This window comes from Physcomitrium patens, chromosome 23 (assembly GCF_059467195.1).
Source record: "Physcomitrium patens ecotype Gransden chromosome 23, ASM5946719v1, whole genome shotgun sequence".
In the NCBI taxonomy this organism is placed as follows: domain Eukaryota; kingdom Viridiplantae; phylum Streptophyta; class Bryopsida; order Funariales; family Funariaceae; genus Physcomitrium; species Physcomitrium patens.
In genome coordinates this window covers 9,027,800-9,082,150 of record NC_143432.1, presented here as the reverse complement: position 1 = coordinate 9,082,150, position 54,351 = coordinate 9,027,800, and the positions used below count along the sequence as shown (strand labels likewise).

General features: G+C 41.1%; 7 protein-coding genes across 9 annotated transcripts; 2 read left to right on the top strand and 5 right to left on the bottom strand.

The window, feature by feature from the left end:
* The first annotated feature begins 4,490 nt into the window (after positions 1-4,490).
* Positions 4,491-8,153, top strand: LOC112276084 (uncharacterized). The gene is made up of 9 exons (XM_024507077.3): positions 4,491-5,034; positions 5,214-5,296; positions 5,475-5,483; positions 5,679-5,767; positions 5,935-6,008; positions 6,121-6,171; positions 6,314-6,390; positions 6,613-6,709; positions 6,935-8,153. Exons 1-9 carry the CDS (start codon positions 4,841-4,843, stop codon positions 7,773-7,775), a joined length of 1,515 nt encoding a protein of 504 aa, XP_024362845.1. The 5' UTR covers positions 4,491-4,840; the 3' UTR covers positions 7,776-8,153.
* A 5,435-nt stretch (positions 8,154-13,588) lies between these two features.
* LOC112276087 (uncharacterized) lies at positions 13,589-15,379 on the bottom strand. The gene is made up of 3 exons (XM_024507080.2): positions 15,005-15,379; positions 14,161-14,248; positions 13,589-13,972 (listed from the first exon to the last, which is right to left on the bottom strand). Exons 1-3 carry the CDS (start codon positions 15,362-15,364, stop codon positions 13,854-13,856), a joined length of 567 nt encoding a protein of 188 aa, XP_024362848.2. The 5' UTR covers positions 15,365-15,379; the 3' UTR covers positions 13,589-13,853.
* Positions 15,380-15,574: 195 nt separating this feature from the next.
* Positions 15,575-20,908, top strand: LOC112276083 (DUF21 domain-containing protein At4g14240). The gene is made up of 14 exons (XM_024507076.3): positions 15,575-15,685; positions 16,175-16,473; positions 16,727-16,803; positions 17,143-17,226; positions 17,589-17,702; positions 17,954-18,040; positions 18,393-18,458; positions 18,640-18,707; positions 18,797-18,884; positions 19,046-19,119; positions 19,498-19,855; positions 20,067-20,113; positions 20,373-20,448; positions 20,581-20,908. Exons 2-14 carry the CDS (start codon positions 16,215-16,217, stop codon positions 20,728-20,730), a joined length of 1,548 nt encoding a protein of 515 aa, XP_024362844.1. The 5' UTR covers positions 15,575-15,685; positions 16,175-16,214; the 3' UTR covers positions 20,731-20,908.
* A 42-nt stretch (positions 20,909-20,950) lies between these two features.
* LOC112276086 (WAT1-related protein At3g18200) lies at positions 20,951-24,881 on the bottom strand. 2 transcript variants are annotated; one of them, XM_090246818.1, is made up of 8 exons: positions 24,734-24,881; positions 23,280-24,568; positions 23,114-23,176; positions 22,618-22,734; positions 22,197-22,473; positions 21,853-22,017; positions 21,541-21,692; positions 20,951-21,341 (listed from the first exon to the last, which is right to left on the bottom strand). In XM_090246818.1, the coding sequence occupies exons 2-8, from the start codon at positions 23,534-23,536 to the stop codon at positions 21,158-21,160; spliced, it is 1,215 nt and encodes a 404-aa protein (XP_090102944.1). In that variant the 5' UTR covers positions 23,537-24,568; positions 24,734-24,881; the 3' UTR covers positions 20,951-21,157. The 2 variants fall into 2 exon arrangements, with proteins under 2 accessions (XP_090102944.1, XP_024362847.1); XM_024507079.3 differs by having other exon boundaries at positions 23,280-24,791.
* A 1,993-nt stretch (positions 24,882-26,874) lies between these two features.
* On the bottom strand, positions 26,875-31,009 carry LOC112276085 (ribosome biogenesis protein WDR12 homolog). Its single transcript, XM_024507078.3, has 13 exons — positions 30,779-31,009; positions 30,568-30,656; positions 30,317-30,423; positions 30,186-30,221; positions 29,984-30,069; positions 29,797-29,861; positions 28,633-28,743; positions 28,280-28,408; positions 28,013-28,156; positions 27,739-27,847; positions 27,558-27,618; positions 27,232-27,343; positions 26,875-27,096 (listed from the first exon to the last, which is right to left on the bottom strand). Exons 1-13 carry the CDS (start codon positions 30,936-30,938, stop codon positions 27,001-27,003), a joined length of 1,305 nt encoding a protein of 434 aa, XP_024362846.1. The 5' UTR covers positions 30,939-31,009; the 3' UTR covers positions 26,875-27,000.
* Positions 31,010-33,576: 2,567 nt separating this feature from the next.
* Positions 33,577-38,406, bottom strand: LOC112275938 (putative polygalacturonase). The gene is made up of 7 exons (XM_024506741.3): positions 37,034-38,406; positions 36,370-36,633; positions 35,986-36,106; positions 35,643-35,817; positions 35,236-35,306; positions 34,745-34,950; positions 33,577-34,335 (listed from the first exon to the last, which is right to left on the bottom strand). Exons 1-7 carry the CDS (start codon positions 37,232-37,234, stop codon positions 33,922-33,924), a joined length of 1,452 nt encoding a protein of 483 aa, XP_024362509.1. The 5' UTR covers positions 37,235-38,406; the 3' UTR covers positions 33,577-33,921.
* A 4,527-nt stretch (positions 38,407-42,933) lies between these two features.
* Positions 42,934-45,945, bottom strand: LOC112275993 (uncharacterized). 2 transcript variants are annotated; one of them, XM_090246560.1, is made up of 3 exons: positions 45,638-45,945; positions 44,417-45,209; positions 42,934-43,797 (listed from the first exon to the last, which is right to left on the bottom strand). In XM_090246560.1, exons 2-3 carry the CDS (start codon positions 45,048-45,050, stop codon positions 43,169-43,171), a joined length of 1,263 nt encoding a protein of 420 aa, XP_090102686.1. In that variant the 5' UTR covers positions 45,051-45,209; positions 45,638-45,945; the 3' UTR covers positions 42,934-43,168. The 2 variants fall into 2 exon arrangements, with proteins under 2 accessions (XP_090102686.1, XP_024362662.1); XM_024506894.3 differs by having other exon boundaries at positions 45,428-45,838.
* Positions 45,946-54,351: the final 8,406 nt, after the last annotated feature.

Below are 54,351 nucleotides of genomic sequence, written 5' to 3'. Positions count from 1 at the left end.
ACAGTTAATTTTACAATTGAACAAATTGTTACCATGGAGTTTTGGATTTTTAAAATCTTTCATAACGGATTTAAAATGGGCATACATGAGTAACTACAAATTTTCATTACATCTCTAACTATAGAGTAATAACTAAATAATCATCAAACACCTACTACGTTAAGAAATTCAATATTAATTTCTACATAATAAATAAATAAATAACCTATGTTAAAGCTATGAATCGTTTACAATGTGCTCATAATGCACACACACTAACGAATTCGCACGTAATAATAATATTTACTTATCTGGCCCTCGAATGGCGAGCCACACTCAAGAATTATTTCATTTTTACACCCAATTTTAAAATAACTCCAACGCAAGAAGTGAGGCTTCATCGGAAGGGAACAAATGGGTCAGATTCATGAACATAGATGAGCAATTAATTCGGTCCATCCCCCCCCCCCTCCTACATTAATATCTCGTTCAGAGTTCCCCACATAAGGAACGGAGCCGGAGGGGAACGTCATGGGGAACAAGGCTGAAAGCTCCCCTTTCTCCGCCTCGAAGGAATAAGAAACGACACGCGGCATGTGTGGAATCCGCGCAGACTCTGACACCCATTCCAGCTCAGAATGCGGCGTGGTGGAGAGGCAGATTCCTTCCAGAATCTGATTGGCCGTCATGGAGGAGGAGGAGCCCTGCTGGCCGTACTTTCTGCTGACATGGACTCATTCCTGGGTGCATAGAATGACGAACGGTCACGTGGCAAGTCTGCACTCCCGCGCTACTGTCAGTTTCTTTGCGCCAAATCTTGCCTCTTGCTATTTTAGGGGCTTCCCTTGTAATTGTAGACTCGTCTCGTGGTTTTAAAAACTTTTTCAATCAATTAATTAAGTCCTTTTTTTCTTTTTCTTTTTCTTTTTTTTTTGGGAGGGGGGGGGTTTATTGCTTTGATTTCTGAAATATTTCGGATTAAAACCAATACAGAAAAAAAAATGTTTTTTATTATATTTTTTGAATTATTCTTTATCCCTGCCCTTTACACTGCTTTTTTGAGATCTCTCGTCACGTATCATGCTTGACAAAAGTGATCTGGAGTGCTATTTGTCTTACAGTGCTATAGGTGAATGTAAAATCTCTTTGACACTTAAGGTTTTTGAATAGTGGATTGCTTTCACACGGTCCCTGTTTTTGTTGTTGTTGTTGTTATTACTTTCCTTTTTTACATTTTCATGAAGAAAGAGCAGGTTGCTGTCACCCCCATCTGTTTCACAAACCCGATTATGTTTCTGAAAGGAGGTTGTTGAATGTTTTTATTCTTATTTTTATTTTTACAACTATATATTTGCCTCTTTTTCATTTGCATACATTCATACCAAATGTTGAGTAAAGCTAAATTGAAAATTAAATGTGCAAGAGCTGGCACAGCATATATCATGAACCTAATATCCCAATAATTAAATTCTCCTATTTCAGTTTGCCATGCTCTCATTGGATCCAGTGTGTTGCAATACTTTTGGGTGGAAGTGGCCATGTTGAGACCCACCAAACCCAATCAAATCATGGCTTCCTTTGTGGTAGCAAGATAGATAAAATTAAATACTTGAAAACAGATAAATGAAAAAATAAAGTCCAAAAAAAAAAACTCAAACTAAGAACTAAAAACTTCAAGCAAATTTAATGCAAATACTTTTGAGCAGAAGATGAGTTGTTGGTGTCTGTACTATCTTCCATGTATGTGAATCGAACTAGTTTGACTCCAGTGCCAATTATGAGAAAGCTAGATAAATAAGTAAAGAGAATGACTAAATAAAGTAAGACCAAAATTTTGCCCCATGCTTCTATACTCATATTGAAAGATGTGAGATTTGCAAGACTTTTCATCATGCACGTAATAAAATTTATTTAAAAAGCAAAGAATACATATTTATTGTTAACATTGATATGCAATTGTGGAACTGCAGTCTTTCTTTCTATAGATGGATAGATGGGTAGATATTGTCAGACATATCTACACATGTTTCCATATAGAGACTTAACTACATTCTCCACATCATATAATGTGGGGCTTTCATGTCATATCATCTGATAGGAGCCATTCAACACCATCAGATAGCATGAAGGCTGACATGGTAAGAAAGAAAACCTTTTGTACAGGATTCATGATAATAATAAAAGCTAGTCAACCCTGAGTTGCCAAATAAATGAATTTTCGATTTGACAATAAAATACATCAAGAAAAAGTAGATACATGAAAAATAAAAAAGCAAAATTTATTTATTTATGAGATATTTTGGTACTGAAATCAATAGAACTAGGGCCTCACATTCTGAGACTTTCTTTCTTTCTTTTTGATATTGTTTAAGTTTTGGTTTTGGGTACATGTGTACATAGACACACACACACACACAACTATGAACATGAGCTTGAGTGTGGAGGCACAATGTGTGTACACAATGTGTTTGTGGAGGTTGCAAATTGGCAGATATAACTATTTGATGGGGCCCAAGCTTAACCCCCATATGTACACATTTAATTAATAGTCCCCTTCTCTCTTTTCCCCCTTTTTCAACTGCATGGAGAGACATGGTGGAGAACAGATGGTATGTAGAAAGGGGTGGAAACTGGTGACGATTTTGTGCACAGAATAAGTGATATTCTATTATTATTATTTGAACATGAAGGGGTGGATACTATTTACTACACATGCCATGCAGCCCATTGTCAGCCAGCTTGAAATATGCTCAAAATTTGTCTTCAAAGGCAGAGGATCAGGAAGGTTCCCACTGCCCTCTAGGTTTCCTAGGGCACACCCAGTGCCATGTGTGGGTACTAACAAGATGCCAGCAGCTCACTCACTCACTCACTCCCAACAGAGCTACACTCACTTGCACACTCAAAACACAACACACAGAGCTCTCTGCTAGAAACCAAAACAAAAACACAACCAAATATCTGGAATAATAGACCTAATGAAGGAAGGAGGAAGAAGAAGACAAAATGCCTTGTATGGGTCCCTCTGTTGGAAGCCCAAGTTAACACTATGAGAAGAAGTAGTGGTAGAAGTAGAATGAGAAGCAGTAAGAGAAAGAGCACATTTCCCAACTCCATAGCCCACTCCCTTGCTCAGCTCCCACTGCCTTTGGTCCCATGCTGTTCCTTCCTGCCTTCATTCTGTTTCTTTTCTTTCTGTCTGTCTTTCTTTGGTAGCTTTATTGTCCTCCAACCACTTGGTGCAGAGGCTGAGGTGTGTTCCTTGTAGGGGTGGTAGAAGTAGGCAACAGTTTGTTTCCTTTCTTTAGAGAAGTGGGGAGGGGAGGTTAACAGGGGAATGATTTGCATGGTGGACAAGAGAGATGGGGAGGATGAATGGAGGTAATGGATGGTGTGCCTGCAGAATCATTGTCCACTTGGGTTGAAGTGAGCCCTCTGTTTGTACTTGTTGCCCATGCAGTGTGCCTTTTTATATTTAAGGTTCTCCAGTTTTGATGGCCATGGCATTGTTGAGCAGCCATTGATATTTCTGTCCCATTTGGCACAGCATTTCTAGGGAGTATTTCAGACTTTTTACTGAGGAAAAAGTCACTCACCACCCTGCTATGCAAACACATAAAAATATTGTTCTTTCTTCTGATTCTGGTCCCCCCCCCCACCACCCTGTATAGCTGTACAACTCTAGATTTCTAAACTCATGAGGTAAAAAAACAAGATGGGTTGTTGCCAGTTCCCTTGGTGACAGAACTAATCAGCTTTTCGAAGACCAGACTTGGGCATTGGCTCTGTGTTTCCAACTGCAAGGGCACCTCCTGTTGACTAATCCAAGTCCATCATTGGGTGAGCAATGGATACCAAGACCCCCCACCCCCACACACACACACAAGGAATGTAGAATGTCAACACCAATACCATTTGAAGGATAGCAAAGAAAGAAAAAAACTAAAACTAAAAACAATAAAACAAAAGTCAATCTTATCATTGTTTTATATATGTACCACTTGCATTAAATGTATATATATATATTTATATATATATATATATATATATAGAAGAACAGGAACAAGTGTGTATTAGCACTACATTGAGACAAAATACACCATGGACATACAAAAACTATTTTTAACACTATATGCAGAGATGTATTATCATCATTATTACTCCTTTTACTCAATCTCCCACTCTCGTTTTCACACTCTCTCACACACACAGTCTTAGTCTCCTGTTTTGTTGTAAAGGTGAGTGGAGTTAGGCAGCCGTAGCAGCCACTATCACCTCCACTACCACTGCTACGACTACTACTCCTACACCAACATGTCATCAGACGGCCATGGCTGCAGGGTGTGTGTGTGTGAGATTTGTCTTTTCCTTTGAGGGAGGGAAAAAGAAAAAGAGCGGAGAAACCTGGCAGGTACTAACTCGCCTCGTTCTGGGAACCACAACGAAAGCATCTATTCTAGAGGTTGCCTTATAAATATGAGGAGCCGCATGCTCAATCTGGAGGAATCGATCAGCCTAAGGGGTAACGAGCTCTTCAGTTGTCTCACAGTCTCTCACAGTCTCCGACTACCTGTTGTGAACAAAGTGAATCCTGCAGACCACCGATCCCAGACAGCTAGTGAGAGTTTTGGAAGGTTGAGACTGAAGAGGGACACACGCACTCTCTCACACACAGACATACTCAGAGAGAAAGAGAGGGAGAGAGGGAGAGTGAGTGATAGAACGAGAGATCGCGAGAGTGTTGGAGTGGGGGGTTGGGAAGAGGTGACGCGGAGAGGTGCCGTAGAGGTTTTTCTCCCATGGAGGACACGAGTTCGTGTAGCCGCGTCGTGGTGGAGTTTGTGTAGAGGGAGGGGTCACCATGGAGCCGCGGCAGCGAAGCCTGATGCTCAGTAGTTTGGTTGTCGCGGAGGACAAGGTTTGTAAGAGGACTGTGAGGCAGTACCCTGCGAGGAGTAAAAGCAAGCGGAAGTCGTTTGCGGAGCGAGAGCTCGCGGGAGCTGATGCATGCGGTGGCCCTTTGAAGAGAAGCTCGTCGTTTAGAGGAGTGACCAGGTAGTTTGCCAGAATGTGTTGAATTCTAGATTGTGACAGATTCCAGTCTTTGTTTTTGTCTACGATGGTTTTACGTGATTTTTATGGACATTTTGAGGGATGGGTTTTGGGGTGAAGATCGGCGTGTTGAGGGCATTGGAGTTAAGTGCATGGAATTGGGTTCTTTGGGGTCTGGACAGGCACCGATGGACAGGAAGATTTGAGGCACACCTCTGGGACAAGAATTGTTGGAATGATAAACAAAAGAAGAAAGGACGACAAGGTGAGGGAATTCGGACTTTTTCAAACTTTGAAGTTGTTTACGATGAAGTAATGGGCTCTTGCATTGGGTAGAATTCGTAAATTTGGGAATGCGGACTGGGTTCCTGCTCATCGGGGTCATTGTCGTTTGTGGGTGCTGGTTGTGGGGTGCTGGTTACGGCGATTCTTCTATCGATCAGTTTATTTAGGTGAGAATTATTGGAAATCCAACCTTTCTTTTGAGAGCATGCAATGTGAAAAGAATATTACTTTGAGGGAGTGTTGGAAATTGCACCTTTATAGTTTTCCTTTCTTCTTCTTCTTTCCTCCTTCCCACCTTTACTTATTTCCCTCCTCTTCCTCCCAGATTGCTGACTAGATTTTTCTTCGCTTTTCTTCACCAGGAGCATACGATGAAGAAGAGGCGGCTGCCAGGGCTTACGACCTTGCTGCGCTCAAATACTGGGGACAGAGTACTGTTATTAACTTCAAGGTGTGATCGCCTGCGGCTTGAATCATGTCTTGATGTTTCAGTGCTCCATAACGATCTCGTCTTAGCCGAGTTCGCAATCAAATTCTACAACGTGTTTCTATTTCATTTTGTTTATTTTTTGGTGTACTCAAGGTGGTGCTCAAAAGTCTAATTCTTGAACGTGGCAGTTGGAAGATTATCAACAACAGCTTGAGGAGATGAGGAACATTACCCGTGAGGAGTACCTTGCCACTCTTCGAAGGTATGTCACTGTCGGTGACGTTCAACATGCACTGACTTTGTTGACAATCCAGCAAAGCTTCGAAAAACGTGTCGCTGATATACTAAACTAGGGATCTAAATTTTTTGTGCAGAAAAAGCAGCGGCTTCTCGCGGGGAGTTTCCAAATATCGAGGTGTTGCTAGGTAATCGGTCACAAGATGCTCCGGGACCTGTGAAAAGAAATCACTGTTTTAGTCTTGAATACAAGTCAAATGTCCTAATGAAAGTGACATCATGGTTTGAACTTTGGGTTCTGAATGAGTGTGGTCTTAAATAATTTTGCAGGCATCATCACAACGGACGCTGGGAAGCTCGCATTGGTCGTGTTGATGGCAACAAGTACTTGTATCTCGGCACTTTCGGTATGCATCACCAAAATGATCATAGTTTGTCAGAATGTTCAAATCAAAAGGTGTCATTTCGTATGGAATTGGTAGACTTCCAAGATAATTTGATACTGCGATCTACCGTGTCAAAAGGTTTCTATACCGTAGCTTTTTTGCAACATGTTGTTTGGGAGAGCAATGGATAGAGGCTATTGGAGTAGCTAGTGGTCGTTTCCAACAGTTTGGATGTGTACTCAGGTACACAAGAAGAAGCCGCTCGAGCGTATGACAGGGCTGCCATTGAGTACCGTGGGCCAGCAGCTGTTACCAACTTCGATCTCACGTGTTACACCCAGTGCGTACTCGCTTTTCTCGAATGAATGCATTCCTTTCAGTTTGTGCTGCGCAGTGAACCCGTATGGAGCATTTGGAATGTTGATTCTTTTGTATATCATTGATACCTTGAAGTTCGATTCTGTTGTTTGTGTGCTTGGTCAACTTTAGTGGACCAGTTGTTTTGTTTTATTTCTGTGCGTTAAATTCGCCTCTGACGGTGGAATCTTGGAAATGGTGACTTCAGGCAATTGGCGCGAAAGCCCGTGCAATCGAAGTTGGCATTCGAGGAGGGTCAAGGCGCAAGCTCAGTCTCAGTAGGCGGCTCGTGCACTAACGATCAGATGTATCCACCAATCCCCTTAGAACAATCATGCGACATGCAGTTGCTGCCGACTCTTGATGGAGATGATTCCCAGCTGGTGGACAGGAAGAGCATCATCTTTGACAGTGGCTCTTGCAGGGACCTCTCCCAGCTCCTTCAATCACCCTTCAGTCCAGGCTCGGACGCAGGGGGCTCGTGCATCAAGTCATTGACGAAACTACGGTACGCTTGCGATGGTGGCTCAAGCAACAACCTCCAGAGCCTCGCGTACGAGGATCCTGCTCAGATCACAGAGTCTCGTTGTTCGTCTCAGTACCAATACACAGACGATAGCATGGAGCAGGACGTGATCTTCAACGCCAATCCTTATCTTACAAATGACTTTTCCCATCAAGAATATCAGATTGTAGACGAGAAGCCCAAAATATGTCTAGAAGACATCACCTATGTCGTCAACGAATGCATTCCTGGGGACAAGATCCCGGAGATGGAGACGAGCGGCTCTAGCGTTGTGACCACCATGATGATTCCGAGGGAATCCAACTACTTGAAGAGCTTTGAGATTGACTTCGACGACGACTCTCACACGGAATGTGAGAGTCAGATAGAGAGTCAAGTGGATAATAATTCTTTCTGGGATGAATTTCTGGGGTCGAACGACCCTCTATTGCAGGAGACCTCCTTCCCCGACGTATTCGACGAGCAGCAGACGTTCAGGTGTCCTTCTTCTGACAGCGACTTAACTTTAACGTTTGACATGTAGAGGAATCGCAGTCGAGGTCAACAAAATATGCTTATACTGTAAAAAGAGAGGACAAGTCTATGTCCCGAGCCTTGCTCTTCGGAACTTTGGAGCCACACAAGACAAGTGGGCCTACCATTTTGGTGTATATAGGCAACGATATGTCAGGAAATCGTCGAAACACCCTACAGGATTCGAAATAAAGACAGAGGGAGAAAGGGGAGAGACACAGAGGGAAGCGCATGCCAGGATAATTTTCCCAGGTAGTACCGAATGTTCATCTTGTGTGGCGAAGTTTTGCCAATTACTCTACCGGGTAAACAATCTCCAGACATGAATGTAACAGGAGAGACCAGTATCATTCCATTTATCAATGCACACACACAAATTGCATTATCACTCTTCTGTTCATTTTCATTCTTGCTTGTTAGACGGGGCCGAATCTCTAGCTGTCTTAAAACTTACGCGAATCCATGAGGTCATACCTTTTATCTACGTACTTAACACTTGCATGCAGCCCATAAGCTTTTGGTGACCTGCTGTAGAATTATTCGGTCAGTCCATACCATGTATCATTTTTCACTAGATCTAACTCAGACCCGGTATATCAATCAAACAGTTTACTAAACTTGATGTCTCAAAAAAATTGAACAAGTACATTTTGCATGTTTCGAATGGAAAATGAGCTACAACTTGATAGAATATAATTTTTGCTGTTAGCGGTCGTTATCGGGAGCTGGCAACCAATACTAATGCCTGAGGCCACTCACAGACCGAGAAGACGTTCGCATACAGAGGCAATTCACGATCCTGAATCTTAAGTGAGTTTTTGAACCTGGAGCCCACCCCTTCGCTCATAACTAACTATCAGTACCCTCTTCAGACTTGATGTTCAAGGAAGTAGCCAGAGCATGCGCCGAGTGGCTGGAATGCGGCATAGAGTCTGACACAGCTCTCGAGTCCTGGACAATGCTCCCAGTACCAGCTGCAGGTCGATGAGTGGTGTGCTCCGTCACAGGGACATAAACTGGCGACCTCGAATACACTCCTAAAGCAGCCCCTGGAGTCCTCCAAAGCGCGACGGAGGTGCCGAAATCTGCATAAGGGAACCCCAAAACGTGGTTACCTGGTAAGAAATGGCTACCGAATGGCGCCACTGCGAAAGAGGTCGCAGATCTTGGCGATGGAATCCAGGGACTGTTGACATATGGTGCAGCAATGGTACTCTGGCCAGTTGGGATGAAGGCGATTGGGCTCCTGAGATGGGATACTGGCGATGGGAGACAAAGGTGGAGACGAGAATTGTGTGCGTCTGCAGATGCTTGCAACGGCAGGAGCGACGAACTGTCGAACTGTGAGGGTGAGGGGTAGGGTTTCGGATGTGCCCACTCGGCAAAGATCTCCCTCTGCTCCATTACGCCCGGGTTGGTGCAGTCAATGGCGCGTTGCGCCGCGACCGCATCGTAAAACTTCACAAAGGCGATGCCCTTGTTGGTGGAAGCGTCCTTGTGTCGAATGACGTGACATGACTGGATGGGGCCGAAGATTTTGAAGTGGTGTCCCACAGTTTGCGTGGTAGCTTCTCTTGGAATACCCCGCACGAAGACGGTGGTGTTGATGTCAGGGATCAGCACTGTGGCGCGATCGGTAGAGTACGCAGGCTGCGCTTGAGGCACGACAGCTGGAATTGATCGGATGTATCTGCAACAGAAACACACAAATCAATGAGCATGAATATAGATGTGTGAGATCGCTACGGATGGGCTTTTTCGCAACGTGGAAGAAGTAGAAATGCCTCACTGAAGAATGGTAAACTTATTTGAAGATCGAAAGTGTGACTAGGAACATTACGTGTAAGGCGGCACGACGAGTGGGGCATAGGCAGGCACGGAAGCAGCTGCAGAGTACTCGACGGGGATCCAATACACCATCCCTGTAACGGTATCCATCACTGCATTCATCGTTTCTGCAATCGGTTACTCTCGATTGGACACACACAACAGACGGCGATGCAGTCGCCCAGCCATCGCGTATCAACCCCCCTTTCTGACTAAAAAGCCCTCATTCCCTCCCAAAAACGACCTTCACATGGGAGGTCAAGAAGCTACGCAGTCCTGACAGAGAGTTACGCAATGAGGAAGCCTTTTGACACCGTAGAATTACCAACTTCGGCATCCCACACGCCCGTTTGCAGCATCTCATTCACTGACCAGGGACCTAGCCATCAAGCGGTGAATTCACTTCTCACCACATCACTCTCGACGGATCAGAACGTGTATTTGCTCAGCTCGACTTAACAACAACGCTGAAAAACAATATACCGCAATAACCTGAACAGCACCAACATGTCGGCCATCATACCCCCGCGCTTGTCAACATAGACACACCACATCAAAGCACAACTCTCATGAAAACTACCAACCTGCGGCCACCAACTACACGGACATCTGCCCTCACATCAAACCTACAACAGCGCGTCTCGCAATCGACTATCTACAAGACACTGAATCGAATTCTCTTTTCCTCGTCGACTCTTAGCGTTGAGAAGCCAGTAGACCTGAAACAGAAACCAAGACTCGACCAACCTACGAAACCATGCAAAGGTCGTTGCAGCTTTTGACGATGGATTCGAGTCCTCTGAGACTGGGTCTCGAACGCCACTGGATTCTGGATGAGAGAGCATGCCTGCTACGAGAGGGTTCTACAGGATATCATGCACGCCGACTTGGCGCACGCAGTAATGAGCTGGGTTGATCGAGAAAACCGTTAGTGGGAGATGATATTAGGCGGTGTGGTGATGAAGCTTATGATTAGAGTGAGGGAATTAAGTGGGAGGAAGAACTACCCGCAGCAGCGGATCGATGCTAGATCCCCTGAAAGAGTCGCCTGCAGATCCAGCTCCGGACTTCTGCGATCAGACGGTTAATGACGGCATCCGATCCCCAACTGCAACCTTTTAATGCGCTTGTCTGGCGCCCCTTTTCGATTTATGAATGCGATATAATCTGTGGGTCTTGGTTCTGGACTACCCACCTCCATTGGCATCGTGCCACCTTTCTTTCCTGGAGCATTTCCTGTTAGCGCTATTTTTGATGTTTTGAAGGGAGTGTGTGATTCAGTATCTATCTGGATAAACTTGCTAGGCTTAATTGATCCTGCTTATTCCACCTATTGTTCCAGTAATTCATGTTGCCCTTCAGCTGTGCATTGCATGCTTTTTGATTTCAAGCTTAGAGTTCCGGATGGGTACATGATTGCTTTGTAGAAGTTAGTGCAATTGATTAGCTGATGTACTGTTTGAAGCAATTCTTTGAGAAAACAGAGATGGAGAGGCATGAATAGAAATGAATTTGTTGTAGTGGACTTTTAAGAATGCTAATGGTTGTGAGTTTTTATTTATTGTTGTGCTTGTAGGTTAGTTTGTTGGTGGATGAGATGAGGCCGCTTTGGATGACTGGATTCTATGGCATTAATTGTTGTATTTCCATGTAATAAGAATATAATATGTCATATTGTATCACTAAATCAACCAGATGCATCAAGGCACACTTTCCTCAGTGTAAAATTTGGCTGACATGATAAACTTCACAAGTTCCAAATATCATATTATGAAGCATGTGACATGTTCTGTTCCTAAACTGAGAGACTTCAACTAAAGGTCTCACTGGTTACTAGATAAGACACAATAGTCCCATCATTCTGAAACCAACATGATAGACAACACAAAACTAGTTGAATGTATGTATGTATGTATGTATAATACATACATATGAAGTTTTTGAGAACAAAGTAAATGAGAAGCCAATTAAAGTACAAATACAAAAAGATTAATTTTACTCTAAGGATTAATTACTCAATTTTCATTGTCCACAAACACAACAAATTCCACCTTTACTATTTACAATTCCATTACACTATAGTTTCTTTTTGACACCATTATTACTTTGCCTCAATTCAAGCAAGACATAATATTAGGGGAAAGTAGGAAAAAAAAATGGAAAAATGAAACCACAAAACCACAAACAGTCTTGCACAAAAGACACAAACATCCTATTAAAATAAAGTAAAGTAAAGAAAAAACAACTCTGAAAGCAAGCAAGCAAGTTGGTACAAGAGCTTCAAAACCCTTTTTTTCATGTTGAGAAAGGGCAGTCCCATGAGCATGACAGTTCCCCACAGATATTTTCTACCTCAGGATTCCAGAATGGCACACCTTCTTCTTCTCATTATTATTATTCTTCTTAATCCTCCTCCTCCCAAACCCATCAAAAACAAGGGGATGCATGGAGCTTGGTTACTGTGGAGATGGCATTGCAATGGTACAGGTAGACAAAATTCTGCACACTTTCCAAGGTAGATTGCATGGTGGTATTGATAGGTCATGGACTTGGGGCTTTAGATTTTGGGTTTTGGTTTTGTTGTTGTTGTTGTTGTTGTTGTTGTGGTGTTAGCACTAAAGGAGGGAGGATGGAGCTTTGAATCCAACAATGTTTTTTTGAACCCTCCTCATTGAATGAGACCCCCCTGTCTTCGATGGGGCAGAGGAGTGACAGATGAGCAGGTTGTATGTACACACACACACACACCACATTCACTCTTTGCCACCCTGGCAATATACCTTCAAGGTGAGTTGGCTTTGGGCTGATGTGGCAGGGTGTCCAACTAGGCTTGATGACTTTGAAGTTGGAGTTTGTTGATCATGTGCAGAATAATGTGTGCTTAATTTAAATATAGTATTGTGAAGCACTGTTTTCATGCTGTATGGTATTTCAAATTCTGGTTTCACAAATTGAGGATGCCATTTTTTTTTTTTTTTTTTTTTTCGACCAATTGGTGAATTATATTTTGAGATTTTGAATTAGATAAGAAGTTGATATTGATGCATGGGATTGATCATGATAGAGAATCAAGTACTTGACAACATTCTATCTTAACTCATTTTATTATTTTAATTCAAAAAATAAAATTTAGGAATTTAGCTAAAAAATTAGACAAAAGCATCATTTGCATTCTAGTAACAAAAAAATGTAAAAACATGGTTCTATTAGGAAAGTAACTTGATGTTGCGTAGTTGTCATTAAAAAAAATTGAATTTGAAACTGTTAGTCTTATGTTTTTTTGTTTTAAAATAAAGAGAAAGAATAAATCATGTCAAATCTCATTCATAATCTTCATCATTTCCCTTACTTTACTCGTTTGTTTCACAAATAAAAAGATTTCAATGGTATTTTCTTTTGTATATATCTCCTTATTCCATTTCATGACCAAATGTCTTAAGCCTAGAAATATTTAGTCATGATGTTTAATCCAAATTTTAGAAAAAATATCAGTAACAATATCTTTAACAAAGTCCTCAAACATTTTAACAAAGATATTGTGCTTCTTAAGTTTTCAGATTGATAAATCCAATAAGACTCTTTAAAGATATGCAGCAACTAAAACGAAAGTTAAGAAACCACTAATTTTCTTACACTCAATAATGCAGTTGGGCTTAGTTGATCAAAGCTTTAAAATAATTATTTTTAATGCAACATCTTGTTCAAGTTACACTCATGACAAGGTCTTACAGAAATAAAAATTGTTGTAGAAGTTTAGTACTGTTGCCTGTAACAGCAACTCAAAACTTAAGATGAGCTTCAAACATTTTTTTTCTTTCTATCACTTAAACCCTTCACTTCCTTACAAAAGTCACAAATGAACATACAACTCTCAAGAAAATAATTCCAATGAAAACTAGATAAGATTTTTCACTTTAAAACTAAAAACAAATAGAGGATTTGAAATCTCAATAGATATTTGAACTGAAACAGGATATATTAAGGCTTGGTAAGGTGTTGGATAAATGCCAATGCCCCACCTACAGATAGGGTATTAGTTTATTAAAGATAACTACAAGTAGTATTGTCATTTCAGAAATAAAAATTGTAAGGTCCACATGTTGCAACAGCAGGACAACAAATAAGCTCCATCTACAGAGCATGATCTGATGTAGCAAAGCCAAAAATCAATGTATACATCAGTTTGTAGCCAGCTGGGGCAAGTGAAAGTGTTGGAACTGATGGGCCAAATTATTTAAGAAAAATAAAAATGTTTTCAATGTCAATGGTGCCCATGGGCATTCCTTTGATTATATCTGAGACCACAATACTTGCACACATGTGGACCTACGCCATCTAGGCTTATGTACTCGATTGGGTGACCCAAAGCGGGGTCCGTCCCTGCAAGATATACAGAATACCACAAAATAAGGTCTTCACCTCAAGCATCAGTGTTGGAACACCCAGTAGCTCATAAAATTAAAACCTGAGTCAAACCACTAATTCACTAATTGCAACTAAAGAAAGACAGAGTGATAATAACAAGCAGAAGGAGAGCATAAATTCAAATAAACGCGAAATAAGTGTACCTCCTTCACAAGCCGCGATTCGGGCATCGACGTCGATTGGAGGTACTTCCTGAATCAACTCCATAGGAGACTTCTTGTTTTCGGTGTTCTGATTATATATAAGTGAGCACGCTTACGTTAGGTATGAAACTTCAATTTCAGATCTAGACCTCTCATGTGTAATTCAAAGACTCGCACCATTACTCGACGTCTTATGAAACTATGGAAGAGAATACTTTCTTCAACTGGAAATATTCAGAGAAGAAAGCATGCCTCCATACATATAAAAAAGATCCTTACAAATAAACTCCAAAACGTAAGCAGTTTAAAACGACCAATTGAGATACCATAAACCCTTCCAAACGAGGGATATTATCGAAGACTTACAGAACAGCAAACCCACTATGCTGCAATTTTTCCAAACCCCTGCATTTCATCTGCATTGACTGATGAGAGAAATTGGAAAAATTCTAAATTGGGTATAAGGTACTCAATGCACCACAAATTACAGGTGTCTCCAATTCCAGTGAATCTTTCAAGAATCCCAACGATTCCCATTATCCCAAAGCCCCCTCAAGCACTAAGCAAAGTTAGGGTTGGAATGTCAAAGGATGATTCCTGGGGCTTCAGAGGAACCAAATGCCCATCCGTCACAGAATCTATATTACAAGCACTGACTGCGCCAAATTCAACCACGAGATATTACATGTCCACCCAGAATGATTCAATAATCCAACAAACCACAACACTAAATCCATCGAACCCTCAAGTAAACACCTACATTACACCTCAGAACTTAAACCAGAAAAAATTACTCCCACTAGAAATCATCAGCCACATCTCGAAAACGAAGAGATCAGCAAACCTGCATCCACTTGGCAGTATGATCGCCGCTCAAGAACCGGAACGAGGCGCCATAGCGAGACAAAGGAGCTACTAGCTGGGTCGGGAAAGATGAAGAACTCGAGGGGGCAAGAAGCGCCGCATGGGGGTGGAGATTTTTCTGGAAGACGCGAGCTCCATTGCCCATGCGAGCAAGAGCAAGCAGAGACCTCGCCATAGCCATCAAACTCACTGCAACGAAATGCCGAAGCCTCAGAAAACACGAGCAAAGTCTCTCTTCTTCCCCGTCTTCCTTCTTACAAACGAATGAATGATTTTCATCTTCAAACTCTTTATTCGTCCATACATCCACAGGTCGATCGTAACGAATGATATAGTTCATTTTCAGCAAAAAGCATTCGTTTTGGATCAGAAATGTTTTCCTACCGCCCAACCTACTACCGTGACAACCTACCCACCTCCATCCATAAACGAGATTCCAGTATCGTTTCAGGTTGCACGCAATGAGCAGCCATTGAGGTGGCCTAATGGATAAACAGAGGTGTTATCATCTACCGCCCTACCAACTCCCGTTTTCATCCATATGCCCACTGAACTATCAAATCGGGTTCCGCACGTGGGGACTGTAGGTGGGTTGTTACGTCTCCCTTGTGCGACTCCTCCACCTGGCTGCGCGGCGAAACCCTTCACCCGTCTTGTCAAGGTGCGATTTTGCTGTCTCCCCTTTTTCGGAATCGTCTCAAACTTCGCAGAATTTTTTCGTATCGGGTTTTCGGGCTAGAATTTGAGTTGGGTGCGCACACATTTGGCAGTTTATGGGCCAGGGTTCTCTTTTTGTCACTGTTGTAGCCGAACCCGTAAAAGCGTTAATTGCGTTGGGGCCACTTGGATTCGCGGATTGCTGAGCTTTGTTTTTCTTTCCAATTAGCTTTTGTCGGTATGTTTCGCGCCGGATACTTGAGATCCTAGTTTCCGATCGGTAGATTGCGTGTAGCTTGTGTTCTACAACTAGATTAACATGCTTGCTTGCGTCACTATTCTTGATTCTGGATTGCTAGAAGGACGAGATGGACTTTATGAGGGTATTCGGAGCTGTAGAATGTTAGACACGGCAGGATAGCAAAAACTTTGTCGGTTAGCCAGGTTCAAGCATTGAAGAGGCCCTGCTGTAATTGGTTTTCGTGGAGACTAGGGTAGTATTGAGGTGAGGGCGGAGGATTGAGCTCGTCGCAATGGATACCACAATGCTGAAGAAGACGACGATGTTGGCGATGACGGTCCTGGGAACGTTGCATTCGAAGTTGGCGTTGGGAGGTGAAGGGCCCGTGGAGTTTGGGTCGCTGTGGTGGTATATTTATGGTGGCTTATCGATGTTCCTCGTATGCTTCGCGGGCATTATGTCTGGTTTAACTCTGGGCCTCATGTCTCTTGGACTCATGGACTTGGAGGTGCTACAAAGAAGCGGCACTCCTGTTGAGAAAAAACAAGCAGGTAATTCTTCCTGTTCAGAGTCGTTGCTTCTCCACAAATAATGTTTGTGAGTAGTTGGCAGTGTTGGATATCGGCTATGAATTCCTGTCAGCATTTCGCCTTTGAATTTTATCAGGTTGAGTCTATTCTGATTCTTACATTTAGTTCATGAAAACATAACCGTTTCTTTGTATTTATCTGGGCATTGACATAAGCTGGCCTTTTCATTACTCTTGTGTTGTCCAAAATAACATCGTTCTTCTTCTGCAAGCAGCCGCCATAGCACCAGTTGTTACAAAGCAACATCAACTCTTGGTCACACTACTTCTTTGCAACGCCATATCGATGGAGGTGGATAACATATAAACCCTCGAATGCTTTCATCGCTATATTTTTCACATATTGCTAAGTTGCCACTAAGATAGGTCGCAGAGCTTGCTGTAATATTTACGGCGTATTGAGTTCAGAATTTGCGATATAAGCTAGAGAATTGTGGTTTAAAGATATTTGAATGGTGGTAATGCCCCGCCAGTCTAGAATGCTCTTGTCCTTTCAATGCTGAATGTGACTACCATGATACTCAAAGTCTTGAATCTCTCAGTTCTGGAGAGTTTCGAATGGGATGAATGGTTCGAGTTTGCAGCAAACTTCCATGTGGTTTCTGTCCTTATTTTGGGAACATTTGTGCAGGCTCTTCCGATATTTCTCGACAAGATGTTCAACGAATATGTGGCTGTGATACTTTCGGTTACATTTGTACTTGGATTTGGCGAGGTGAATTTATGACTGGACCATGAACAATTCCTTTTTTATGAATTTGAAATGCCCATGGACATTATGATCAGAGGATGTTAAGTGCCGACTTGAAAGCCAAACATTTCTGGAGTCTTGTTTATGCTAAATAGTGTCATTAGGAGTGAGGCAGTATAACTAAACTCATCTTCTACGCTGTGATGGCACTCAATATACAAGTTGCTTTATCATCTTTGTCTCGACTTCGGATATTTAACTGCGTTTTGAATTGTGAGTCAGAGGGAGCTCCACCTCGTGCGGTTTTCACCTGTGTGAGCCCGGAATTATTACTATTATTGTGCAAATTCTTTACTTGAGGTTTGATTGTTCGATCTTTCCTTTAGATTATTCCTCAAGCCATATGCTCCCGATATGGGCTAGCCGTGGGTGCCAACATGATCTGGTTGGTGAATATATTAATGATCATTTGCTGGCCGATCGCGTATCCTATTGGACGGGTTAGTTTTGATCACTTAAAGGCTGTGGATTTTGATTACCTTATGTGTAGTTTTTCAAATAAAACGAATGAGTTACCCTCACGCTTTGAAGTTCTAGAATATGGTGTCTGAAAGAGCTGTCTATGAATTAATCTTATTTCGGAGGAAAGAAAACCGTAGCTATAATTGTTTATTTCGCATCGTACTCAAGAAGTGTAGTGGTTCATTTTTCTCACGTGTCACCCCTACTCGTTGTTCTGTGTGTTCTGTAGTTGTTGGACTATCTACTTGGGCATGATGATTCTGCCTTGTTCAGGCGTGCACAGCTGAAGGCACTTGTTTCAATTCACGGAAAAGAGGTAATAACTCCAACTCATGTAGGAATTGTTCCGGAACTCAAAATGGGCCGTCGTGTTTTAAGATATTTGTGGTCGATATCATCGCTTGAGCAGCAGTATTTTCTTTTCTTATCTCAAGCAATCTTGTCATGTATTTAAATCTTGTCAAGGGTGGGTATGCACTGCACAATTTAAATGAGGTGGTAGTCACGTCAGAAGCTGTTTGGGGTCCAGAGTCTCTTCGCCAATTTCAACACGTTTGTTTTACTGTTGGCAGAGGGATCTTTCCAATAATTTTTAGTCTACATCTGTACTGAAAAAAGTCGCATTCATAAGTCTAAAATCCTGACTTGCTGAAATTTTCGGATTCTAGGCTGGAGGGTACCTAACCCTTGACGAGACAACAATTATCGCTGGAGCTTTAGATTTGACCGAGAAGGTAAGCTCCCTTGCACCCTATAATTACGAGTTAACTTGCAACTTTGACCAATGAAAATATTTGACCCCTTGGTTGTCCCCAATTGTAGGTTGCCCTAAGTATTCATATCTGCTGCTTTTCTTTCCTCATCTGTTCTTGTTTGAAGAGAATATGAATTGTGCGTGGGCGTGTATTTCTGCAGACTGCACTAGAGGCAATGACCCCAATTGAGTCAACGTTTACATTGGACATGAATACAGTCTTAGACCGGTGAGGACTTTGAAATATTCTCTGTGAGCTACAAGCTGTTGGGTAGAATCGTGTATAGTTGCCAAATATTCTTACCAGTCTGTTAACAGGGAGAATTTGGGGAGAATTATGGCACGAGGACACAGTCGTGTACCTGTTTACTCTGGTGGTCCTCAGAATATAGTTGGTTTGTTGCTGGTATGTTGTCACTGACCCTCTCAAGCATTCATTCTCAAAATTAGGAGCCTGTTTAGCACTTGCCAGTTTTGAGACAAACACTTACTTTAATTGAAGTTTCTTCCTTGTTCGCCTGTAAATCCATAAGGATTAATTTTCTGTTCACTTGCTGATGTGTGTAGGTGAAAAACCTGCTGACCGTTCGTACTGAAGATAACACTCTTGTTAATGATGTCCCCATTCGAAGAATCCCCAAGTAGGCTACTCGCTCTCTAAATGGCTTTAGTGGACGTCTGCATTCGTCTTTGCTTTATGTCGGATCATTTTCTTTCGATTATATCATATGTTAGTTTTTTTCTTTTTTTCATTTTTCTTTTTTCTTTTTTTCTTTTTTTCTTTTTTTGATGGTGGTTAGTATGTAGTATGGTCATGCCCTTGGTGAGATGGTATAATTTAGTTTCTGTCGGTTAAAGGAGATTCAACTCTGTAAATATATGGGTGAAGTCTGAACGTCCGGCATCTTAATGCACTCTTTTATGTGCGCTTGACTTGGCAAGTTTTTATGAGATTCGGGTTTGAAATTTAGGAGAAGCCCTATGGAGACTCATGGTCATGATTTTGGTTCTGGAGACAGGGTGCCAGAGGACATGCCACTCTACGATATATTAAATGAGTTTCAGAAAGGTGGTAGCCATATGGCTGCTGTAGTGGCCGTTAAGAGTGGGAGAAGAAAATACACGAAGCGGTCTAGCGTTGGCCAGCAAAGAGAGGGCAGGAAGGGTGTCAAGGAATATCAGTCTCCTGAAGCTGACGTTGAGAAAGGTGGCGGAAGCGCTTATGCTCACTCTAGTGGTGGTGGAGGAGAACCAAGCGCACCCGCATCCGAGTACGACTATAATGGCGAAAAGCTAAATCAACACAACCATGATGTAGCAGAAGGCGATGTTATTGGCATCATCACCATGGAGGACGTAATTGAAGAACTTCTACAGGTGCCCAGCTTCTGCTTTTGCAAGAGAGGGAGTTTCATTTCATACTTTAAGCAAGTAGTGGAATTGTTATAATCCGGACTGTCTGCAATGGCTTTGAATATGGGTTTAATTCATAGCAATTCAGCAGCAATATAATGTTCCTAGTATCAATGGTACCCTGTGTACCCTATATCATTTGTTCTGATTGTTAGTTGTTTAATTGGGTCTTCAGGAGGAGATTGTGGACGAGACAGATGAGTACATTGACGTCCACAAGCGGTAAGACTATTTTGCTTGCTTTCGTTTGAGCTAGGCATTGTTTACTACCTTCAATGTTTGAGACTGATCATAATGTGTGGTTCATCAGTCCTTCTCATGAGAAAAAAACTTCAGAGCAATTTTTGAACCTGAAAAATGGTCTCTTATTGTTACTACATAAGGTTTGAAAGCAAGATCTGATTCTGCCTCGTAAAATGGATTGCTCCCGTTCTAATATTTTGCATCTTCCTTGTGATTCTGCTTTCTTCTGAGTTTCCAGGATTCGAGTTGTTACTGCAGCAGCACATATGAGTAAAAGTACCTCAATGGGTCGCCGGGCGTCTGTGCCTAATATTGTGGGTTTTCTAGACCTTTATTTCATGCTTTAGGATTTTTTCGATGTTTCCCAGTCCTGCGGAAGATTGGTTGTGTTATTGGGACCTTATTCCTTGATGCCATATCTAACATGATTTCTTCTTGATGCACAGCACATGGGGCTCTCGAAGAAAGCACAGGAGGCAGTGCAGAAAGGAAGAATAGATGCCATATCACACCTGCATGCGGATAAACATCATCAGGGCAAGAAGTCGGGAGACAAGGATCTGTCTGAACGATTACTCGGAACTAGCTTTGAGTAGATTTCGAATAAACTACCACCACTTGATCAGTACAACCTCAGTAGAGTTTTTTTTAGTTATAATTATTAACTTAAGTTGCCGTTCGATATCTCTTGTGTTCTTATCATTTGAAGGTGTACTTTAATCTGCTTTTAAAAGAGCATTTGATTGAAATAATGAAAAATTTGGATTTGGAACACATTTCTACTTCACATTAATTGCAGTCGCAATCATCCAATAGTAAAATAAACAATGTATCCTTTCTTCAGGTAACATTAATGGTTTGGAGATTAACCCAAATACACATCGAATACGGTAGAAGGGAAATTGTGTAATTGGCCTCAACAAAATGCCGAGCGTTCCTTAATTCATGCTCATCAAGGAAAGCCTAAGACGTTATCCGTTGGAAACCGAAGGTTATGAGCAAAATTGGAGGTTGAATGTTACTTCAATTATCATCATCCAATAGGTGTTTTTTAAGATCCAGCGACATTTGACGAATGTCAATTTTGAGGACGTCGTGATGAGGCTCAATCTTACGAGCGAACACGAGACGCTTCCGTCGCCGCTCCAGTCGTTGACCATATACCACGAAGTAGAATCCTGCTACAGTCAATAGCCCTCCCAATATTCTGCATGGAATCAACACTCTAATCACTGTTAGCAAAGGCATCAATTCGAGTTTAGTTCCAGGATCAAAATTCGGTTATATAGCACCGCTCAAGAAATCGGGCAAAACGAGAAAATGCTACAGCGAAGTGATTCTTTCAAAGTGTCAGCAAATGCACATTATGCGACGCCCAGAGCGAGAGAAAGTTAGCCGAGTCATACATTCCCATGTAAAGCGTATCATTCAGCAGCATCACTGACAACACGGCCACCATGAGCATTTGCAAGGGAACGTATAACGACACGATGAATGGTCCTCCCTTTTGCACGCACCACGACTGCAACAGAAGGTTGAGGGTGGATGCGATCAATGCCTGCGCAAATGTGAGACGTTCACAAATCAACCTCCAGAGTCTATTATGCTGGACACTTATTGAAAATTCTCATGCCAACAGAACGGAACAAGGGTAGAATTACACAAGAAACGGGAGTGGCTGCATTATTATATTGCAGAAACTGTTGAACGAAACTTACTGCGTACAAGACCCCGATAATCTGTGCCATGGATGTGAGTCGGAAGTTTGCAAAGTGAAGCTTGCCTGCGCTAATAACTCCAAGGATACCAACTTGAATCCAACCGAAGAAGTACGTGCCGGCTGTCATACTAAGCAGAGCTGGGTACATTTTCATCACCGGAGCCTGCACAACATTAATGACAGAAAATGCATTACTACAAATGATTTCTGACGCTGGTTTCATGTTGAAGTAGCACAAATCCCCCCCAACCGTGAAATGGATAGGAACACACTCGCTGTCACATATCACGACAGGGTATCTGGCAACATCTGCATGTCATGACAATGGAGAGTTTACAGTACCTGACAAGTAAGGTATACAGCCCAAGAGACGCAGTTCATAATTAAGTAGAAGATGCCGAGGTGGAACTTCTTCACGCTAAATTGTACAATATCTGGATGAAGGAAAGCGCCCAGGTTTTCAAATGGACGAGTGATGCCGGCGTCGGGAGTGTCGTTACCACCTCCGAAAAGGGCGAGGCCTTTATACACCGACATAATTACAGCTCCAGAGATGCAAACTACTGTTCCGACCACCTTTGCGATCCCCTCGCGCCTCCTTAAGTTCACATCTTCTAATCTGTGCTTAAATAACCGCCATCATCGACTTGAATAAACCTTAGAGCAGTAGCATAGAATGCGTTACGGAATTGCAAAGCTTAATTGACTATTTGCAAGTCTATCAAGTATAATCATCACGTAGGGGGAGGGTGTAGTGTCTAACCCAAGTGCTGCAGCAAGCAAGAAAGTGGCAACGGGGATCATGTTTTGTGACACTGCAGCCATCAAGGGAGTTGTATATTGAAGACCTGCCAGAAATAATTGTTGACTACCCACCACTCTGCAGGAAGCAAATCAGACAACCCAAAATTGACTACACATGGTTAGGACAGGGTGAGACAATGGTCGCGTCACTAAAACTTTAAACTTAGCACCTACCCATGTCCTGCCCATGTCCTGCTCATGTGAAATCAGCACCTACCCATGTCCTGCTCTAATTCAAATGGTTATCAACTATGTCTAGTGGAATAACACCCGGCAATCGTTGCCACAACCTATACTATTATTGTGGCATGGTAGTAATGTTTGAACGTCTGCGTGATAATTCACGCATTGACATAAACTTAGGCCTGAGACAATTTTGCTTCAGATCTCTCACCGACTGACGGTTATGAAACACGGCAAAGATGTCTTGTCATCAAATCACCAAAACTGCTTACCCTGTTAATGAAAGAAGGTTCAACCAACCAAATATTTTCCAGGACGTCGGAGGTCTTTTTTCTCTGCAAACGAACAAGAGAATCGTGAGATTTTTATGGCACTTCACGATGCCCACACAAAACATACGATAACCAAAGAGGAGCGAGATCGTATAGGTGGATCTACCTTTCGTAATAGTAAGCAACTGGGCCTAATATCGCAAAGGCAATTATGTTACGGTACATGGATAATATGAACTGGTTCAATCCAGCGTCCAGAGCAACGCGGCTGAACATTTGCAACCCTGCGTATCCCAGCTGCACAATTACAAGTGCCGCATGAACAACTCGTATGCTATGTGTCTTGGGCGTCACCATGCTTGAGGGAATCAAAGGCTGGGAATTCTCCTTCCGGAGAGAGAGTTCGTCCTCTGTAGAATCCATCTTGTTGGAGCTTTCACTGCAAAATGTCGGTAGCAGTCTAAACCACGAACTTCGCTAGCAGATATGATGCGACCAGAATAGAATAAACCAAGGTTGTGGATTCAGTCGTCCAATCTACCCTCACGGGGTCTCTCACAAACACTACAATATATTGCCCTAGGATATTACGACGAGATGTTTGTGACCATCGCTGGACTGCCAAAACAATTGCATTTGAAGATCTTCCTTGCTTCAGGCTGGAAAAGCTCGGGGCAAGCAGTACGAGCCGATTCTACCATCTACATAAATCGAGCTTCTCAAAGTATGATCCCAAAACAGGCCCTCCTTGCACATGGAAGCATCTAGCACGAATGTGTCCCTAAAGACGAAGATGTGCGCGTGAAGACAACGCCGTGTGCATGTACCTCTTGTTTGAAGAGGAGTGTACCAAGTGTTAGATCACCGAATAAATCTGATGAGCTACACAAAACAGATGTTGATCTCTCAAGTACGAGAACCGCAACAGAATGCAGTTGCCACTAAGAACACCCAATTCAATACAGAAGATTATACTTGTACTCTAACAAGAAGATGGCACGCAATCTTAACTAGTAGTTTTCTGTGTCACGGATTTGAAGTCACTACACAAATTGTTCACACCGCACGCCTCCAAATGATCAAGCGAGCAGACAACACGAAATGCACCCAAGAAGAGGAAGAGGTGAACAGTGAGCTCTGCACCGCTCCTCTCGAAACTGACCGATGTAAACACGCACTTCTCGATTCCCTTTAATAGTTGTGACGAAGTCTCGGAATGGGTAGATTGTCTGCGACCGCTGCAGGAAACCCACCTCATAGCTATCCATGAAATTGTCACCTAGAGGTGATCACATGACATGAACACCGTCCCTAAATGGCTTTTTATCAACTCGGGGACCGGCAGAGAACTGGCTGAATCTCCGACCTGGCCACCTCTCCTTCTCCATCTGCATGAGCATGGAACAAGTCTATGCAACCACTTCAGTCGATCGCTAACCATTAGCTTCCTTTCACCTGAACATGACAATTCACCAGACCCAAAGCTTCACTATTTCTACTATACCTGGAACATAAACGTGACATGTAGATAACAACGCAACCGGATGAGATTTGAGTTTTCAATGGTCAAGGGTCTTATTATGGATATAGTAATATAATTGCAATTCAAGAGCATAAAACCTCGTTCCCATTATTCACTGGTGGGTAGGATAACAACTGCCTCTATTTCGCGCATCCAGATGGTGCCGAGTGACAAAACCAGAAAGACCGTGGGATTCAACGCACAACAAGTCAGTCTTATCTAGATAATACGCTTGGATGCTAGAATTCCATCTCTCGCTTTCTGTGGACCCGGGGCCCGTCGCTTCAAAACCCCGGCCGCAAGCGCAACGGAGCAACCAGCGTCCTGGTGACGGAATGACCTTCGAATAATCAGTGGAATCGATTCATTCACCAAAAGCTTTTCCCCAACCGCTATCCGATCTGACGAATCTATTTAAGGTTGCAGATTCCCGACTCAGTTTCAGATTCTCCACTTTATGGCATACTGGTGCTCCGATCTGGTTATATATATATATATATATATATATTAACACATACACACATGCGGACTAACTGAACGGCAGGACGACCGGAACAGCTGCAATTCCATATATCAGTAGCAACATGAACAACATAACATGAAACATGAAACATGAAAACTACCTGCGGAAGGATGGAGACAGAAGTGGCCGAATCTAGCAAGAATAAAATACAGTGGCACCGCGTCATGAAGCTTTTGTGATCCTCATCCAAGCACTCGCTTACTGCTCAGTGCAGCGTTGTAACATGGTGAGCTACAGTAGCAGTTTTGTGTGATGTTCTTTTATTACTGGTTCAACTATTCGATGATTGTGAACATGGAGCCCCTGTTGATGCAACCCTACTGGTACTGCAATCGAACAAGCCCCTGCAACTTTGGGTTTAAGTTGACCTTTAACTATTTCATTCTCAGAAAAAAAAAAAAAAAAGGAAGTAATTGCACCGATTATGTTGGAACTTTCATCTTCCATGTATACAAATCATGACATGAACAAACGTAAAATAGTTGAATTTGAGATACATATAAGAATATATCTGTTGATGAGTTAGATATTATTCTCTTCTACAATTTGCATATTCCCCATAATTTCAGTCCGTGATTTCTGATAAAATCATTCTTGCCTGCCTTAACTCCTAGGTTGGGATTCATCATTAACCTTGAATAAAAACTGCACTAAAGCAGAGCTGGAGAATATGAAGATCGAAATTAGTGCTTCTGGGTGACAACACTGGCACTGTTTGTGGCTGAACACGGTATATTCCCACGTAAGTGTGGCGAGCTACAAAGGTGCCAAATGTCTGTCATGCAATTGTTGCGACTCCGTTGCTTGTGTCAGAGCTCTCTCACATGCGCTCTGAGTCTGACAAGTGCCATGTAGAAGTGGGAAGGACTACATCTCAGAAAATGATTCATTAGCAGTTTCGAAGATTACGTTAACAGTTCAGGAACATTCGTCAATTTAAATAGGTGTAAAGATGTCTGAACACTACTGAATTGATGCTTCCAAATAAGATTGAACGCATTTCAAAAACTTGGTTGTAGGTTATGAGTTGTGACATAGTTGAACTTTTTAAGCACAACACAGCGCGGGCATCAATAAAATATTTTGAGTGCATCATTGGGATTTGACAGAATTGGAGTCTGATTGTTAAGAGTTTGTGACATTTCATGAATTAGACCTCGATTCAACATTTCAATAACAGTATGCCGGGTGTTACTCGATTAATTGACTTGTAGCCATCTTTGCTTCGAACGGAATAAGATAATGGTGTTCGCACAAGGATGTAGTCTACTAACCACATTTAAGAAGTCGCAGACGATGTCCATTTAATAACTTGTAGACGGGTGTTTCTGGGACATTAACTACTTCGATTTTACAAAGATCTTGTAGCGTATTATTGAAAAGCCACTTTCCACTTCTACACCCAAGAAATTTTGATTGCAATATGGTTTAACCCTGATGTGGGTAGGTTTTGGTGACAACTTTTCTGAATTATATAGTTTGATCAGTTCGTCATTTGGAACAATGTCATTTATGAGTACTGGCAATTGTAGAATGCCCACGGATTTGAAAAAAAAGTCTGTTGCGAACTGAATAAATATAATGTGGGCGAAGGATTAGAAAGAGAGTAGCAGTTAGATGTTGTGATGGGAGATACGACCTGTAAGCTAACTCATTGAATTGTTCAGACTGAAAATTTTCAGATCTTTTACTCCCCACTCTCCGATTCGAATGAAGTTGCACAAAATACCACACGATTTAATTATGTAGGCCGCAGCCATGCTACGCAATGATAAATGACATTGTTTCGAAAACATCATGAACGAAAAATTAGAAGCAATGCCACGCTTACGTCAAAGGGAGTCAAAAAGGTAGGTTCAACTTCGAATAAATCTGGAGCTGTGAATCAGCCCCACCACTGACGATATGGTCGTCTTTCCACCAGTCTGCACTAAGAACCTGAAAAAATCGAAATTCCTGGTTAGAAACTAGTAATAACCTCTAAAGACCATTGGGAATAAAAACTTAAAATCATAACGAATATCTAATGAAGCCTGCGATGAAAGCACTTAGGACGAACACAAATTCAAATACCTTGTCCTTATGCTGAGATAAGGTAACTAGCGGAATTATGGCTCGTGTATCCCAAAGTTTGACAGTGCCATCGTACGATGCTGACAGCAAATGAAAAGCTGACTTAGGGTGCCTGTAAATACACCAGCATTTGAGACACTTTTAGACAAAGAATCCGAATGAGGATTGCAAAAATATAGAAAAGGGCACGTTATGATCCAACCAAGATAACGTACATTGCATACCTCAGAACTTTTTGAGGCATATTCACCAACCAAATTTCACTGAAACCAAAGAAATCACGAGTTGAAGTTGTCGAATGATAAGGATACCGAGAGTTCACTTACCACTTGCAAGCGGATATCCAACCCTTGTGAGATGACAGTTGTTGTACAGGTGCTACAGTTCCTGATCGTAAAAAAAAAAAAAAAAAAAAGAAAAAAAAAACTTCAGTACATGCTGATAGACATGGACACTTCAAAAAACAACAGTATTTACTACATGTTAAATTAAGACAAGCCACTTTACCAGGTATCCGAGGATCCCAGATCCTAAGAATACGATCAGTCCCTCCGGCAGCCAGCAATGAATTCCCTTCCCCACCCACACTCAAGCAGTGCAATGCTTTGCTACAAGTCTGCATCACGGAACAAGTATGCAGTGAGAAATGTAAAACGAGGCCTCCCAATATCCCATAGCAGCACATTGGCACACAAATAACTCCCCAAGAAACAACCACACGAGAAAACTCTACTTTTAGCTCCACATGAAGAGGCAAAAAGTAGTTAAGCGATAGACGCACCAGAATATTAGTGTTAACTGCAGATTCCACATCCCAGGTTCTCAATGAATGATCCCATGAAGCAGAGTAGATGGTATCTCGTTCGGACCAATCGAGAGCTCCAACTACCTGAGTATGCCCCTGAAGAGTTGCTCTAGCTTCCACCTGCAGAATAGAGAAAGATAAGTGCATGAATAGGATTTGCAAGATGACGAAACAAATTTTTCTCGCAACTTTTCTTCCAGACAACATTCATAAATCGTAGCACAGGGTAGACTGTAACATTACTTGCTTCTCAGCAGAGGCCACAGCTCCCGTCTCTAATCTCCTTTTCTTTCCGCCTAGATCATCTTCTCCATCAGGGTCATCCCTCACACTCCACAACTTGATAGATGTATCCCACGACCCTGAACACACCTGTCTCATGCACTAGCAATCTTAGCTGAAGTTTCCAGTCTTTACTTCGCAAAAGGATTGAATCAAATCACCATACACTGTAAAACCAAGACTTCAACTTTAATCATAAATAGATTTGCAATACCAAAATTTAACCAATGAAGATATATCAAGATACGCTGGGGCAGACAGTCCGGAACGTCTGGAAGAAGTGGGATTTGGGCTAGTTCGAACACGTCATGTACCTCGCTCCCTGACGGACTAGCAGCAACACTTTGAACTGATGAGGTGTGTCCTTTCAATCGCTTCACTGGTTTCAAGGTTGTGGTGGACGAAGTTGCCTCATTTAAAGCAACCTGAACAGAAAATAGCAAATTGATCAGGGCACATTTAACAAAACCATGTACACCGTAACTGCTGGATATATGATCAGAAACAATGGATATGAAAGTTCAGAATCGCCGGAACGCTGTAGAGAAGTCTACCAAACAACTCAACTGTACACTTAACTATGTTACTAACGATTTATGTGTCACAAAATTAATAGACAAAACTAGTAGACACTTCGTACAAGTACAATTCAAGGTGAGACTAGACAACCCCCAGCAACGACGGATACATGTACAGGGTCCTTAAGAAATGATTCATTGTAACCGTCACACCATGGTAGAGTAGACTCCGACCTAAGTAAACAAAAGAGGTAATGTCCACGTTGGTATTCAAAATCTGGGTGCCTGATAGCAATACCTCACCGAAACGAACCCAAAAAAAAAATGCAATACAAATCAAAAAAGTACTGCAGACAACGTGTAACGAATATCGAAGATCTAGTAGAGGACAGTTATGTAGAGCCCATATGGAACTCAAAGTTAAACTGAAATCAACTCCGAGCAACGATGGGCACAACTGAAAACAATCTGGGAACGTACGACCAGAACAGTCATACATTAATAGAGCATTCTCAGACTTGAATGTGCCAGGGTTGTAACGGCCTTTGCCATGTAATCACGAACAAGGTTCCTGAAGGTGACATTGACCTGACATAACCCTGGATGACATCTCGCCAGGGAGTAGTATTTAGGAGCATACTACGTCCTTTCCAGACAAAGAGTTTCATCGGAATTAGCAGAGCATACAATCCGCATGGGTGTCGACGCCACACTAACAATAATCCTGGGTGACGATGAGTGCAATTTATGGTACTCAGTGAAGGTACGACTAAAACTGCCACGAAATTGTACAGAATTTCTAGATCTCAGCCTGTCAGAGGTTACAATGGTCTTAACCATGCATTCGAAAAACTACGATTTTGTACACTCGGGGATGATACAGAACGGCGATTAGCACGGTTGATATAGACAATGGACTACAGCAGCGAAAGTCATCACCGAGTTTATATTCAGAAGTACCTGCCAAAAGCGTAGAGTGTGATCTTTGGAGGCTGTCACGAGCTGCAGCTTCTTAGCACTTGACCCTGAATTAAGGATTAGTAGTCAGTGTGTGACAGCAGTAAAAAAGAAAAAAAGAAAATGAACAAGAACCTTGCACATGGAAGAGAGTGGCATGATTCACTGGAAGCAGAGTAATGCATCGTACGTGGTGCAGGTATAGGAGCAAGTGACGTCACCGCATCAGTATGACCATGCAAAAGGAAAACACATTCCCCTGAGGCATTCCATATCCTGAACACGAGATGAACAATGATACGCTCTCAGTTCTTCGCATGATCAAGATTGCAAATCGAGATAAATAAACGAACAGAAAACTAGAGAAGCATGAGATTCAACGAATAATTTACCTTCCGTGGTTGTCGTACGAACCAGTGATTATAAACCTGGAATATCGACGGCAAACTGGTCAGTCGCAAAGGTTTGACACACAATACCATACGACAAGCAGAACACATCGTCTCCAAGAGAAACCGCTTACCTGGTGTTGAATCCACTTACAGCGCTAACCCACTCGTCATGGGCACGAGGCTGTTGGGGCTCCGGTGGCAAAACAACGGGGATGTATTCAATCGTCAAGGTTGTTTCCTACAGTTATGGAAGCACAGAATTTGAATCATAAACCCGCCGAACTTAATCTTGCGTCGCATCTACACAAATAATTACAAAAACTTCAAGGCCTGTTCTATGAGAACTACATCGTAACAAGCGTAACAAGGTCTTGGAACTCACAGCAGTAATTCCTTTGGTGAGGAGAAATTGCTCAATGGAAGACCTCAATAGCTCCCCGTCAATAAGAAAATCAAATGGCTGCGGCTTCTCTGAAACCACACATATAGTATGATTAATCCCCGAGAGGCGGTACGACAAAGAGCATCCGAGCATGAATGAGTTCTTCACATTATTGCACCAAGCTCCAGAAAAACTTATAATCATCCCGTACCAAGGCCAAGCAGTGTGTTCACAACTTCGGAGAGCCCATAACGGCCAAGCTTCGCAGGGATGGCGAAGGCAGAGCTGACAACACGGAGCGCAGGAGGCAACTTCGTGACAAATTTCACTTGCACCTGCCTCTCCACTCCATCCCCGTTAGTGTTGTCCATGGCGCTTAAGCAGAAGACCGACACTCCCCGAGACTACAAATCCACAAAACCCAAAAACATTTTACTTGACGACGACTTCGCTGTGGGCATTGACGGAGACGATGGTGTTCTATATGCTCAGATATTCTCCGGCTCCATGGTCTAGGGTTTAGGGTTTAAGTTACCCTAATTGACACCCGGGATAAACGATTGATGCATCGGATATAGTACCTCAACTTCCACACTTGCAGGACCTAAATAGGAACTGTTTTCGTTTTCTTTTAATTTTACCCAAAATCTATTCTCAACGGGGAACTCTCTAAGAAGTATTGTTTAAAATAAATGAACAAGATTCTGTGTAACTATGAATTGCTTTAGTAAATACATTTTTGTTTAGTTTTAAAATCAAATTGGTACAATAGTTACATACACACATCAAATAAATTCATACTTTATGTATCATTGTAGACAAGTGTATATATATATATATTTTCAATTCATGGTTATTAGTGCATGCGGATTTGATCCTTGGACAACAAGGAAATTGAACTCATTGTTTCTCCCAACACTAGGCATGGTAAATGTTTTCTTTGCTGCCAAAAACGGTATATCAATTTCAATGTTCATTTAAATATAAACATGGTGGTGATTATCTTCGAATAATAGATTTTTGATATTAATTTTAAAAACTAATAAAATTCAATCATTGTTCAATCAAAAACTTTGTAATAGTTATTGAAACATCAAATTCACTACCTATGAGAGATCATCGAAAAATCGAATTGAGGATTATATTTCAATTAAGATTTATCAGAAAGAAACAAAATCTACAAAAAATTATAAAATTATAAATTAAAGGCTATTCTGTCACCCTACTTTTGCTTCTGTCTCACCCAAACACACTGCCCGGCGCCGGAAACAAATCCCCCGACCCCCGATATCCTCGCAGTTGAAGTAGATATCCGTAAGATATCTGGTGGAGAAGATATTTATGATAGATATCTGGTATATGTCCGGACGGGAAGATTTCCGGAATAGAGGGCATCTACCGCCGGAAGTCCTACGATCCAATCTAAGAGATCAGGCGATTTGCGAGAGAATGTTCGAACAGGGAATTTTATCACGAAGTTGGCTACAAAAATCGCAAGACCTGGGTTTATCGTATAACAGCCTGACCAGAAGTATACTGGCCAGTATTTCAACACTCCCTCTGACGAACCAGCCCTCCCTGAAGTATCATAAACTTTCTGGAGTATCATCCCAATCAAAATCGGCAGACTGGTGGTCCTACACCGAATCAATCTTTCGACAAACCCGTTCAACTGAACCTTACTCGAGACTGTGGGCTCACTCTGCACTTCGTGAAATTGGTGCATCCTACAACCAATAGGTTGGTCCGCTACTGGATTCATTAAGTACCAATGCCCTTACGTCTTAAGTCGTTTTGAACCTCTCGTTTTGTACATTCAGTGGGGGAGCTCCCCATCTTACAACAACCTTGGGTCCAGTTCCTAACGATTTCGTTGACTATCTCTCGCTTTTGTATCTCAATGTTTCGTATGAAAACTCACTCGGATATGTTCCATTCTTTCAAGAACACAACGGTGTGAATAAAAATTTGAAACAGGGTTCTAGATTAATTGTAGTAGATACAATTGCAGTTGTACAAGAAATCGATCCAAGCAATGCTGGACGAAAACTGAAAATCTCGTCCGAGCGTGTTGAATAGAAGGTTCGTTACATGGTTGCGAGCCCCTTCGGATCGTAGAATTTCCGGAGGAAGACAAGCCCTCTGGGCTGGAAGTCTTCCATGCCGGATATCTGCTGTGCTTCAGTTGCGAGGGTATTGGGGGATTGTTTCTAGTTCCGGGCAGTGTGTTTGGGTGAGACAGTAGCAAAAGTAGTTGGGTGACAGAATAGCAAGAGAAAAAAAGCAAACGAACAAACAAAAAACTAAATCTAAAACTGCATCTATTTAATGCTTCGTGAAAGCAACGCGCTATGGGAATCGTTTAGCATGACGATTTCGTCGCGAGGACAATATTTCATCAACGTCGGATCAACGATTTCCGTCAGAAGGTGACGATCGACGCGATCCAGCTATGATGTACCTGGCACTGGACACCTGGCACGTGGGTGGGGTCCCCAGGGGAAGAGAAGCTCGATGGTCATCTGCAGCGATGCTGCCGTGCGAGGAGGGAGCGCCGCCCAATGCAAACAAGATCCACACCCAGCCTTGATAATCCACTCGTCTGGCAGGTGTTGGTTGCTGCCCGCTGATGCGATTGGAATTATGTCTCCAAGATCAACACCAGCTGCATGTCTTTGTTTGAATTCAAGGCGGTCCATGGTGTTTTTCTGTCAAACAGTGCTGAGGAGGGCAGTCACATGGGGGATGGCGCGTGCTGCCAATGCGAGGTCACCGTAGACGAACGGTGTAACAATTCGGGTACGATTGGGACTGTATTTTGCGGATCAGCCACAACTCGTTTATGTCTGTATGTGAACGAGATGAACAAGGGGATGTATAGAACAAAAGAAAAAAGAAGAGAAAAGAGGAACAGAATGTGTGAACATGACCAGCTTCACAACAGGGAATCGGGGAACCACCTTCACGACCAGGAAACGAATAGCGGAGAAAGGACAAATGGAGAGCGAATTGGGCAAAGTCCAGATGGAACCTGTGCTGGAATCATTATATTACAGGATATCCGTCAAAAAAATTAACTCAGCCTATAGCTTCACTAAATACAGCAAAGCAACAACTCATCAATACCAAGAGTTCCATCAAACCCATAAGCCCTATATATTACACATTGTGACATGAATATGCAACTGTAAGACCGTACTTCTGATTGTCCTACCAGTGTATACCTAAGAAATAACTTGATGAGTATTCCACACGGAACTTATTGCGGCTAATTTGAACCCACCAACACCTAAAACCTAATCACCTTGAGAGCCTCTCCATGCCCGCACTCTGTAGAAATTGGACATGAGCACTCTAGGTCTTCAACTCCTCCTTAGTGAAGTCTGGGCATGGCTGGGGCCAGACAAAGAAGTAGGTTCCAGCAACTGATGAGCAGTTCCAGTCTTCTGATTCTGACTTGGTATCAAGAGCTATGTTGGCCAGGTGAATGTTGAGGAAAGGAGACTCCGGGAGTCCAAGAAACAGGCCTGCATGAGTGATGTCTTCCCCGACTATGTTCTCAATCAACACATTCTCAATCACAGGGTAGTCAGTGCGATTCCAGTTTTCATCAGGGTGTTCTCCATAGTTTCCCGTAAAAGCGATTGCAGTATTGACGGAGCGCATGTTCACGTTATCCACTGTTATGTTTCTTATGTAGCCTCCACGACCAGGTCCAGTTTTGAAACGTATGCCCCATCGAGCACCAAAAATCATCATGTGGTCAACCTGCAAAAGAGCATAGCTGAAGTCAAAGATTTAAACTGGAAGGTAGCGAGATTCAACGGGACCCTAGAGCGTCAGCTAGTTCATAGCTCTCCTGCATCAAAAATAGGTGAAGATTTCTAACTGGAAGTGCTGATCGTAAAAAGAATTGGTAAGGTCCTGAATAATGGGCAATTAGTTCATGTGAGAGCTGTGCAATTGCATCGGTAATTATCTGAGTGTGATAGTGAATTCTCCATGCTTATATCAAGACACAATGCTCGTACTGCTCGAACGGTTCCTTCACATGCAGGAGTAACTCCATTTGGATCTCAATCCCAGGTTTACGAATCATGTTGGTCTGGAGTAGCACAAATGCCGACAAAACCTGTAATTTCTTCAATGAAAAACTCCCCAGCCAGATTTTACTGACCTTGACGTCGGATATGCCGCCAGACATTTCACTGCCAAAAGCAATACCAGCACTAGTTTCCGAGTGCACAACGATGCGTCGAATGTCGATGTGTTGGCTAGGCATGCCATATGCGGTGCCATACTCATCCCAACCACTTTTAATCGCAATGGCATCATCACCAACGCTGATGTAGCAATCTTCAATGCACACATATTGACTTGAATCTGCAAGATACAACTCCCAGGTTAAGTATATATCAAATGGCATATTAGGCTAGTCTCGACTGTGTCTGTCGGAAATTATACAAGCCTTGCACTAAGTAACCTCAAAGTAAGTACTATTTAGTTATTACAACGAGAATCAACGGCGTAAAAATGAGAAAATGTGAGTCTAGGACATCCACATCGCACTGGACTTAAAGGAGGCAAGTTCCAGTGAATTTGGCCAGACAACCAACATATAAAACCTTCCGGCACCGAACAGTCAAGAATATCACACGAGGTGGGTACCTGGGTCAATGCCATCTGTATTGGGAGAATTGAGAGGGGCCAACAAGGTCATGTCTTTCACCACCACATTTCTGACAAGGTCCGGCAACGACAAGTTATTAATACACGTGCATTAACTCTATTAAGCAGAAGTAAAAGTTCCACATAAGAAAGGAGCACACGAGGCAGTGCCACAAACTTACGTAGTCAATCTTTCAAAAGATAAATACTTTCATATATCTCGTGGCGTTTTGTACACTACTAGCTTTCACGTGAGGCTCCCAAGGCATTAAGGAAAAGGCCAACAAGACAAATACACGAAAGCCTGCACTGTCCGATGTAACTATACCATTCTCATAGAAAGAGCAGCCCAGAAATAATTACTACGTTTTAAAGAGAATTTAGTAGAGGTTTCAATTCTAAAATACCTGCAATAGACAGGATGAATCGTCCAGAACGGTGAGTCCCGAAAAGTGAGATTAGAGATTAAGATATCCTTCGAGTCAATAAGCTCGACCAAATGACCGCGAGTGTAGTCCAGCGTTTTATTCTGGAATGCATTCCACCATACAGCACCCTGTCCATCGATTGTCCCGTTATCACCTGCCGCAATGCCATTACCGCAATGGGTCAGATAACCAACTGGTCGTCACGACAGCTGCTAAAGAACAGCGACGTCAGCTACATCCGACGTTGTGATCATTATTGATCTACATTGCAACAACCTTTTTTTTGAAACACTAGCAAGCGAATTTTAAATTAAGAAAATACCTGTAATGACGACATCCTCAAGCCCTTCGCCATTGATAAGACTACGGTGCCTTGGCCCAGGAAGCTCACGGCCACGACCGTAAGACGGCAATCCAGGAATAACAGGGTAGTCATTCAAGTCCTGAACGAGACCACAACTATATTAGAAACGAAGACCCAAGCGATTAGAAGTGAACCCAGCGTTGAAACCAAAACCATGAAAGGTTTCGAATCTAAGATACATTAATATCTCCTCTAGTGTGGATTTGAATTTCCTGCAATTCCTCTTCGGTCTATAATCCCGTAACTAGCCTCTTTGATCGTAAACAGGGGAATATTGACACACCTGAATGGCTAATATCAAACCACATGCCTAAACACTAATTCGGATTATTTAAATTGCACCTGGGATCCAAGGATGGTAGCTTCGTTTTCCAAGAATAGAGTCAGATGACTAATCAATTTGATGCTACCAGTGAGCCATCGCCCGGCAGGAATGTACAACTGCACGCCACCTTTGTCTGCATAGGTGCGGAGATAAAACATGGCATTTTCGAATGCATGCGTGTTCAAAGTTTTTCCATCCCCCACCGCACCAAACTCGCTGATGGAAACGCTGTGAGGCCGATTCTTCCAATTTTTATACTTGCTGGCACAGCTTACATCCGTCTGCACAATACAGACATCATAGAATTCAGTCAATCTATCATTGAGAAAGAGACAGGCAAGTCCTTGCTTTCGTGAAAAACACAAGTGCATTTAGGTTTCAGAGTAACATCTAACTTCCAAATTTGGAAATGGTTATACTTCACTCAACTGTCGTTCAGAGAGACTTTGAACCAGATTCGGAAGCTGCCTAAAAGTACGAACAAGACTTACTGATGAGCTCTCACATTTTAATACAGTAAATATTAAAAAGGCTAGAAGAGCCACTTGTAAGAAAAACAAACCCGGCATGCCCATGAACTTTTTCTTCCATACAATGGTCAAGCAAGCCTTCTTACCAAACCTCGGAGAAGCTAACCGAAGCGACGAAACGTGAAAAGAGGGGTGAACAACGGGAACTTACTTCCACAGATTCCAAAATGTTCTTGTAGCCGGTCGAGGAAGTGGTAATTTCCACTCCTCCATCCGATGCTAACTCAGATGAGCCAACGTGCAATGGATGACCAGATGTGCATGTCTGGTGGCAATGGTCTGCACTCAGATAGGTCAGGAGGAGGAGGAGGAGCAGGACAGGGAGACCTCGACAGCTGAGTCTCCGCATCATCGGGCCGTCTCAATATAATGGGAGGAAAAAAGGCGATTGAGGGAGACCATCCGCCTTGTGCATCACCACTTTTGAGCAAGTCCCTCACAACTTTTACCACAATTCAGAGTATTTGATCCAAAAAGGTGCAGCTTGAGCATCAAACGCTTCACTCGTCAAAAATCCTAAAATTATCTGCTGATTCGCTGATCCACTGCTGCTGATGAACGATAAGAGAACAGCCAGCTTATAATTAGACCTTTCAGAATACACCAAGATAATCTCGAGCTAACAGATCCACAACGGTTCTCTGTCTCCTAAATCAGCTTACAGCTCAGGGGTCGATTCGCCACAACAATCTAGCTCACGGCGTACAACCTCAACACCTCACCCACAAGGAAACCTTTCTAGCAACAAGACTTCCTTCAGACAGGTCGCCGGCTCTCCTCCGCGCGCTCTCTCTCTCTCCAAAATTTCAATACTAATCGTGACGGTGCATCCTTACTTCAAACAGAGATAGAGTAGACGCGTGTTTCACTCCGAAGCAGAACTCTTCCACCTCCATACAAGGGGACGAGAGAGACAATTTTTAAAAATTAAAAATTAAAAGAAATGCAGCGCCTTAAGAGCATCAACCTCTCGAACACCACTGCCTTACAGCACACTCCTGGAATTATAATTTTTACAGAACGAGAATCGCTTTGGGGAAACCAGAAACGAAAACCAAACATTACACAAAAAAATTCAGGATTCCTCTATCGATGATCGGTCACCATCCCTCCGCAGCCTTCTCACTGCACTGCGGGCAAGAAGGCCCTCTCACACCAGGCCTTCTCTCCATAGCCAGCAGCATCGACAGCAAACCTCACACACTCTCTCTCCAGGTCCTCCACCTCCACCTCACTTCTAACGTCTACACAACTAATACCGCGCCACTCCAGCACCGTCACCCCTCCGAGAAAATTAAACCAAAATTACACAACTTGAATCCTACTCAGATCTGCGACCCCGTCGCACGAGACGACGCCCTATCCCGCCCGACCGCCCGCTCATTCGCTGTCTCTGGCCCTAATGCTCTGCCCTCTGCCACATCGCACCATCCTCCGCACATGCTCCCACTCTATCCTTTCTACTTCACCGGCTGCCTCTCTCCACCCCCCCCCCCCATACACAGCCAGCCAGTCATCGCCGGTAAGTATGTACCCTTCTCCCTTGCAATTCGTCCCGCACGCAAACAACCCCCCCCCCCTCCGCACTAGGTAGCTGAAAGACCCGTTGGGAAAAAGATGAAAACGTGAAGCTTCTCCCCCCCTCATCTCACGACGACGACGGTGATCCACATTCGTCGTTACTCTCCCACTTCCCCCACGAGGCTCGTCCCTGTTCGTTGGCGTGGGCCTGTGCAGTGAAGGCTTATCGTCGAATGAGGCGACGATCGAGCGTGGTTGGGAGGTGAGGATTATCCGTTGATCGTACTTGTTTCTATTGGTTTAACTTGGCTGGGGGAGGGTGTGTGGATCTTTCTATATTTAGAGTGAAAGGGTTCAAGTCCCCTCTCTCTCTGGGCTGGGCTGGGCTGGGCTTGCTGGCTGGCTGACACTTGGTCACAATGCCCCCACCAAACTGCACCAGTGGTGTGTCTGTTTGTGAAGATGAATCGCGTAGATGAATCTGTGGTCTTGTGATGAATATAAATTTTGTGGATGGATGGAGGCTTAGGTTCCCTTCTTCTTCTGCTTCTTCTTCTTTCTTTTTTCCCCCTTCTTTCCCCTTACTTTCCTTTCTTTCGTTGTGTGCACTGCATTGGGAGAAGGATTTCTTTCCTTCTAGGGGATTTTGAGTTCCCCTTTCATGTTTCCCTTGCGTCCCCTACCTATGATTAGCAATTACATTCAGAACTGTTAAGTGTGCCAACTTCTTTCACAGATTTGGATGTGCCTTTTTATAAGGTAATGTCCCATTCCCTTCTCTTTTGCCAATGCATGCCAAGTCATTTACATCTACCCAAAAGTTTACAACCCTATAGGAAAATTTATTTGAAGGTCTGAAAGCATTGAGAGAAAAGTATATGTTCATTTTCTTGGTCACAAATAAGAAAATATGTATGCCCATCAGAGATGTTTAAATGAAATAAGAACTCAACCATGTCATTACAGAAAAATCCATACATTCATACATGCACACACATGATTACCCAAATAAAATAACTAAATAAATAAAAACAACTACAGGGAAGTGGGGCCCTAGGGGCAGTGCCACCAACATGGGGTTGAACCATGCAAGGGGAAGGGGAGGAAGGGAAGAGTGCAAGGGAGAAATGGGAGAACAAGGGATGGATGAGGACGTGGTGCCATCTCTCTCTCTCTCTCTCTCTCTCTCTCTCTCATAAAACGGATGAAAGAGATACACATCCTGAGTTCGCCATCCATCCATAAACCAATCCCATCCATCCCTTGCATTCCAGCCATCCAGGAAGGATGATCTTGATCCCTCCCACCCCCTCCTCCAAAGCCACATAATGTGTCCCTCCCTCTCTCTCACCTGACACCACCCTCCTTGTCCTCCTTCGTTGCCAGGAAACAGGAAGAGGAAGAAGCCAAGGAGGGTAGGAGGATTGGGGGGGGGGGGAGGGGACGATTCTGTGGGGGAATCTGCCAACCTGGAGGGAGGACTGCCCTTTACAACCCAGCTGGCCAGATAGCTAAGCTGGCTAGCAAGCTCATGGTCTCCACTGAGGTGGTTGACTCCCAGCTCAGTGCCCCCTTCCCATACCATGCCAACATGTAATGCAGGAGTGTGTGTGAATATATGAATCTGTCTGTCCTCTATGGGCCCAACCAACTGCACAGGGAGGAAGAGGAAGAGGAGACCCTACTTCAGCCCTCCTTTGTTGCATGCAAGGAAAAAAGCCTTGGCACACACAATGCTTCACTTGTGGGGAACTGTGCATGGGAACTGAGGTAAAATGACAACAACACTTTCCAACCTGCTTTGATTTTGACCCCTTTTTTTTGCACACTCTTTTTTTACTACATTGCCCCAAAGATTATTTTCTTTCTTTCTGTCAGTGTGAGAAGTACCCATGTCATTTGGTTGTGTTGGGAATTAAATCCAGTTACTGTTGATTAAAAAAAATATGCATTACATAGTAATGTAATTCACTACTGATAGCATACATGCACATGAGTTTCAATGGAATGCAAGAAGTATTACAGTCAGAATCCAACATCCTACTACCCTCAAAGATGGAATTTTTTCAAAAATGAAATAAAATGACATGGTCTAAATTTCTCCAGCATTGTATTGCACACTTGTGAAAGGCATGTTCTCCTTCACATAATCAGCCTTTTACAATCAATTGTGTAACTTCAAAGCAATCTTTCCCTTTTGCCATGTACAACAAGATGTTTGAGGCAAGCTCAATGTGTTTTTTTTTTTTTTTTTTTTTTTTTTAGTTTTATTCTTATCATTATTATTATTATTATTATTATTACATTCTTCTTCTCAGGGGGGGGGCATTGTGTTTACAAGCCCACAAACACTCAAAGCTTGGAGACTGGTTTGTTCAGTCATCCATCTCTTTGCAAAATTTATCACCACTGTCATGTCTTTCTTTTACCTTTTCATTGTTGTTGTGTCTCCTTTTTATTTTTATCTTGCTGCAACAGATATTATTCTTATGTGCAGTTAGGGGTCAAAAGACAAGACTCTACGTGTCCTGTCACAAGTCAATCTCATTCAGAATTTGGAAAATCCTGCATTGCAGGGTGAGACCAGTTCTACATCACCTGCCTGCCAGCTCCAATGGCTCCCCCTCATCTTCCCCACTACAAAGAATGACAGATAAAAAAGATAAAGATGAGAACACAAGCCCCAGATCCCACTTGCTACATATAAACTGGCCACTCTTCTTCTTTCTTCTTCTTCGACATCTTTTATTCCTTTCTTTTCTCATCCCCTTTGTTTTTCCTCCACTTGTGAGGTCAGCCTCTGGGTTCTGTAGCCAGAAGCCTCAGAACACACGCGTGAATAGAAGGCACCCTGGACAAAAGCTCAGCTCGTAACTCTCCGCTTTGTCCATCTTTAATTACTGATCTTGATGTGGAGTCTGATGCTGCCAGCGTGATGGTAAACAAGACTCAGAGCTCTGGAGTGAGTTTGTTTACCACAGAATTGTCGATACTAAATCAGTGTGTGTTTCCCATCTTCAGCACAGGGCAGTTAGAGAACCTCCAAAAATCGAATCAATTGGAAGCCGGCTTTTAGAATCATTCCATCGATGTAATTGCAAGGCTACAGGCTTTTGGAGAAAGGACTCTTAATTGCTCAACATGGGGGACACGGATGAAAAGATGTAAAGAGAATAAAGAATATAACAATTGTGCAGAAGTTTGGAGCTTTCTTTGAAGTAGTAAATGACGTTGAGGAAAACATGCTATCGTCAGGTTTATTGCCGAGGTCCATCTCAAAAGCGTGCTGTGACACTGGGTTCCCTTGTGGCTCACACCAGAGTTCTCTTTAAATGCAGAGCTGTTGGGAATTTTGTTTTTCGTAGTATCAGTGGAAATGTGTTCGTGTAGAGAATAAATAATCACCCATTATGCCAAATGTTATCTTCGTCAAAATCGGCTTTGATAAGTGCCTTAGCTTTCTTCATGAATGTTGTACACAGAGAATATTCAATGTACACTTTTAGTCATGTGACGCTGTTTCAGCACTTCTCCGGAAAAGGATACCAAGTGCTGCAGCCTGATCATACACAGTACATTTGCCAACCTATAGATCTGAGGAAAGAGTGAAACTTTTGGAACCAATTCTCTAGCTTCAACTTCAAGAGTGATGATTGGCGAGAAGACACGCGCAATGGATTGCCCAGTTAACAACATTGAAGGCAAAGACATTGTAAGTCGCACTCCTGCCTGCGCCAAAATAAACTACCAAAACTGAATATCCACAATTCTTATGCCAAAACTTATTCAGATTTACCAAGTAAACTGCTGCTAATTCTGCCTTCATCCGACAAGAAGGTTGAGGGAGACATTGCTAGGTCGAATTATCTAAAGTTTCGAAAGTGGAGCATCGGGTTAAGTTCTAAGTGGAGGGTGAACAATGAGGCAGATGCGAATTGTTCTCTAGAGTAAGTTGAGGTGTGCATTCCGATCGAGACAGGTGTACATCCATTGTTATAGATGCAGTTTTTCCGATGTCGAATCAAGTCAGAACTCTGGATTTTCGACATGAAAACTCCAGCTGTAGGGACTGGCAGGATCAGAACCAAAAAACTCAAGTGATCACAACCAAGTATCCATTCATGCACAGATTGTAGATTTCAAAACTGCGAGTAAATGAGGTGCGCCGGGCCAACTGAGCAATTTCAAGGTCGATGCGAGGCGTGCACACGTTGATGTACACAGGAGTAAAGCCCGTGCAGCTTCACATTGCCATTCGTCCTCATGAGGCCTTCAACTTGATAAATCGAACCAGACCTGTTCAGGATGTGATGGCAACCAGTCAATTCTGTGCTGCATGCAGGAACATAATCGCCGGAGGCTCCAATGAGCCAGCTGAAGCAATCCTAAGTACCAACCTATACTTTCGCACTAGAACTACAAATGAACACAGTGCACAAAGAAAGGAATGTCCTGGTAACATGCTTACCCCATGGCATTATGCTGGCAACTATCCTGTGCAAACCTCACTAAGATATCACAATAATCATATTTAAAAACATGGAACTTGCCAAGCAGGTTCAGTTTTCTTTTTGAGGTAGACACGGTATACACATTGATGTATCGCCCACCTAAAGAATCAATTGTTGTAATTCTACAGTTATATCTTACAAGTTCCGACCTAAGCCCGTGGGACAGGGATAGAATCTCATACTCTGTCGCACTGTGACGCGAGAGCACTCAAAACCTGACTGTGCACGAAAGAAAGCCAAGAAGAGGGAGGGCTTTAAATCGTATACACAACTAGAAAACATGGGAGTACAGCTTTAGGATTGAAGACAGTGAGCTCATCCAGATTTGTTGCCGATCCAGGGGAAACTGAGTCGTAACCATCAGGTAGGCATGAGGCATGGTGGACTCTAGAAGTTCTCTCTGGTGACCTAAAGATTCTCCCGGCAATCACTCTGCAAACAAGCATTGCATGCTTTCCTCTCCAATTCTCTTTCTCCTCGGCCATGATAATTTCATGCGCTTTGCCGCTGCTTGCCGTTGTAAAGATACCCTTCTCCTTTCGAACTGCAAATCCCCATCGAATAATACTGCAAACGTTGCATGCGCTCATGCTGCAAAGGTTGGTAGATCCGTTGATTCCCAGACAGCACATGAAAGACGAACCGTAGAAACGTAGAAGTTCGTTTCCGTCCGCCAGACATCTTTCATGCTGCATACCTTCGTCGGCAGCTGCTTTCTTCACAGCATCACGGTAGTTGTGAAACTCTGAGATGTGCTTTTCGGTGTTGTCGATCTTGAGAATTCGCTCAATTCTGGTGCAGGGAGCCCCTTTTACCGACCAACTTGTCTTGAATATGATCTCTATCACGTTGAGGGACGAATTTCCGCTTCCAAGCTCCGAGACTGTGGGCACAGATACCCACTTCATATCAGACTACAAGTAGGAAAGCCCACGATACGACAGTCATGTACCTGGACTCATGTGGATATAACTCCTTATCATTCCCTCAAATAACCACATGCATGGATCGAGGTATCGCATTGCAGACTCAGAAAGCACGAGTGTCGGGCCAGCTGATACACAAACCACGGATTGAGGTAGAAAGGATAATAGAGCCATGTCATTACAGAATAAAACGAATCACATCTGTAAATATTAATGAGTCATGCATTAATCTCATGACCTAAGAGGCAAAAAGTCGTCCCTACATGCAGAGACTCGAAAAAGGTAATAATCGTTTTGAATGGCATTCCGTGTAGCGGTGTAAGAACACGAGGCAACACCTAAAACAACAGAAGCTGGGACGAATGATCGTCTATCTCTGTCGGTAATTTAATAGACTCTCAGAGATTAGAAACTACTACCAGGCGAAACCTCAAGGGGCAATTGTTTTCAACCCAAAACGTTAAAGAAATGCTTAAAATCTAACATTTGGATTCATGTTAGAGGCAGGGAGGAAGACTTCCGATTTATAGTCACACATGTTCAAGGCACGAATATCAAGGAACTTAAGAATCATACCAGCATGACGGACGACTTGATGCAGCTCTAGGGCCTCAGGCTTGAAAAACGCCTCTCCACATTTCGGGCAGAAGCACTTGGGAGAAAGAGAGCCATGATGTTGAGGATCCCTCGGGAAAATCCTACCACCCCCTGGGTTGCAATGCTTGCTGCACTCGCAACACCCCTTCACAAGACATAGGTTCTCCTTGGTACTCACATCAATGTTTACCAGCTCCCTTGAGGTCCTAGTTACCTCTTGTGCACTGCCGAAGCTGTTCTGTTTCCGAAAGGTCCTGTTCGGTTTCGACTGGAGAGGTGCACGATACATGTAATCCCCATTCTTGGTCTGATGGATATACGATTCGTTCTTCGGAGGGCTGGCGCAGGAGGAAGAATGTGAAGAAGATTTGCTACTGAGCAACGAACTGTTGCCTTGGAGCATTTCTTTCAAGTTGGCAATGCTAGGAGTACAACCTTGCGTACAGCCATAGCGGCGTGGAGGGGACTTCGAATGTTCACCCCTGAGCGGTGTCGACGAGAATGAACCGGAACGAGACTCGTGGGATATCTCCGAGCCTGAATCAGACTTGAAAGTTATTGACTTGGCTTTGAAGGAAATGGACTTGGCCCATGAGAAGCAAGGGCCAGGCATTGTAGGTCAGCTTCAATGAACTATCTCAGACCCGACAAAGAGTAACAGCCATTTGCTGCCTTCACAATAAGAGGACTGCTTCCACGCGCAACCGTCCGAGACGCTTCACTGAGCGCATCCACTCTTACTTCCTGGTGTTCAACGCAGTGTTGGTGATTCCTGCAAGTGAAAAAGTAATTCCTTCGAAAACTTCAATGCCCAGTTGTATGTTGGGATTATACATTCGTTCGTAAACCTTTCGAACTAGAATCCCGCTTACTAGAGTTCTAGCAGAAGTGTGAGGATCTTGAAAGTTCCTTCAACAGACCAGTGTCAAAAATCTTCTCTGGCACAATTGTCCAAGGACATCACGTTCAAAGAGCAATGCAAGAAGTTACCAGAAAGCTCTCATTGAAAGATCTGAGAACAACAACCGAATTTTAGGCCTTCTCTGCCGGATAAAAGAAGCGTCTGCGACGTCCAGGCCAAGACACTTCAGAGTTGAAATAAGCTGTTCACTGCATTACGTGATCCACGACTTCTGGAGAATGGGACATCAGCCTTTCACAGAACACACCCTCTCGCAATCAGGGAGGGGAGAACAATACCGAAAGAAGAATCCACGAAGAGATCTACACAACAACCGTCACCGCGCCGCTCCAAAAAAAAGTCCAAACTGAACCGTTCACCTGCTATCCACCGGGACCCAATCACAAACGCCTCTACACCAGAATCCAACAATGCTTCGAGTGCTAACAAGCACCATCAATCAGGAACAAACCCACACGACGGCCTCGCGGTTCAACACAAGGTGTATGACTATGAACAAACCCGCCGGCGCTACAGTGCTTAGGGACACTCGAAGAGGATCACATCTCGAGCCCAGTGCAAGTGGTCCAGGTTCATCAAAAGCGCCGCCAAAAAGACGCACACGCCTTAGTTCGTCTCACTCTCTTTCCCTCTCTCTCACACATACACGCACACTCACTCCTGGCTTCCTCAAATTTCCCCGCCCTTAGCAAGCTGCACCACACTCGCATGGCGAGCGAGAAGGAAGGAGCTCCAAACCCACAGCCGAACAAAATCAAACGGAACCGGGACCCACACACGAACCCAATGCCATCCTTTAATTACACCTTGCCTGGGAGTAGAGCATGATGACCCCTTGGCATCTGATGACGAGGCAGCGAAGGAAACTACGATCGAGCGCACGAAGCAACGAACGACGGGGTCAGGGGAAAAAAAGGAGAACTGCGTCCTGCAAAATTAGACACTCATCGAGTGTGAGGATGCTAGTATTCTGCGGTGGTCTACATTTGGGTGCGGATGGAAACAGCCAACTCCCCCTGGAAATAGCGCCGCGTGGGATGTGCATGGGAAGCACCCCCGATCCGCAGGTTGTAAAATTTGCGACGCTTTTAATGGAGTGGGTGGGGGCCGCGACACTCCCAGAACAACGACGACGACGACGACGAAGAAGACCAAGACGAAGAATGAGGTACGCACCTGATCCCCCACTCTGCCTTGCAATTTGCTTTCTATTCGTTCCGAATATGGATGATCATCCCTTCCTCCCGTGGATGAATGTATGGCGAGGCACTGAGTTCTATTCACGTGAGTTATAAAGATTGTCCTTGATTTAGCCACCTCACCCCCCCCCCATCAAAAAACCCAACACTCTCCACAGTGAAAGGCTATGTACCCCCCTCCCTTATTTGTCAAGGCCTTACAGCCCTAATGGGAGTGTGGGTTATGAAACTCGCAGAGGCAAAGGGACTTGAAGCTCATTCCTTCATCCTTAATGAATGGAATGTAGGGGGGGGGGAGGAGTGGGATTGCCAATATGGGCTCACAGGTGTGCAATTTGCAAGGGAGATATTTGCACGTGGGGAGAAGAAAAGATGGGTGTTCATGAATTAGAATAGTAGTGGGTACTAAATAAGGCAAGTATGGCTGCTGGTGGAATATGCTTTTCTTATTACTTTGAACTTGTACAACGGTAGTTTGACCTGTTTGGTTCTATTACAAGGGGACTGTGTTTCACAGCATGGACTGTGCCAGTGAAGCCACCTATCTTTCTTACCTGGTCACACTTGCTGATGATGAGATTATAGGGCCATAGGTCCATTCCCCATTACCAGCATCTAGCAACTTTTAGGCCTGTGCCAGAATCCAATGTGGGAAAGCCAAAAGCTTGTTAGGTTTAAAGTAGAGGTAGAGAATTTTAATCTCTTCTTCTTTGTTGCCAATATTTTCAATGATAATAACAATGATACAAGACATATGTTTTGGTGCATGAAAGGGTTCACATTTTTATGTCCATGCATGACATGGGTATGTGTTTGAATTGAGGAGTGCTTGCTCAGCCCCAACAACACATTTCATTGCTGTATATTTTCTCTTTTTATTTGTTTATTTTGATTTATCTTGGACCACATGAAGGAAGGAGCTGATGTGCCTAAGAGGTTGATTTGAAATTCTGTGCAGCATATAACTACTGTGCTGATGATGATAATGATAATGCAATGGCACCCATCTATAGAACGTATGTAATGTTGTGGTGACCCTACTATTATGATCCTGTGATAAAATACAAGACAAAGAAAATCCAAAAATGAAGTGATTATGTAAAAATACAAAACATTCATTTGACTTGCAATTGAACAATGCTTCATCTAAAAAAAATCATCAAAATCAAATGTTGGTAACAAATCTCATTTTTTGAAGATGATGATTTTTACATAATTAGGGTGTTGCTAATGCCATCACATATTGTTTTGCTATTGCCACCATAACTTGCCACTCATTGCAAGTTATCGTAATTTTTGCTAATGCCACCACAAGCTGCCCTGAACTTGTGTTACACACCCCAATGCATATTGAATTTCATTCTGTAGCACATCACAATGTTTTTGTCATATGCAACACAAGTTTAGAACAACATGTGATGACATTGGCATAAATTATACCCTTTCACACAGTTATATCCTGTTTTTGAAAATGGTGCCGTGCCATGACCCGCTTTTAGCCCCACCCGTCGCTTCTCTACCGCTACCCTATATTCTCGTCCTATACGGATCCTATACTGCATATCTCACCCCCTTGATTTTGTACGAATACAACTCTACACAGTATCCATATCAACATCTGCGCAAGTCCTAATCGGCCAGGTCACGAAATAGTGGGCTCGTGAGTTCCTTAGCACAAGTTGGGGAGAGGTCAGGATAGCGTGATACTGTGGAGCGATATCAAATGGGGCACCCCTCTGCGCGGTATGAACAGAACGGTACCGGATTAGACTCACCGTATGTGATACGTAGGATAATATCCACGAGGAGTCAATGTGGGATAAGACGGGTCAGCACCAATGGGATGTGAGCGTGGAGCCATGCCAGGTGGGATCAGGATACGCCTCGGGAATTCAGGCCACGTGGAGGGGTCCTTCGTGGCAGAATGGATCGGAGCCAGACGGGTAATACGATTTTCTAGAATATTCTCCAGCTGGCACCTTTCTTTGTGCTGTGGAGTAAATGAGAGTCCAAGTCAGCGTCACTGGCGACCACGTCAGCTTGACTTCCGCTGCCACATTTATGACAGCGTGGCATTGTGGGATTAATGTTCAGTTCTCACGTTTCATCGTGGTTAGTCTTCTTATTAATTAGTCGGCATTAACGGTTGTTAGTAATGGAGGCAATGAAAACCACAAAATTTCGATCCATGCTTGGAGGAATTTATGAGCTACCACTATAAAAATTTAATAAATATATGAATTAAGGTGCCTTTCCGATTGAGGTGGAAATCGGCTGATTGTTGTATTGAATTCGTCTTGGCAACAATTATCATTTCTTTTTAATTAAAATCATCCATTTGAAATTCCTTTGGATTGAAATATGTACAATTTTCACTCAAACTTTAACCTATCTTGAGAGGACATTTGATTTGATTTTACTGTGTGATGTTTTGATATATCAAATAAGTTTGTTCCATTACAACTTCTGTGAAATGAACTAGAAGCTGGCTACACGACGATCATAGCTTTGATGTCCGTATATACATATATATATATATATATATACTCTAAAGGTAAGGAATAAGAAGTTTCAATATTGAACATATCAGATAGGTTCTTAAGTTGTATCTGACTTATCAAACATAAAATTTAATCTTCAAATTATTTTATCTGATCTTACTTTTGTTTTTAAGCACAAAATTATTGAATGCAAATCTAATCCAAGGAAATATAGTCTATTGAACTAATTTAGTTGAATAAAGAAGAGAAATAATTCAGCTCCAAGCAAAACTAATGGTAGGTCAGGAAAAACACTACCTTTTAGAATTTATGCATTAAGAGTTGTTGTGAAGTAATGGAGGAAGAAAAGAAAAAAGGCAATACAATGTTTGTGGATATAAAGAGATAGAGAGAGAGAGGAGAGATAAAGAAAGAGAAGAGATGTAAGATCTTGCAAAAGTATGCTGGAGAAAAAGAAATTGAGCATGATAACATGAAATAATTGAATTACACAATAATTCAACAAAAGCTTGGAGTAGAGACAATTTCTTTGAAAGATATGCGCTTGTAACTGTCAAAACAATTATTGTACAGCACAGAAGTGTTTTTGTTTCAGAATGTGTTTTGCTGAAGTCATTTTGTACACTTGAATATTATAAATCTATGAGAGGAGTGAGAATCTAAATTTTCACTTAAAAGGATAAAATAAGAAACACATTTGATTATATAAAACCAATAAGAAACCACACATAATCTTACAAAATTCTAAACTGATTAATTAAAATATATATATATATATATATATTGATTCACTCATTTTTAGGATATAAGTGGTAAGTCTAAAGATATATATATGTACTCTACAAATAATACAAGCAAAGGTATTGGCAAGAAAAGAACAAGAGTCATTGAAGAACAAATGTAAATGAATAAGAATGTTCAATACTAGAACTTATAATACAACATGGAAGGAGTGCATAATATTAGGATCTATAGCAACACTAAATACTACTATTTCAATATGAAGAAAGTAGAAAGAATCAAACTTAAGGTTTTCTAAGAACACTACTATCTTCATAAGGGAAAACTAAAATTATTTTGTGTATAATATCATTAATTTTGGATTAGCAAATACTTTATCTATTCTTTTTTAATTTTTAAAAAAGAAAATAAACTTCAAAGTTTTACTAATCAAAAAAAGTACTATTATATACTCTAAGAATATAAAAGAACATGAATAATTTGTTTGCTTTATATTACAAAACTCAAAGATATGCAATTCAACTTTAAGTTCAAATAATCAATATTTCATACTAATCAAGTAGAATCTTGGCATAAACCATATAAAGTAATAGTATATATATATATATATATATATATATATATCTATATATTATCTATTTAAGAGATTCTGAAATTAAACATTGTAATTTATGATGTTCAAATTTGTTTTAAATATAATTTTTAGTTAATATTTTAGTCATATGTTTAATTCATAAAATAAAACTAAAGATAAAATGTTCAAAATAAAATACTAAATTATCAGAAGTAAAGAAATTATTGATTACAACTCATATTCCATTTTTTTTTTTTTTTTTTTTTTTTTTTTTTGTGACATTTTCAAAAGCCATTTTGAATGAAATAATCAATTGATTTCTAGATTAGGTGCAATTTTATTGTATTTAAAAATTTGATCCAATTTTTTAATTTTATTTATTTATTATTATTATTATAATTTGAAAAAATAATATCTCAAAATAAAATAATAAAATAATAAAATAATAAAATAATAAAACTAACAAAGAATAAATTCTTACATTTGTTGATTTATTTGAAAAATAATATTATCATCTATAATGCACTTTTATTTAAAATTTAGGATTTAAGCATAATATTTTATTTATATTTCTTTTTAAAGAACTTTAAGTATTTTATAATAATATTTTATGTTTTAAATATACATTTAAAAACATATTTTTTATAATTCATTTTAAACATTTCATATTTTTCTACAAAATATTATCATACTAATTTCATATTAGAAGCTTTATAGACATAGATTTGACTTTGTACGTGTTTGTAGGTGATTGATAGGTTTAAAGCTTAGCCAATAAGTTGTCTACGTGTCACACATGTTAATGACTTGTGGTACATGTTGATTATATAGCACACCTATAATAAGTTTGTTTCACAAGTTAGTCATATGTTGGAGTTCTTATAAAACATTGCTATATAGATTTTAATTATATAGTATATATGGTGGCAAGAATGAGGCCTTTTTTACTTTTGCCATTGCCTTTCTTATACTTACTTTTGTTTCAAGAGTCTCTAGACTTCTTGTCTTAAACAATAGCTATTCCAATTTTAATATTATATTAACTTTGAATGTTTATATGCTCTTTGCTTGTGACACAAGATTGTATTGACCATTTTATTGTTTATGATTCATATCCTTCACAATTTTAAAAGAATCTTAGTTCTCTTTTCTTGTTTTTTTAGAAGTAAATAGATTACTTTACTTTTTTTTATTGTGTTTTGAAAGATGCAAAATATCCATCTTTAAATTAACATTTATTCTTTTCTAAAAAAGAATGAACTACTCTTCTTTGTAAAAGTTTTGATTTGATATTAAAAATTACAGATTACTTGCTTTGAATTCAACTTATGGATTTGTTAAAGTTTTCTATTATAGAGATAGAAAAAAAATTATGAATGCTACACGTAGTTGTTGTGAGAATAGATTTGCAACTATTGTAGGTCTTTATTAGCTTGTGAACATTTTTTGGGTGAAAATCTCATGTATTATTAACATTAATTATGGAAATAATATTTCTACATCTATAAAAGAAGTCAACAATATTATTTAGTGTCGATGCCAATAAGTTGTGTGGTTAAAAGAAACAAGTGGATGAAGTCCATAATTGAATCTTAGAATTCTTGGTAGAAAAAATATGGAAGAAGATAGAATTTATATATTAGAGAAGTTTAATAGAATAAAATAAAAAATTTAAAGATTTTTTATAACAATCTAAGCTTTATCTAAGATCATATTTTTTTTAATATTTTATTGGATTTATTTAAGTTGGATTTACTCCTATCTAGAAGTCTTGATACTTTGATGGAAAAAAATTATGATTCTTCTATAATTTAAATTCACTTTTGAAAGTGGTACTAATCATATTTAAAAATACTAATTAAGAAAGGCTATTAAAGATCAAATTCATGTTTTTACGATAAAGATCACAATAAGCTAACAAATATCTATATTAAATTTTAATAAAATATACTTTTAACCATAGTAATAATTTTTAATTTTTAAAAAATATTTTATAAATTTGTTAAATTTTTATTGATTTTGTCATTATAGAATTTTAAAAATAGTTGATTTTTTTGAAAATTTAAGAATAAAATTTTGTTCTAGGAGAAAATAGAGACTTTGCTTGATGGATCCAAAAACCTACTTATAAAAAAAAATAATTCCATAGAAAAAAAATAAAAAAATAAAAAATTATTTGCATCTTAAATATGCTATAATTATATTTTATTATTATTATAAGGGCTTATATTTTTATATAATCTATTTAAAATAATTATCACACAATGAATATATTTCAAAATATTTATATAGGTATTATTATAATAAAAAAATTTAAAATAAATTCTTCGAAGAATAAATTTTTATCATTTGAAAAAATAACTACATGTACTATTTATTATAAAAATCTAGTTTTTAAAAATATAAAATATAAATATAAAATATAAAAGAAGAAGAAAAAGAAATAATTATTGATTTTTTAAATTTATATTAATGGTGAATCTATTTTAAATCATAAGATTTAACTCTTCTAAGTTTGTTTTTTCTAATTTTATTTTTATTTAATATTGGTTATGTATTGTATGATAAAATTTATGTATAGTTAATATTGATTTATTTAGAGTAGTGTCATAGACATACACATTTATTCCAATAGTTACTTATATGATTTAGAAGAAGTAGGTAAATATATATTAACTTCATAATATCTTCTAAATAAGCTTCCTAGAAGCTTTATAGATGTAATTTTGACTTTACATGTGTTTGTACTTGATTGATAGATTAAAAACTTGGTGAAGAAGTTAACCATGTATCACATGTATTAGTAGCTTGTGAAGCAAGCTAACTATGTGGTACACATATAGATAACTTGCCTTGGAAGTTAAGACATGTTTCTAATAAAGTCAACACATGTTAGAAGTCTTATAGAATATTGCCACATAGCTCCTAATAGAGAGTATATATGGAGGCAAGAATAAAGCCTTATTCACTCTTGTCAATACTTTTTTAGTTTTTAATCTTATTTCAAGACTTTTTAGTCTTTGTATTTTTGGCAATAGCCATTGTAATTTAATATTATATCATCTTTGACTGATTTCCTAATTTTTTTGAGGGACACAAGAATGTATTGAGATTTTCTTTCTTTGAGATTCATATCTTTAATAATTTGATAAGAGTCCTAATTTATTGTTCTTGTCTTGTTTTAGAAGTGATTGGATTGTTCCACTTCTATTATTATGTTTTAAAGATTGCAGATTATCCACCTTTAAACAAAATTTTTAATTTTTTAATACTAGATTTTTTTTTAAAAAAAATAGATTATCCTTCCTTGTGGAAATTTTCATTTGACATTAGAGGTTACAGATCACTCTCTACTAATTTGACTTGTGGATTTACTAAATTGTTTAAAATGAAAGAAAAAATCATAAATGCTATACTTGGTAGAAGTGAGAATAGATTTACAACTATTGTAAATATTTACAAACTTTTCAATACTTTCAAGGTAGAAATTTCATCCATCACTAATGCTAATCATAGAAACACTAATCTTATGTCTATAAAAGAAGTTAAAAGTTTATATCAAGAAGTTGTGCAATTGAAGGAAGCAAGTAGATCAATCTTACAACCAAATCTAAAATTTTTTATTTTTACAACTATGACCAAGATAAGGATTAATATGCTTGAGAAATTTGATGGAACAAGATTAAAATTTCAAGAAGTTTTGCAATAAATCAAGCTTTATCTAAAGTTGTATCACTTCCAATACTTTGATGGATTTATTTAAATTAGGTTCATAGGCATACTTCTATCTAGAAGTGCTCTCTCTTAGTTTGCACCTTTGATAGAAAAGAATTCATAATTCTTTTATGATTTAAATTTATTCCTAAAATTATTTATAACCACATTTGGAAAAAGTGATCAAGAAAGAGTAGCAAGAAATAAGATCTTGTCTTTATAACAAGGATTAATATCAACCACCATATATGCTACTAAATTCT

Coding starts and splice junctions, on each gene's coding strand:
- LOC112275938 (XM_024506741.3), bottom strand. CDS start 37,234: ATGATGCGGAGACTCAGCTGTCGAGGTCTCCCTGTCCTGCTCCTCCTC. Junction 36,634..37,033: donor ACATTTTGGAATCTGTGGAA/GTAAGTTCCCGT, acceptor TGTATTGTGCAG/ACGGATGTAAGCTGTGCCAG. Junction 34,336..34,744: donor GCGGCATATCCGACGTCAAG/GTCAGTAAAATC, acceptor GCTCTTTTGCAG/GTTGACCACATGATGATTTT.
- LOC112276085 (XM_024507078.3), bottom strand. CDS start 30,938: ATGGACAACACTAACGGGGATGGAGTGGAGAGGCAGGTGCAAGTGAAA. Junction 30,222..30,316: donor GTAAGTGGATTCAACACCAG/GTAAGCGGTTTC, acceptor TCGATATTCCAG/GTTTATAATCACTGGTTCGT. Junction 27,344..27,557: donor TGGATATCCGCTTGCAAGTG/GTAAGTGAACTC, acceptor GTGTATTTACAG/GCACCCTAAGTCAGCTTTTC.
- LOC112276083 (XM_024507076.3), top strand. CDS start 16,215: ATGGATACCACAATGCTGAAGAAGACGACGATGTTGGCGATGACGGTC. Junction 18,708..18,796: donor ATGAATACAGTCTTAGACCG/GTGAGGACTTTG, acceptor GTCTGTTAACAG/GGAGAATTTGGGGAGAATTA. Junction 20,449..20,580: donor GGGCGTCTGTGCCTAATATT/GTGGGTTTTCTA, acceptor CTTGATGCACAG/CACATGGGGCTCTCGAAGAA.
- LOC112276087 (XM_024507080.2), bottom strand. CDS start 15,364: ATGAACTATATCATTCGTTACGATCGACCTGTGGATGTATGGACGAAT. Junction 14,249..15,004: donor ATACTGCCAAGTGGATGCAG/GTTTGCTGATCT, acceptor ATATATAATCAG/AACACCGAAAACAAGAAGTC. Junction 13,973..14,160: donor AATCGCGGCTTGTGAAGGAG/GTACACTTATTT, acceptor TATATCTTGCAG/GGACGGACCCCGCTTTGGGT.
- LOC112276086 (XM_090246818.1), bottom strand. CDS start 23,536: ATGGATTCTACAGAGGACGAACTCTCTCTCCGGAAGGAGAATTCCCAG. Junction 23,177..23,279: donor GTTGCTTACTATTACGAAAG/GTAGATCCACCT, acceptor GTTCGTTTGCAG/AGAAAAAAGACCTCCGACGT. Junction 21,342..21,540: donor GATACGCTTTACATGGGAAT/GTATGACTCGGC, acceptor GATTCCATGCAG/AATATTGGGAGGGCTATTGA.
- LOC112276084 (XM_024507077.3), top strand. CDS start 4,841: ATGGAGCCGCGGCAGCGAAGCCTGATGCTCAGTAGTTTGGTTGTCGCG. Junction 6,009..6,120: donor TACCTTGCCACTCTTCGAAG/GTATGTCACTGT, acceptor TTTTTTGTGCAG/AAAAAGCAGCGGCTTCTCGC. Junction 6,391..6,612: donor CTTGTATCTCGGCACTTTCG/GTATGCATCACC, acceptor ATGTGTACTCAG/GTACACAAGAAGAAGCCGCT.
- LOC112275993 (XM_090246560.1), bottom strand. CDS start 45,050: ATGCCTGGCCCTTGCTTCTCATGGGCCAAGTCCATTTCCTTCAAAGCC. Junction 43,798..44,416: donor TCAAGTCGTCCGTCATGCTG/GTATGATTCTTA, acceptor CTGTGCCCACAG/TCTCGGAGCTTGGAAGCGGA.